The 72,089-nt window shown below is 44.9% G+C and overlaps 2 protein-coding genes and 1 long non-coding RNA gene across 3 annotated transcripts; 2 read left to right on the plus strand and 1 right to left on the minus strand.

Annotated features, from left to right (window-relative positions):
• Positions 1–15,373: 15,373 nt before the first annotated feature.
• LOC147850867 (uncharacterized) lies at positions 15,374–16,618 on the plus strand. Its single transcript, XR_015531625.1, has 3 exons — positions 15,374–15,545; positions 16,021–16,086; positions 16,511–16,618. It is a non-coding gene; the product is annotated as an uncharacterized LOC147850867 (long non-coding RNA).
• On the plus strand, positions 16,533–18,287 carry LOC147850868 (uncharacterized). The gene has a single exon (XM_087335905.1). The coding sequence runs from the start codon at positions 16,868–16,870 to the stop codon at positions 18,020–18,022; it is 1,155 nt and encodes a 384-aa protein (XP_087192031.1). The 5' UTR covers positions 16,533–16,867; the 3' UTR covers positions 18,023–18,287.
• An 8,430-nt stretch (positions 18,288–26,717) lies between these two features.
• Positions 26,718–40,220, minus strand: LOC147850869 (uncharacterized). The gene is made up of 14 exons (XM_087336058.1): positions 40,115–40,220; positions 36,732–36,825; positions 36,572–36,662; positions 36,433–36,495; positions 35,865–35,918; positions 35,528–35,647; positions 34,942–35,087; positions 28,852–28,999; positions 28,396–28,479; positions 28,164–28,279; positions 27,984–28,042; positions 27,676–27,766; positions 27,111–27,265; positions 26,718–27,017 (listed from the first exon to the last, which is right to left on the minus strand). The coding sequence occupies exons 2-14, from the start codon at positions 36,750–36,752 to the stop codon at positions 26,957–26,959; spliced, it is 1,209 nt and encodes a 402-aa protein (XP_087192184.1). The 5' UTR covers positions 36,753–36,825; positions 40,115–40,220; the 3' UTR covers positions 26,718–26,956.
• Positions 40,221–72,089: the final 31,869 nt, after the last annotated feature.

Consider the following 72,089-nt stretch of genomic DNA (forward strand, 5'->3'; position numbering starts at 1 on the left):
GATCTATACTCGGGGTACGACCAGTTCCAGCTAGCCGTGGAGAGCAGAGACATTACGACGATGCGAACTCCCCTCGGCCTAGTGCGAATGTGTACCCTGCCACAAGGAGGGACCAACTCGGTGGCCCACATGGTGAATGCAATGAACAAGGTACTCAGGGACTGCATCCCAGACATCACCATGCCATTTCTGGACGAAATCCCAATAAAGGGGTGCCCGGTGGAAGAGAAGGACGAGACAGTCGGGCCGGACGGATGCCGGCGATTCGTGGCAACACACATCGACGACTGCGAGAAGGTGCTACAAAGGCTAGAGGATGCGAGGCTCACCTTCTCCGGGGAGAAATCGGCCTTCGGGCAATCAGAAATCCTGGTGGTCGGACACCTATGTGGACCATATGGCCGGAAGCCGTCTCCGGCAAAGGTAGAAGCCATCTCCGCGATGAAGACCGACTGTAGCTCGGTTACGGAAGTTCGGAGGTTCCTGGTGGCATGCGCATTCTACCACATATGGATCCCACATTACGCCCACGTTGCGGAGCCGCTATACGGGTTGCTGAAGAAAGGGCAAAAATTCGAATGGCGAGACGTGCACTCGGAGTCGGTCCGGAAGCTGAAGGAAGCTCTTGCGGCAGCACCGGCGCTCCGGAAGGCTATCTACGAGAAGGGTACCCCGGTACACATAACGGTGGATACGAGTCCGACCGGGATCGGATGGGTCTTCAACCAAGAAGACGAGGACGGCATTCGGTTCCCGATCCGATTCGGCGCAAAGGTCCTCAGTGAGTGACAGCGAGGGTACGCCCAGGTTAAACGCGAACTCTGGGGTATCGTTTCGGCGGTAAAGGCCGACAAAGACTACCTGATCGGGATAGAAGTGATTATCGAGACGGATTGCCTGCCAATTCTCGGCATGGTTTCCGGATGCGCGACACCGGACCTGGCGATGCTCAGGTGGATAGCGTACATCAAGTCCCTGGACCCGGAAATACGACACATTTCCGGGAAAGACAACGCCATGGCCGACATGCTTTCGAGGGCGAGGTTTGATAACGAGGGCGGCATGGTTTCGGAGGACGAAGAAGTCGGCGTGGACTTCTTCGAGGCAGCATATGTGATGACCGATGGGACGAGCGCTCCGGCACTTAACGGCTTCAACGAGAGCAAGTACGACGGCGAGTGGCTCCGGATCGGTGGTCTCTTGAGGACAATGACGCCGGATGCGTCGTGGACGAGGGAGGAGGCCAACAGGATCCGGAAGAAAGCATACCGATTCTTCCTCTGGGACGGATACTTATGGAAGCACCCGAAGAAGAGGAATGGCGTCCCGCTCCGGGTGGTGGCGATGAAGGAAGAACAGGAGGAGCTGCTGACGGCCTACCACGACAGCCCTTGGGCTGGACACCGTGGAACGTGGGCCACGTTCGAGAAGATAAAGGGGAAGTACTGGTGGCCGGGACTGTACCGGGACGTGCATCGGTTCGTGACAACTTGCGAGAGCTGTTAGATGCACTCCGTAGTCCGACATCGGGACGAGCTTCACCCTACGTACCCTCCGACCATCCACTTCAAATGGATGGTAGACCTGGTGACGATGCCGATGGGCGTAGGATAGATGCGGTATCTGGTCCTGGCTCGGGAAGATCTAACGAATCAGGTGGAAGGCCGAGCCCTTCAGAACAAAACGACCGCGGCCATATGTCGGTTCCTGATCGAGGACGTGATATGCCGGTACGGATGCGTCGGGAAGATCATGGCTGATCGCGGGGAGTTGGACGCCGAAGAGGCCGAGGAGCTGTTCGACCGACTAGGAGTCAAGCTCTCGCTCACCACTGCATACAATCCGGAGGCGAATGGAAAGGTGGAGCGCGGACACGGGCAGATCGTCAAGGCGTTAGTTCGGGCATGCGGGGGTCAAGTCGGGAACTGGCCGCGGCTGCTACCTTACGCGTTGTGGGCTGACCAAACTACGCACAGTTCGGTAACCGGATTCATGCCGGCAGAGCTCATGTTTGGATAGAAGACGATCATGCCAATGGAACATACAATCTTCTCATGGGCAACTGTGGACTGGAGAGACGAGATGAGCCGGGAGGAACTATTGGCGGCGCGCATACGTCAACTCGAGCGAAGGCCGGAAGACGTGGAGTAGGCTGCGGGAAAGCTTCGGGAAGCAAGGATGAGGAACAAAGCCCGGTTCGACCGAACGCACCGGCTCCGACCGAAGAAGATCGAGGAAGGCGACTGGGTGCTAGTCTACGACAGCAGCCTCGACAACCAGCACCGAGCAACACGGAAGTTCGCAAGAAGGTGGTTCGGGCCTTACGTGGTACAAAGCGCCAACGACAACAGGACGTACCATCTGGCGGAACTCGACGGCACGAGAATGGCGATACCGGTAGCTGGGAAGCGGATCAAAGCGTTCAAGAAGCGTCACGACGACGAGCCGGATCCGGTTGACCTGGACTGCGACGACGAACGATCTGAAACTGAGGAAGAACCGACAGGCGGGGAATGAAGATTGGACCGGTTTTCTCCATCCCAGCTCAATTGGGCGCATGCCGGTGGATGCGCGGTTAGGTGGGGGCGGATGTCGTGAAGAAAACCGTCCACAAGCGGAATCGGTGCACTGGAGCGTAGGAACCGGCTCTTCATGCACGATCCTAGGTAGGTAGGAAGTTAATAGGAAACGACTCCTTCCTTGCCTATAAAAGGAGGGAGACGAGGAAGAGGAGGGGATCGCGGAGAGTCGAGGATGAAGTGTTGTCGGTTTGTGGGCGGAGGCTTCTCTCTCTCTCTGGCTCGCATACTCTGTAGCTCCTTTCTGTGCAGGTTTTCGGGAGGCTCGCGCTGCTCTGAGGAATGCCCGAGTGCTTCCGGCAGCACCTCCAACCTACTCCTTTCTTTCTGAGCGTTTGCAAACAGGTATCGGCATCTGTTCGCCGGCCTGTTCGGTTGTAACCGACTTCGTGTTTTGTTGTTTATCTTTGTTAATACATACATACATTCGTGTCTCTCTGTGTCGCTGTCCCACTCACGTCTTTGTGTCGAAGGGCCGTGTCCCTGTGAATCTACTCTCGCACGTAGTGGGTCTCTTCTCCTTTCTCTCTTGCTCTTCGGTACAAGACCCCCGAGGTCCCGCCTCATTCCACGCATCCGCAAGGAATACCTCGACAGCGTGTCCTTCGATTGGACTCCTGTCCACTCCTCGCGCTCACCGTCTTCAACTGGGTGTTGTGGATCGTTCGTGTCGATCTCCAATTAGGCCGGGTTTGCCCTTGTCTGGATTGGTCTCCACCGATCGCTTCTCGGCTCGGTTGGCCTTCGTCGGCACTCACATTTCGCCGAGTCAAGCTCAACCTATTGATTCCGTCCGGTCCGGCCCCCTTTTAGATCGGGATCGTCTGATCGATTTCCGCCGAATTAGGTTTCGGCCGAGTCGGCCCCGGTCGATCGGCTCTCATGTGGATCTTCCTTTGTTTGGGCCAGAATCCCGGCGAGATCATCTTCCGGTTCGACTGGTTGTTGACTCTTCCTACCTTCCCGCATGCCGCCTCTCCATCGAACTCAACCGCGGCTTCATCATTGGCTTCCTCATCGGCCACATCCTTCCCTCGAGCCATATTGTGTCCTCTCTACCACCTCCTTTATCTTCGGTCTTATGTCGACACATAGTCTCGACTGCCGAAGTCTCTAGAACCAGTGTGAAGGAATCCCTTCGTTCATTTACCTTGTCTTCCTCATCACCCTTCCGGTCATCTGCTTTTCCGTCGACACATTCCGTCTCTCCGGTCTCACGTTGGCACACGTGCACAACCGCCGAAGTCTCTAGAATAGGTGTGGGGATATCCTTTCTTCCTCGATCTTCTTCCTCTTTGTGTTGCGCCTTTGTCTTCTCGTCACCACCTTCCGTCTCTCCGGTCTCATGTTGGCACACGGGCGCAACCACCGAAGTCTCTGGAACAAGTGTCGAGAAAGTCTTGACATGGCTATCCGTTGTCGACTCGTCCATAGGCACCTCCGACTTGATGTCGTTTCTAACGGCTACCTCCTCAATCACGTCGGGCTCAAACACTTTATCTCCCTCGATCATGCAAGCTTTTCTCATGCTTGGACCTTCATCACCCGATGTTTCGTACACAATGCGTGTTCCGAAACATTTATCCTCCCTCGAAGTGGCGTTCACCGTCCTCGAGTCATCGGCCTCCTCCTTGGCCGTCGTTTCTTCGTAAGACAAGAAGGTGACTTGTTTCGCACCTTCTCTCTCGGTACCGTCATACCGAACCTGAGCCTTTTATCGGCCACTTCATTAACCCACATTTGTTGGGAGGTCTCTTCTGACGGGAACTCAACGCTCCTTATGCACAACGCTCAGCCACAACCGAGCTTAGAATGATACACAGAAAACGGGAAATAAAACACGACACAAAGAAGAGGAAGATACACAGGAGGTTTACGTGGAAAACCCCAAACTAGGGGGAAAAAACCACGGCAGCCCACAGGCTGCAAACTGTCACTATGTAAGAATGTACAACAGTGAGTTCTCCGAGGCAACGACCTCGTGCTCACAGATCTTCGCCACAGGCGGCGGTTACAACAGAGGCGACGACCTCTTTCTCTCTCTCTCTCTATGTACACTGTTACGCACTCACTCTATTCTTGCACCAACAAGAAATGGCGACAACTACAACTCTAACTAAAAGTTTGCCCTAAGTCATATTTATACTAATATGACTTTTCGGCTATTTACAAATGTAGCCTCGATGGACTCTCAGAAACATATTTACGAATATGTCTCTTCATCCGGTTCATACCGGGTCTGCACCATCCAGCTCTCCGTAGCCCGGTACTCCTCATCCGGTTCATACCGGGTCTGCACCATCCGGCTCTCCGTAGCCGGGTCCACCTCATACGGTTTCGGCCTCGGCCGAGTTTGTTCATCGGCACTGTTCTTCTCCCTTCCCATCCGGAGGGACCTGTCTCCCAACATCTTCTTCCTCGATCACCATTCGCCTCGATTTTGTCTCCTTTTAAGCTTTATTTCTTTTGTTGGTGGCGCGTTGCTGCATCTCACCCCTCTTCGATCGTCCCTCATGGGCCGTCTTGTTGTCGTCGATATTCTCGCTCGCCCCTTATCGTGTAGTCGGCATACACTTTCCACTTTGCTCCAATCCTCGATGAGGCCATTTGCACCATCATCTTCTTCGAGTTTGAGGCCGATGGACATCCTTTCCAGTCGATTGATTGACTTCACAAACATAAGGACCTTATCGACCCCCACTAATCTTTGTTCCCGCTCCGAGAGTTGAGAAAAATGATGCTCGAAGTCTACGAATGCTTGTGTTGCGCCTTGGTGGGTCTTCGTTGATGTCACCCATTGGTCGAAGTTGCGTCGATCTCGTCCCTTCAGTCTCTCATAGCCATATTCCTCCAATAGAGCCTTCTCGAAAGTCGCCCACGAATCATGAGCTTCTAGAAGCTCTTTTACATCTTTGAAGATCGGTTGAGACACCACCCGACAAAAGTACTCCAGCCTCATAGTTTCGTCCACACCTCTTGAATCCATCTTCGCATTGTAGACTTTTAGAAAACTTTGGACTTCGATAGCTTGTTGGGCTTCATTTCGTCTTTTCCCTTCTCTCAAAAACTCCATCATCCTTTTTGACATTGCCTCCATGAGATATTCGCCATCCATCTTCGTCCTCCCCTGCTACTCTTCACGTCAGGTTCACCAAATGATGTCGCGAAGATTCGCGCATGCGTGTGCTACTCGAGCGACCACCGAGGTCTTGGACTGGGGAGGACGTTCGCGGAATTATCGAAGAGATGACGATCAATGTAAGATTTGATGAAATTTGTTCACTTGAGAAGAAGAAGGATTGTACACTTGAGAAGTAGAAAAATATGAAGAAGATAAAGAATTATATAATTATATTGATGATAGTGATGTTGGTGATATCACATATTGAGCCCCCCTTACACAAGCCCAACTAGAGGCTTTTATAGGTCTTTCCATGCTTGTGACATGCACAAAACTATGGGCTAAAACCATGGTTTTGTGCACACGGTTTTGTTTATGTCATGCACAAACCATGGGTTTAGAACCATGGTTTTGTGCACATGGTTTTCTATGGTTGTTTCATCTATAATTCGTATATAAAAAGGAAATACATAGAATCTACACTATATGATAGTTTTCCTAATGGTAAGGCAATCATCTTGTATCTTAGAGGTGCAAGGTTCAAACTTGCTTGCACCCCTCTATATGAACTCAAGTGCATGAACTCAAGTGCCATTAAGCCTTAAGCTTATTTGCTAAGTGTATGTGCAATGTTGCACATCCTTGGTTTATTCGTCTCACTCGGTTTCACACCGTAGCCGAAAATCGTCACGACATCGGTTTAGGGATCGGTTTGGGTCAGGTTTGAGAACCCCAAAACGGTTTAGGCTTAACCGGTTTGGCTTGGATAAGGCCAAACCGGTTAAACCTAAATTGAACCATTGTTGATTCCTAGTCGAAACGGCAAAGTTGAAAGAGCTGAACAACCGAAACGTTGAAGAGGTAGTTGAGTACAAGGAAGCAGAAAGGAGGGAGGACGATCGAAGGGCAAAAGGAGCCGGAAACCAATCGGCACACCGGTAGAGAGCACAAAGACTAGCATATGTGTTGAACTGATAGCCTGGATGCTGAAAGCCAAATCGGTTACTAGCCGATTCAAGCACCAACCGACTCTACCTTTGCCGATTCGACAACTAGCCGATCGGCTTGTAACATACAAACGATAGTTTAAATTTAGGATGTAATTTAAGCTCACGAGGGAGATAACCCCATGTCATTGTATGTAATCAGAGTAGTCCTTTTATGGGGAAGTTTGTTGGGATAAAAGGCTTACTCCACCCACATAGTATCCTCAGTGTGAACACTAAATTAACCTAACTATAAAAGTAGGTAATTTTCACCTCTCTATTACTCCATACGTATCCTCTTAATTTACTAGATGCCACTTTGGAATGTAGGGGTTGAACCCATGACCACTTGGTCTCCATTGGGCAACCTTACCAACTGAGCTCTCTCTCTCTCTCTCTCTCTCTCTCTCTCTCTCTCTCTCTCTCTCTCTCTCTTTCTTGGTGAAAACACACAATTATATTAATAAATGTGTGAAAAAAACACTACTTACAATGGGTGTGACAATGGAGTATGGTCACCCACTAACTACACTACAATACATGGGTAGTGGAACATGTTGAATTGCCAATAGGCAAGACGAACACTCCACTGAGGAAAGAATTTCCACTTGCTCCAATAAAGAAAATTGCCACATTAGTACTCCCTTCAACTTTCGTAGATATGCTTTCACTCCATGTCTACCATCGAATACAAAAGTGTTGCGCATATTCCAATTATGACGCAATCCCCAATATCTCAGAAATAGAAAAATGATCTACATCTCTGATTTTGGGTCAACCTGTGTCAATTGTGCAAACACCCATTGTCTAGGTGTCAAATAACACCGTGATAAGACTTGCCAAATTTGAGAAATGTAATTCCAAATCTAACAAGCAATCATACATTGTATAAATCGATGAGTACTATCTTCCATTTAAACAATGCAAAAGAAGCAATTACCCATTGCTAGTCCACGACACTTTAGAGCTAATCCCAAAGGAAATCCTCCAATCAAAACTCTCCAAATGAAGACCTTTGCTACAAGTGGCAATTTAGAATGCCAACTACATTGTAAGATCTACCACCATCCATGATCGGATTAATGTATTCCCCATTCTTCTTCGGCCTTAAATGATAACCATCCAAGAGACTTGATAGAGCAATGATACAAAAGATTAGTAGTCACTTGTAACAACGACTTTTGACCCTTTAAACACCAATCAATCCACGGTTGTTCTCCTGTTTGTAGAGGTAAGGGACCTTGCATCAATGGAATATTTTGTAGTTGTTGCCAAATAAACCCATAATTAGGTGGAATGTGTAATAATTGTTGCGCTTCAACAAAGTCCAAAATTCTTTGAGATGGAGCCTCAACTATATCTCCTAGCTCTTTGACCCCCAAATGAAACAAATGATTAAATTGAGAGCGCAATCTCTCCTTTCTTGGCCAACATAATAACCGAGAAGACACAATCAACTCTTTTTGCAAAGAATTACAATGCTCTCTACTAGGTGATGGTTTCCATACACATAACAATAGTGCTTCTTGCCATGAGGTAACCAAGTGTTGAACACATATAGAGCCCAGAATCCTACATGAGATACATCCATTCAGTAATTTCCACCATGAAGCCTTAATCATTGTTCTCCCATGTGTTAAACCCTTGTTCTCAATAAAATATTGAACAATAGATATCCATGGTTGTGAGTTTGAACACGGGGCTTGTAATAATGAAAATCTACGAGCCATCATATGCTTAGATAAGTTCAATATTCCAGCTCCCCCCAAGCGCTTAGGGGTTGCTAGATGATTCCATGCAACCCAAGTGATTCCCATCCTATCACTCTTCTTCCACAACAAATATTGAAGAGGTTGCAAAATAGAATGCAAAACCTTCTTTGTCCATGGCAACAATGGCAAGTAATATAGTATCATGGGTTCCATAATAGATTGTACAACCTTCAAGCGTACATGAAATGGCCAAGATTGTGACTTCCAATACATGAACTTATCCCTCAACTTACTAGACATCCATTCGATCAATTGACCATTTGTAACATTCATTCCTAATGGATAGCCCATGTGTCGAAAAATAGAGCCTTTCTTCACCACGGATCCTTGCCATCCTAAACATTCAAAATCCCTTTCAGTACATGATATGAGACTAGACTTCCTCCAATTAATATGTAATCCAGAAGCCAATACAAATTGGTTCCATACAAGCATCCCCTTCTCAAGATTCTCTCGTGAGGCTTGTAAAAACATGAAAGAATCATCAACCAAAGCTTGTGCTACTAGTTGCCCTCCAGATGGAAGGTGTAGACCCACAATGTCACCATTTGTTGGAAGCCCTTGATAACATCACTAACAAATAGCAAACAACAATGGGCTAAGAGGGCATCCTTGACGAACGGATCTTGTGAGGGCAATATCTTATGTAACTCCCCCATTAAGCATTACTCGAGACACCGCATCTTGTCCTAATAAAAATATGAGACAAGACATACGAGGTCCAAAACCCATTGTTGCATTAACCCAGAAACAAAGGACCAATTAACATGATCATAAGCTTTTTCCAAATCTAATTGCACCATAATCAATTCTTGATGAGTGTTTCGAGCATAATCCATGGCCATTTGAACATTCAACACATTATGCAATATATTCCTACTTGCAATAAAACCATATTGGGCGAGATGTATCAACTTTGGCAAATACTTTTGTAATCTATTTGCCAAGACCTTTGTAAATATCTTATACAACCCCCCCATCAAAGAAATGAGGTCTCCATTGATGAAATGACTCGGAAGATGCCACCTTTGGAACTAATTTAATTACACCAACCTTCCAAGCTTGAGGCATACGACTAGAATCCCAAGAATGTTGAAACATCAAAGTTACCTTTAAAATGATCAAATATCGCTTAAAAACTTCATTTGTCAAGTCATCCCAACCAGGGCTCTTACCCCTAGGAAGATGCCTTAAAACTGTGTCCACCTCATCCTCAGTGAAATCCGCATCCAATTCATGACTAATGAGATCATGCACAATACATCCAACCACATCATAAAATTCATGACGTGCTCTACCCACCTCATTTGTCATTAACAATTGTGGGCCAATCAACTCCTTAAAGTAATGAACACATATGTCAATTATTGTAGTAGGATCCACTATTTATTCATCCCCTTGTTTCACATGTACCAGATTTGATCGAGCATAAGTAGGATGTAATGCTTGGAAAAACAAATGAGATTGACATTGATTATCTATGAGCCCATCCCTCAGTTGTCGCATCTTCGCATAACGATAACTTTGGCATTGCAATTGAGAAATAATAACATGCAATTGACTTTGGATATCCAAAAGCTCCTCATCTAATGGTGCATGTATCAATAATGCATTACACCTAGAGAGAACTTGTGAGAATTGTCGAAGAAGACCTCATTTTTGTTGAGCATTAGTTACTCCATACATACGATGAATGATCTTAATGTTTCGTAATGTGATATCCCATGCTTTGACTCCTTTAAGGTTCACTTCTTGTGAAAAATTTACCAAAATTTGCTCCATGAGAGAATCAAAGTGAGGTTGAAGCAAAAGAGAAGAGTTAAAGCATAATGGAGGCTTTCCGAGTAAGGATTTATACATGTCAATTGCATGATTACAAACCTCCAAACAAATAGGAAAGTGATCTAAAGTTCCTACATCTTGTAGAACTTTCATACGAAGTGATGTCGGTAAAAAAGAATCATTGTGCATCACATACATTCTATCTAACTGACTCCATGTTTGTCTATGTTGAGCAGATTGGAAAGTAAAACCTAGATCATTCCCATGCAACCATGTCCAAACATCCAACTTCCGAACCTCCATAGCCAATGCATCCCAAGCAAGTTGCTCAAGATCATCCATGATTGAATGTTCAGACATAGATTGAGATGCATCAACACACATGTTAAAATCACCCATAAGTAATCCGGGACGACCCACACATAGGGTTTGAAGGAGTGAGCCCCATAATGCTATACATTGAGTGGCTTGGTTAGGGGCATAAATCCCAACCACCCACACAACCTCGCCAAAAAAAGTGATTTCTAGAACCAAAAACTAACCATAAGGATCATTATGCACCACTTGAGGATAATATTTATCCCGCACGATTAATACCACACTTGAATAATGATTATTAAGATGTCATGCATATAATGATGAATATTCACGTAAATGAACTCTGGATCCTGCTAACTCATGACACTTATGCTCAACTGCACATAATACATCCCATTCTTTACTTAACAAAGTTTCCCATAATATATACTTCTTATGAGGAGAACATGCCCCTCTCACATTCCATGTTACCACTTTCATTCAATCAACAATGTTATGGGTGCACTTGCTCCTTTAGAGCAACCGATGTCATGAAACTAGTCAAAGCATGATCCAATGTTGCATGTGGATTTTCATGCACCACATCCTTAGGGGTGTCTATCGAAATCTTTTGTTTAGGTTCTCCCACTTGACAAAAACCTCAAGAATTTGATGAATTTACAACCCGTCCCAATGAATCAAATTGAAGGTGAAGGGGTAATCCCTTATCCCTAAATTGTCTTTGCCAAGGAACTTTTCGAGGGCCCTCCCTAGTTCCTGAATTTCCTTTCCAAGCAGTCTCACGAGTAGTGGGCAAACTATTACGTTGCAGATTCATTGATTTCCCCTTTGACTTGCACTTAACATGATGCCAATCCTTTTCAACAACAACATCACTAGTTCTATCCAACGGTTTTTTCCACTTATCTATAACCACCAAACTTTGTTTTTCCATATCCATAGATTGAGTTCCCTTATTCTTAGGGCCCAAACCTTGAAGTGAAACCTCTTTATAACCTGCTCTAGATGATGTTCCTTCATCCATAACAACCACAATATCTAACACACCAACATCTCTCCCAACTCCTTCCTTACCATTCCCTTCATTAGGAACCTCTATAGTTGAAGGACAATGACAATGGCATTCCTCCATAACGTGACCCCATTCACCACATCCAAAACAATGACCTGCAAATGTCTTCCACTTCAATTTAAAACAAAGTCTTTTCATACCAGGTCTGTTCATACGCACCCATCCTGGCCTCTTACGACTTGTATCCCATAACACACAAAATCTACATTTATTTGTAGCATTTGCATGTGGAGATACCAACACTTCACCCATTTGACTCATAAACTCTAGTAAAAGCGGCCATAAAAAAGCATGCTTACAATCCACTGATACCCAAACAAGGCATTCTTGTTTTAACAAAGCATGATAGTCCACAACGGGGAACCATTGCATTACATGCACCAATCATTTATCAAAAAACACAGGAACTTTAGCCAACAATGCACTTCGATGTTCCGGTGAACGAAACACTACATCATAAAACCCTCGTGGTCCTGCATATATATTTTCAACACAATTTGGTGATACGATTGTGTTCAACTATTGTTTAATCCAATTAATGTATGGGAGTTTCCCGGTAAAAAATAATATAACTACACGATCATAGAATACATCAAAAGATTGCAACATTGCCTTAGCATCAACTTCCACATCATGCCAAACTCAAAATGAAGGTATGGACGAGATTCACTATGTCCTTGGTGTACACACCTCAAAAAATAATTTTGTCCAAATTCCACCACATCTTGAACATGTCATGTCGTTCAATTTTAGGATGAAGAATTGTAAGACAATCTCAACCCCTCTCAATTACACCTTGAGGATGCAAACGATTATGACTCCATTCTTCATTATGTGACGTGGTCTCCACAAATAATCAAACCATGTAAGCTACTACTAGTTAATGATTGCCCATCTTGACCTTATTTACACATTCATTAAGGGTATCTATTTAATTTTGACTATATAGTTCTCTAAATATTCACACCTCTCTAAATCACAATGTGCACTCATAATTGCAAAGTTCATGAGTAAAATTCTTGAAGGTCGAGAGTCACTATTCAATTCTACACAAATATTTCACTTTCGGTATAATAGGTCATATTTTGACCTTCAAGGATCATAATAAAATCTGTTTGTCTATATAGACAGAAGCCAATACAAGAGTGCATCCAAGCACTAACAACATGTTATTCCTTTCTAGAAGAGTCCAATATAAAGAATGAAGAATACTTTGCCTCGTCGAACGTAACAACTTTAGCCAATGGCTCTATGCTTGTGAGGTCATAATGCAAAATGAAGGTATGGACGAGATTCACTATGTCCTTGGTGTACACACCTCAAAAAATAATTTTGTCCAAATTCCACCACATCTTGAACATGTCATGTCGTTCAATTTTAGGATGAAGAATTGTAAGACAATCTCAACCCCTCTCAATTACACCTTGAGGATGCAAACGATTATGACTCCATTCTTCATTATGTGACGTGGTCTCCACAAATAATCAAACCATGTAAGCTACTACTAGTTAATGATTGCCCATCTTGACCTTATTTACACATTCATTAAGGGTATCTATTTAATTTTGACTATATAGTTCTCTAAATATTCACACCTCTCTAAATCACAATGTGCACTCATAATTGCAAAGTTCATGAGTAAAATTCTTGAAGGTCGAGAGTCACTATTCAATTCTACACAAATATTTCACTTTCGGTATCATAGGTCATATTTTGACCTTCAAGGATCATAATAAAATCTGTTTGTCTATATAGACAGAAGCCAATACAAGAGTGCATCCAAGCACTAACAACATGTTATTCCTTTCTAGAAGAGTCCAATATAAAGAATGAAGAATACTTTGCCTCGTCGAACGTAACAACTTTAGCCAATGGCTCTATGCTTGTGAGGTCATAATGCAAAATGAAGGTATGGACGAGATTCACTATGTCCTTGGTGTACACACCTCAAAAAATAATTTTGTCCAAATTCCACCACATCTTGAACATGTCATGTCGTTCAATTTTAGGATGAAGAATTGTAAGACAATCTCAACCCCTCTCAATTACACCTTGAGGATGCAAACGATTATGACTCCATTCTTCATTATGTGACGTGGTCTCCACAAATAATCAAACCATGTAAGCTACTACTAGTTAATGATTGCCCATCTTGACCTTATTTACACATTCATTAAGGGTATCTATTTAATTTTGACTATATAGTTCTCTAAATATTCACACCTCTCTAAATCACAATGTGCACTCATCATTGCAAAGTTCATGAGTAAAATTCTTGAAGGTCGAGAGTCACTATTCAATTCTACACAAATATTTCACTTTCGGTATAATAGGTCATATTTTGACCTTCAAGGATCATAATAAAATATGTTTGTCTATATAGACAGAAGCCAATACAAGAGTGCATCCAAGCACTAACAACATGTTATTCCTTTCTAGAAGAGTCCAATATAAAGAATGAAGAATACTTTGCCTCGTCGAACGTAACAACTTTAGCCAATGGCTCTATGCTTGTGAGGTCATAATGCAAAATGTAGCACCTTTAGAGTGGAAAGCGTTGAAGCATGAGTGTCCAATCATGGGTTATCAAGAGCAAGTCTCCACATTTGTACTCTCTGTCACTACAACTGGCTCTATTAATGAGCTCTATAAGCCCTTCCTAAATGGCCTTCTCTAAGGGTATGCTCGCATGTTGAGGACCTAATATTTAACTCCTAAACATCTCTCACTTTTGGTATTGTGCTAGACACTACACAAACCTATTTGGATATATAAAGGGTAGGGAGTCATTTTTCTGAAGGGAACAAGGAATTTGTAGAATATGACCATTTCTAATTTGTCAACACCTAAAACGTGTGTAACGGTAACAACAGCATATGGCAATTGAGACGTCTTCGTGGGTATGCACAACAATATAGTTAGATTCAGTGTCACAAGTCAATGTACTAGAATAGTAATAGGTTTGGGGGGTCAAAGCGTGGCATGTGCGATGCAAACCAACTAAAGCTTGGCTACAGGACAAGCATGCACAAGAGCCTCCATAAAAATATATGATAGGGTACGGTACACTCATTCTCATGTTTGACTCTATAGTTTTTACATATGGCAGGTGGAGCACGTAGGTAGCAAAGGTCCCCTACCCCAGTCTTGATGTGGGTATTGAGCAACGACAAAATTCCACTGCCCAAACGATGGCATCATCGGAAGTAAGGGAGCTCGGTGTTTTCAATTGGGTGTATATAAATAAAATGGGGGCAATCGAAATTGTTCCCATTGATTTATTTTGTTTGCGGTTCGCTCAGGTCACATTACGTGGTTGTACTGCTTCTTTCTTTGGTGGAGGGGTTTCGTGTTTGAAACAAAGAACAAGGAGTGAGAGTGAATGAATGAGTTGAACACCCCCCCCCCCCCCCACCCCCCCCTCCTCTCTCTAAAAACGGAAGCCACAACCAAAACGAGGGGCATGTGGAGGATAAAAAAAGAAGATGCAACCAACACCAACACCAACACCATCCCATCATCTAATACATACATACATACATACATACATACATATGTATACATATACATATACATATATGTACATAAATGTATATCCATATCCATATACATCCCTCCTTCTCCTCCTCCTAATAATAGAACCCCTCCCACCCCCAAAAACAGAGAGAGAGAGAGAGAGAGAGAGAGAAGAAAACACCCAAAAAATAAGAATAAGGAAAACAAAATCTCCTCTGTCTCTGTCTCTGTCTCTGTGTGTGTCTGCGAATTCGGGGGTGTGGGTTAGGCTAGGCCCTCAGAGTTCTGCGAAGGCAGGCAGAAAGCATTTTGCGTTAATATTATGTACATACATACGTATATACAGACAGACAGACAGACAGACAGACAGACAGACGGTTGCATTGCGTTGCGTAAGAGGTTGGTTCCTTTGTTTTTGTTTCTTTTCTTTTCTTTCTGCTTCCTTTGCTTTCCTTTGCTTTCCTTTGCTTTCCTTTGCTTTCCTTTGCGTTGCTCTCTCTCTTCTGTCCGTCGACCTCTTCGTCGCTCCTCTCTTTTCTTTTCTTTTCTTTTTTATTGTATCGTCTTTTAAGCGTCGGTTTATTCATTCATTCACCTTTTCCCGTTTTTCTTTCTTCTTTTTTCTCCCCTCCCCCTTTTTATTTTATTTAATTTTCTTTTCTTTTTCTTGATCCCTTTTATTTATTTTTTGGTTGGATTTTTGCCTTTGCCTTTGCCCTCCCAAGCTCCACATCCAAAGTGGTCATTCATTCATTCATTCATTCATTCATGATTGATTGATTATTGATGAGTTAAAGGAGGATCTCAGTTGTGCTCCTCCTCGTCTTTGTTCAATCTGATTCTGGGCTATAGCTTGGTTTCTATTGATTTTCAGGAATAAGAAAAAAAAATTCATAAAGGAAAGGCCAGGAAGCGAGCAAGAAAGAAAGCTTCTGATCAGGTAAGCTATGCTATGCTATGCTATGCTGTTTTTCAGAAATGGATTTTGTTCTTTTTTCTGCTTCGCGACCTTTAAGCGTTCTGTTTCGTAACAAACATCATACATCTGTTAACGTTCAGCGTTTTTGTTAAAAAATAAATAAATTTAAAGCATCTTTCTATAGAAGAAAAGCAAGAAAGAAAGCAAAAAAAATCAAGAAAGCTTCTGATGAGGTAAGATATGGCGTCCTTACGAACGTGGTTATGCTATGTATTCCTTTTCACGAGATAATCTATATATCGTTTCGAATGGTTTTACTGTCTTTTTTAGTTACATGAGATATTATAAACTTTGGTGTTTTCAGAAAGTTTTCTTCTCTGTTTGAAATTCAATTCTGTCATTTTAAGTTCTTATTTGCCTTTTTATTCTGTCTGTTCTGGCGTAGATTCATAGTGATTACCTTCGCTTTCTTCTTCCAAGAAAGACAGAACTTGAGCCAGTTACCTCTGCTCCAAAACCACTCAAGAAAACCAGGGAAAAGATAATCCATCTTTGCCTTCTCTTATTTGTTTGCTGATTTGGCAATTCCAATATTTAAAGAAAAGCAAGCAAAGAAAATACAAGAAAAGGGAAAACCAAAGTAGAAGCGAAGGAAGCGCAAAGGAAATCAAATTTTCTCAGAGTAAAGAAGGCCCAGGAAGTAAACGCAAAGCAAAGCTATTGAAACCAAAAAATAGATGAGGAAAAAAGACAGAAAATAAGGATAGCCTCTATTTGTTTGAGTTTGTGGTTCTTTTTTTCCATGAAGAAGTCTCCATTTTATGGAGGCGAGGAGCGAGAGGGGAGCCCTCGCGCGAAGAAAAGCAATTTGAGCCCAGCTACTAGGATTTGTTTTGAAAGAGAAACAATCGTGCACACTCATTCTTCAAATTTCCGTGAAGTTGTGCACCAGCTGACAGGGGCAGAGTCATCATCGAACGATGAAAGACCGCCCCCACTTTTTATTAATGGATCATCTCGGCACGAGAATGTGCCACCTAACAATGGTTTCAGTCGAGATGTTGTTTCCTCAGGTAACACCAATAGCAGCACGAGTAATATCCATAATAGCATCAAAGCACATTCATTTGGATCGTCGCGTCTTGAGAATATGGTCAATAATGATGGTTTAGGTCGAGATGTATCCACCACCAGTAGGTATTCGTTTGGGCCATCTCGGCATGAGAATGTAGCCAATAACGGTGGTTTGGGTAGAGATGTTAGCACGGTCAATAGCATCAAGGGTCATTCGTTGGGATCGTCTCGTCTTGAGAATGCAGTCAATAACATGGCCAATAATGATGATGGCTTAATCAAAGATCATTCACTTGGATCTTGTCTGCAGGAGAATGCTGCTAATAATGATGGTTTTGGTCAAGACTTTGTCGGCTCAAGTAGTCATGAAATGCATGCGAAAAGTGATACTCCTGCACCTGGCAAAACTCTTCAACTAGAAGCAAAGGGCCCCTTGGCTTTAAGACTTTTCGAGAGGAGGAGATCATCAAACAACAATAAAAGCTTCGGAAGGTTGTCTACTAACAGTAAAGATCTTCCAGCTTTGGTTTCAGGTCCTTTGACTCCATTAGCATGCGAATTCGAGAAGATTTGTTTCTCTCAGACACCCATTGGTAGCCCTGACAACCACCACCACCCTAAGCCAATATCATCAGAGGAAGAAGAACGAGGAAATAATGATATGCAAATATCGTCTTCCACCCATCCAACAGGGATGGATATTAGTCTTAGTGTTACAAGAGTTGCGAATATGGAGCCAGATATGGATAATAACCATAAAAACCAACTGAGTGCTGAAGATGTAGCTATTGCCGAGAAAGGTTTTTTCTTACACTCTGAAAGGCCTAGAAGTAGTGAATTGACATTGCTTCCCTTATTTCCAGAGTCCCCAAGGAACCTATAATCAAATCTTTTCCTTTCAGGGATTTCCCTTTGAATTGAAATTTTATATTGGAGGACTAGGATAGAGATATGTGGAGCCTTAAATTTTTCCCATTCTAATGAAGTTTATGTTCCATGGTCTAGTAAGGAAATGTCTACCTCTGTCTTTGGAGTCTGGAAATTGTTATGGGAATATAGATATATGGTTGTAATAAATCAATGTTTCATGATCCTATGAGGAATGTCTGTCCAAGGGTTCAGTAATTTTATTTTTATTTTATGATTTTCACATCTTTCAAAGGGATTGGTTGATTTTTCTATCCAAGGGTTCAGTAATTGTATTTTTATTTTATGATTTTCACATCTTTCAAAGGGATTGGTTGATTTTTAAGGGGAACAGTTTGTAAAACTATTGACTTTAATAGGTTCCAAATTCCATGGGTTTCTTTTGAGCACTTCATAACTCACTACAAGAAACTATGTTGGTTTCTTCAAAGGTATTGGATGGCTTTTCAGGGGAATAGTATCTAAAGTTGTTGACTCTAAATAGGTTCCAACTGTCCATTGGGCTTCTTTGGAGCACTTCATAACTCATTGAGTTGCACGAAATTGTGTTTGCTCGTATGCACAAAATTGAGTTGCACGAATATAGGTTTAACAGATCTTATGCATTGCCTTATATCTTTTGCTACTGAAAACAAGCATTTGAAATGCTCCTGTGCTCCTGCTGGCTGGCCTAAGAAGCTATATTTATGGGATTTCCTTTAAGGTTGATTAAATTATTCCCAATGTCGACTGAACATAATCCACCTTGTTTTATCTTTGCTTGTTTGTTTTGCCTTTAATTGATAATGATCTTTGAAAGTGTGTTTGAATGAAGAGTTGTCTTTGATATTATAAGAGTTTCAATTTAAAGCCTCATGTTTATGACAGCTACGACTTACCAGTTTTCCTTTCGATCCTAAGAGTTTCAAAACAGTTTGCCATCGATTGGCTAGTGTGCACATACAATGATAGCATATATTATTAATGGAAAGTTTTTTCATGAGTTTCTCTTGCAAGGAAAATTTTCCATAAGTAGGTAGTAGGGCAGTTTGTTGGAGGGTGGCAGCTCTAAACCTGCACTCTCTTTCATCTTTGTTATCTTTGTTCTACATTCTCTCTCTTCTAGATTCTTCTCTGTCTAGGATTTGTAACTCTTTAAATGCTTTCTCTCTCTAGAATTTGCAATGCTTTAAATGCCTTTTTTCTCGCTCACTTTTTCCAAGATATTCTTTTCTAGTTTATTGTACCCGCTTGATAGTAGAAGAGTCACTTAACTACCAAATAACCATTTCACCCACTTTCCTCAATTTTGTAGAAATAGGCTATACCAGCCTCTTTTGTAAAGTCTTCTACTTTTGCTGCTACTTACAAATAAGCTCTACTCTTTGGTTGTGTATCTATTCTTTGCAACCATTTTTTCTACTACTGTCTAACAACCTTCTCACAACTTGGGAGTGTCTATTTTGTTTTAACAATTGTTCCGCTATTGCTATTAACAACTTTTATCACATGGTATTAGACTCAACCTAATTTTTTTTTGCCAAAGAGCACACAGACCTATCTTCTTTTATCCCTCCCTTCCAACCCTATATAGGAGGTTCTCTAAGCAACCACCCTCCCAACCTATAGAGGAGGTTCTTCTTCTTCTTTTTCTTTTCCCCTCATCTGAGCCTCATCTAGCATCTAGGGACGGGTAGAAAGACCCTGAGCATCTACTTACAACTATTGCAAATTGTCCAATTGTAGCTCAAGAGGAGGATATCCATGGCCTCACATGCCACCATTGTTTCATCAACCATTCCCCAACTCCCCAAAGAGTCCATCTTGGATCGGAACAATTACTTGGATTGAGAACTGCAAATAAAGACCTTGTTATAGCGCCATTGTCTATGGAATGTAGTCAATGGCAGTGACAAGAAACCACTGGTAACTTCATCCTCTTCAACCAAATTAGTTGTTGGCTCATTTAATGCTGAGATTGAAGCTTGGCTAGATAAGGATTCTCGTGCTCATGATTTCCTCATGTTTAATATTAAACCGAGCATCGCTTGTCAATTTCATGATACAGATGAAGAAACAACCACTGAACTATGGGCAACCATAAAAAAGAGGTATCTTCGAGCTAATCATACTCAAATGATAACTATTGATAGCCAACTAGCAAATCTCAAGATTCATGACACTCCCAACATCATGGATGAAATAACGCAATTTGTTACTCTTCAAAAGGAACTAGTTTCTTTGGGAAGCAAGTCAATTGAAATTGAGTTTGTGCATCGTCTAATTATAAAGTTACCTGAGTCATTCTCAGCCTTTTGTGACACAATTTCTCTTCTTCCCAACACACATGATATGAATACATTTCTTGGCATGCTACAAGACAAGGCAACTAGGAAGGAAAGTGCTCAAACTTCCAATGAGACGATTCTACATGCGAAAAGTAAAGGCAAGTGGAAGCAAAATGGCAACTCCTACAACAAACCCAATCCAAGACCATCAAACAACCTAGCCTACAATGAGCTCACCAGTCATTATTGTGGCTACAAAGGTCACATTCAACCCGATTGTCAAAAAAAGAAAAGGGACAATGCCAAGAAATCTTCTTCTACCGAAAGTCGACCTTCACCAAAATCAAACTCGGTCCACTCAACCAAAGAAACAGTTTTCCTTGGCATTGAGGAACATTCTTCACATTTGGTTGGAACAACTACCTCAACCATTGATGAGTGGTTACTAGATAGTGGTGCCACTACACACATGACTTTGACAAATCCATTTTGCATGATGTGAAGCCTAGCTCCTTCCAAATCTCCATAGGAGATGCCTCAAGCATTGAGGCTTCGTGTGTGGTAATGTGTTTCTTAACAAATCTTCAAATGACGAACATCTTGTTCTTCAAGATGTGTTACATGTGCCTTGCATCTCTACCAACCTACTTTCGGTTTACCAAATTACTAAGCAAGGTTATGGAGTCTACTTTGATAGCTAAGTTTTGGAAGTCATTGACACCAACAACCTACAATTTGCAGCTAATGGCACACAAGAAGGGGGTTTATATCGCCTAAAAAGTTCCCATAGCCCCTTCGAAAAAACCAAATCTCATCTTCTTCAATGCTCTCATGCCTTGGTGGAACAAGAAGATCCCATGTTGTGGCATGCTAGGTTCGGTCACCTCAACTACGATTCTCTACAAAAGCTCTCCTCTTCACAACTAGTTGAGGGTTTGCCTATTTTCAAACCTCCCAATACCCCATGTGTTGCTTGTCTTCATGGCAAGCAACATCAAGAGCCTTTCCCTCGTGAAGCCACTCACCGTGCAACATCTATCTTGGAGTTAGTGCACATGGATCTTTGTGGTCCCAGGAAAATCACTACTCTTGGTGGTGCACGCTACGTCATGCTTATACGTTGTGGCATGCTAGGTTCAGTCACATCAACTACGATTCTCTACAAAAGCTCTCCTCTTCACAACTAGTTGAGGGTCGGCCTATTTTCAAAACTCCCAATACCCCATGTGTTGCTTGTCTTCATGGCAAGCAACATCGAGAGCCTTTCCCTTGTGAAGCCAATCACCGTGCAACATCTATCTTGGAGTTAGTGCACGTGGATCTTTGTGGTCCCAAGAAAACCACTACTCTTGGTGGTGCACGCTACGCCATGCTTATAATTGATGATTTCTCCCGCAAGGTTTGGGTTTATTTTCTTGTAGAGAAATCTCAAGCCTTCACCAAATTTCAAGAATGGGTAGCTCTTGTTGAGAACAAGACATCAAAGAAAGTTCGAAAGATCAAGTTCGACAATGGTGGAGAGTTTAGCTCCCAAGCTTTCCACCATTTTTGCTCTCAACGAGGCATTGCTCACCAATTTTCCACACACAATACTCCTCAACAAAATGGTGTTGTAGAGAGGAAGAACTAGACAGTCCAAGAGATGGCTCGTACAATGCTATCTCAATATGATCTTCCTCTTGTTTTGGGGTGAAGCTGTCAACACAATAGTCTACATCATCAATTGCTGCCCAACGAAAGCAGTTGTTGCGATGACCCTTGCAGAAGCATTTACAGGTGTAAAGCCCTTAGTTTCTCATTTAAAAGTCTTTGGTTGTGATGCCTATGTTCACATTTCAGATCATAAAAGGACTAAATTTGAGTCCAAAACCAAGAAATGCAAATTTCTTGGTTACAACACAAAATCTAAAGCCTATAGGTTATGGGATTTAGAATCAAAGTCCCTTAGAGTCATCTCGAGGGATGTTCATTTTGTGGAGTCTCAGTTGGACGACTCTAGGATTTCACCTGAGTTCACGGTTGAAATCCCAGCTCCCCCAAAATCTCCTATTTTAGACGAAGATGTCTCAACTTCAAGCCCCCCATCTCCTCATACTCAATCTCTAACTTCGCCAACAATTCAAACCTCTCCCTCAACTCCACTAATTTCCCCTCCCCTCTACACACCAACTTCCACCACTTCCCAAGTGGCTTCAAGCCACGTTTCGTGATTCTCATCTCTTTGATGTTGAACTTCATGAGTATAGAACTAGACCAACATGAAAAGAACATGTATGCAACTTTGCCTTACTATGCACTGGTGTGCAATCACAAGAACCCACAATACCAAAAGAGGCCATGTTCTTCCAAAGTGGAAAGCAACAATGGAAGTTGAACTTGATTCCATTGAGCGGAATCATACATGGGAGCTAGTTCCACAGACTCAACATCGACAAGTCATTGGACTGAATTGGATTTTCAAGACCAAGTACCATGTTGATGGTACTTTGGATAAACACAAGGCATGTTTAGTTGCAAAAGGCTACTCACAAGTTGAAGCAGTGGATTATGAGGAAACTTTTGCTCCAATAGCAAGGTACACCTCTATTCGATGTGCGCTTGCACTTGTTGCTCACAACAAATGGCCCATCTTTCAAATGGATGTCAAGTCAACCTTCCTTAATTGTGACTTGAGAGAGGAGGTTTATGTTGAACAACCTCCAGGTTTTGAGATTTCAAAGCAGAAAAACATGGTCTACAGGTTACACAAAGCCTTGTATGGCTTAAAGCAAGCTTGGCATGACAAAATTGATATTCTCTCTCTTTTGGGTTTCAGAATTGTTATGTTGACAACAATCTCTATGTTTTTTCCCAAGATAATTTGTTATGCTTGATCATATTATATGTTGATGACCTTCTAATTATAGGGTCCCTTGCTTCTAAAATCAAGGAGCTCCATGTTGACCTCAAAACAACATTCGAAAATAACTTATCTAGGACTTCTCCATTATTTCATAGGTATGGAGGTCTATCAATCACATGGTGGTATTTTCATTAGCCAACATAGGTATCTCAAGCAGCTCCTTGAGACCTATAGCATGTCAAATTGCAAGCCACTCTCTTGTCCAATGGATCCAAACTCAAAGTTATCTCGTGAAGTCAATTCTCCCATATTTGAAGATATCACGACATATAGAAGGTTAATTGGGTCCCTTCTTCACTTAAATTACACCAGGCCTGATTTGTCCTATAGCGTGAGTATTCTCAACCAATTCTCAAGTGTTCCAAGACAAAGTCATTAGTAAGCAGTTATTCAAGTTCTTCGGTATTTGCCCAACACATTCAACTATGGTCAATCTTTTAGAGCCGACATTGAGCTTGTTGGCTACTCAGATCCTGATTGGGCAGGTGATATTGATTCTAGAAGGTCCACATCTGGCTATTGTTTTATGTTAGGTTCAGGCTTGATTTCTTAGAAATCGAAGAAACAAAACTCAGTTTCTACTTCATCGACGGAAGCTGAATATCGTGCCTACTTGGATACTTGCTATGAGTTGCTATGGTTAATGCAATTGTTTTCTTACATTGGTATCTTGTAAGACTCCTTTTGCAGTTTTCACCGACAGCCAAAGTGTTTGTGCCTTGGCACATAGCTCAACATTTCATGGTAGAACAAAACATATCGAAGTGCACTACCATTTTGTTCATGAATTAGTGAAATCACAAGTCATCAACTTGGCATATTGTCCTACTCAAGAAAATGTGGCTGATTTATTTACTAAGCCACTTCCAAGGCAAGCCATTGATCAACTCCTTAGTCAACTTAATGTTCGACCATCATTCTGGAGCTAAGAGGTGTTGGAGGGTGGCAACTCCAAACCTGCACTCTCTTTCATCTTTATTATCTCTGTTCTACATTCTCTCTCTTCCTAGATTCTTCCCTCTCTAGGATTTACAACTCTTTAAATGACTTCTCTCTCTAGAATCTGCAATGCTTTAAAATGCCTTCTCTCTTTCACTTTTTCCAAGATATTCCCTCTTATTCCTAGTTTATTGTACATGTTTGGTAGTACAAGAGTCACTTAACTACCAAACAACCATTTCACCCACTTTCCCCAATTTGTAGAAATAGGCTATACGAGCCTCTTTTGGGAAGACTTACTTTTGCTCCTACTTGCAAACAAGCTCTACTCTTTGGTTGTGTCTCTATTCTTTGCAACCATTTTTTCTACTACTGTCAAACAACCTTCTCACAGCTTGGGAGTGTCTATTTTGTTCTAAGTTCTAACAACTGTTCCATTGCTGCTATTAACAACTTTTATCACACAGTTTTCTATGGTCATGCATTTAGACTGGATGTGTACATGTTTTTACACTATTGATCACCCCAATATTGGTAAATTTTCAATGTAAGATTGTATGTATTTTACTCGTATCAAAATTTTAGACAATCCAATGGAACAATACCATTATTCACTTTCGCATGCAATCTCAACGATGTGTTATTTGACTCCGTTGAGCCAATTTACAATTCTCAAATTATAGTCCTTTGTTGTGGCAAAATAATTTGATAACCTAGACTGATACAATGGAACAATGCCTTTGTTCGTTTTTGCATACAATCTCAAGAAGTGTTACTTGACTCAATTGATCCTATTAGCAATGCTCAAATTATGGGCTTTTTTGTGGCAAATTTTGATAATCTAGACTACAAATATTGATCCTATTTACAATTCTCAAATTATGGGCCTTTGTGATGACAAATTTTGATAACCTAAACTACAAATGTTGATCCTATCTTCAATTCTGAAATTATAAGCTTGTGACAAATTTTGATAATCTAGGCTGCAAATATTGATCCTATTTACAATTGATCCTATTAGCAATGCTCAAATTATGGGCTTTTTTTGTGGCAAATTTTGATAATCTAGACTACAAATATTGATCCTATTTACAATTCTCAAATTATGGGCCTTTGTGATGACAAATTTTGATAACCTAAACTACAAATGTTGATCCTATCTTCAGTTCTGAAATTATAAGCTTGTGACAAATTTTGATAATCTAGGCTGCAAATATTGATCCTATTTACAATTCTCAAATTATGGGTCTGTGTTCACAAAATTTTTATAACCTATTTTTTATTCCATATAGTGGCACCAATATGAAGCAAAGTGGGAAGCCATCATTTTCCTACTTCTAACTTCATTATCAAGAATTATGTTCGTAAAATTAGCTATAGGTATAACACCGTTGAGGATTGGGATACAACGCCTTTTTTGTTGCACCCCATCTTATAATTTCAATTTGTACGAAAAAAATCAAAACTACATAAAATTCAAAAAAGAAAGTTGAAAACTCTCAAAATAACTGTGATATTTTCTACCTAAACAACTAAAACTGAAATTGAAGATTATTCGTACACAAGGTGGGCTTCATTTCTTGTAAAATTCAAGAATGAAAAGGCTTAAAAGTTCTACAAGTAATCATAACACTATTTGGCCAAGCATAATACTAATGCTTTTTGTTATAACATGGTGATTTCTTTCTATCATCAATGTATGGTGCAAGTTGTATATTTCACATGTTGTCAACAGCCATACCTATCAAATGAATGTCAAAAACTTCAGAAAAAGTCTTATTGATTGTAAATTGCTACTATGAAACTCAGTCCGTAACAAAAATTTGTAAGTTGACAATGGTGAGGGAGGTGAGAAAAACCCTTATAGTACAACCACACATTTTTGCATCTCATTGAGAAACATCGCTATTTGATGTTGTAAGTAGATAATGGGGAGTGAAGAAAGAAAATCGCAATAGTACAACCTAGCATATTTTTGCATCTCATTGAGAAACATAGCTATTTGATGTTAGATGTTACAAACTTACATAGAGACAACCTATGCAATCTTCTATTGATAATAGATTTAACTGTTTACATTAACTGTCTCCAGCTCAACCTTTGTGAGGAAAATTAAGGATTTCTCCAAGCACAAATCTTAGTATAGAGCAAGCTAATACAGTTTGTATGGTTACTACATAAATTCTCTTCATACAAACAATACATTGATTCCATAGTACCCCAAAGGTGGAATATTTCCCTAAGAGAATGTGTCCAATTGTACAGTTGTACAACAATATGAGACAATTAAATGTCCTTATAGATAGTAAAAACCAAGCTGAAGGTTATGTTAACAAGAACCACTTCTCTAGACTACTATTATGACTACATTTACCATTGGAAAAGCTGATCATTTATGCATCTGACCCACATGTATAATATGCTTTGATGTGTATCGAACTACATAAAGACATTTACGATGATACTATAGGCTTCCTGCAGACGTTTCACTCGTGGTATGTAAAGTCACATATTTTTCTTTTGTTGATGTTATGGATAGGCAATTTGAAATTAAAAATAAAATTTGCAAATCATCAAAAACAGTTGCTGAACTCGCAAACATAAAGTATATGGTTGTCAGGTTGTGAAGCTAGTTCCTTATGGTGATGCCAAATTTTGATGTTTCTATATCAGGCAATATATATATATATATGTTACACTTGGCATTCAAAAGGCAACCCAATTCCCTCCCAAGAATATAAAATTATCTAAACAAAATAACCTCATGTTGCACTGCCATATCTTAATACTCAAAAGCACGGACCGTATGATCATCTGAGCTTGAAAGTATGTACCTTTGGCCCCTGAAATTCCACATGGGGATGACTATCTTAGTGTTGTGGTCATTCAATGTGCATATTTAAAAACATGGACATTCATGGGGAAAAGCAACATACTTCGATAATGCAAGGTCTAAAATAGCATCTTCATGTCCAGAGAAGACTTTCTGGCATGTTCCTGTGCGACTATCCCACACTCTTATCTTACCATCAATGCATCCAGTCAAGATAGTATCACAACTCTCTGACCAAATCAACTTTACGACTCCCTCCTACAAAACATAAAAAATATGGATCTCTGTTAAGACAATTAAAATTCATTGAAATGTTGCCCCCCACCTTATTCATGTTTTGCAACAAACTGCAAAGAATCTCTCTCTCTCTCTCTCTCTCTCTCTCTCTCTCTCTCTCTCTATATATATATATATATATATATATATATATATTTGTTCTATTTAGAGCTACTCTATACTATTAATTTCTAGAAACCAAGAACTTCATTAATATGAGAAGGATTTAATGCATTTTAATCAGAGTCTTAGTATTTTATATCCCATCCAAAATTGGTGAGACAAGAAGTTAAATAATTTAGTACTTTTATTTGTAATGCTATTAGATGCCAGCAAGATATGGCTCAGAACCCCCAGTAGCTAATGAACTATCAAAGCACAAGAATGATTACCTCATGTTCACATGTAGCCCTTGATGTACAAGTTTGTAAATCCCATATATGAAGCAAACCATCCATTCCTCCCGTGGCTGCCATAGGAAGGCTGAAACATTAACAAAGCCAAAGTTACCTATTGAACGCCCAAGCTAATTCAAAACTCTTTGGAGAATACCTATAACTCATACCCAACAAAGCAAAACTTAGCATTTGGGCCTTAAACGTATCATGCATATCCAATTTGATTTATGCATACAATAATTGGATGATGCATGTACATTTATATGAAAGGTAAATTTTTAACCGTGGTATGTTCCATCAACCTGCTTGAAAGTCCAACACACTCAATTGATTTTGAATGGCCACTTAGAGAACCCATAACCTGAAATTTAATCAATTCATTTCCAGCAATCACTGAGAGACTTCAATACCATGAAATATTGTGATTGACTATCCATATTTTTATAATATAACATTGCTGATACTTGGAAAAATAGAAGCACCTTTCCTGTGCGGATATTGACAATATGAACACTTGAATCAGTTGAGCCAGAAATGGTTATGGTAGAATCATTGCTGAAGTCAAGGCACGTTATACCTTCTGTATGAAATGGATATCCTACAATAGAGATTTTCCAAATAAACTAAAAAAGAACAAAATTTATGTAATCCTTTCATGCATTTTACTTGAGTATTCAGTACATGTGTTCCACAATTGATGATATCTATTAACACCTTGTATAATATGGAGACATTCTCCCGACTTCGGGTTCCAAACCCTCAGAGCAGCATCTGCAGAACCAGTGCATACAGTTTTCCCTGCGGTATTATAGCCCAGAAACATAATCTTCCATTAATAATTTTCTCAAACAAACTTTAAGTTTTTCCTGCAGTATTACGGCAAAATGTGAAACATAAAAAGAGTGTGGAGCAAAGAATAATATTCCTCACAAGAATCTTCTGACTTGCAAGGAGAATGCATACATTACATATCGATAACTCCTTCTCATGCAACATTTAATTACTATCACATAAGACTCACTGACATACATATCTATAAAATCAGAATGGTTTCAGTAACTCTATATTTCAATAACAATATACAGTAATTAGCACTTGTACTAGCACAACATCATTAGCTTTCAGAAATTTCCCTCCTAAAATGGTAGCTTTTATTGAGAATGTATGTACCATCAGGAGTAAAGCCTCCACATGTGACTGAACCATTATGGCCAGCAAAAACAGAGAGACATGCTCCGGTGTCTGCATTCCACATCCAACTTGTAAAGTCCTCTGATCCAGCTAATACCACACGTCCTCGAGGATGCCACCTTAGCCACTGGCAAAATAAAGCACAGAAAATATGATGTTACTCTCACATTAGAGTTAAAAATTTAAGAAATAGATTATATGCATCATCTCTCACACACTTTTAGCAATACATAGATATATTCTTTGATATCCAGTAATGCATATAAAGAATGAGAAAATGTTGAAGTAGAATATGATCACAATGAATATGATTCTTCAAATTCTCTAAAAGGTAATTATGCAATCAAAATAAACCAAAATGAACCCGTTGTGTTTATTCATGAGGATGTTTCTGCCCAAATCCATGGAAGAAGCGATATTTTTCCATAAGCTTATTGTAAAGAATCTAACTCTAGTAGAGTTGAGTATTCAAAAGTGTAGTGTGTGCGTGCGTGCGGGCGTGCGTGGGGGCGTGTGTGCATGTGTGTGTATGCGTGTGTGTGTGTGTGCGTGTGTGTGTGTGTGGGTGCGTGTGTGTGTGTGTGTGTGGGTGTGTGTGTGTGTGTGTGTGCATGTGTGCACGCGTGCGTGCGTGCGTGCGTGCGTGCGTGGGTGTGTGTGTGTGTGTGTGTGTGTGTGTGTGTGTGTGTGTGTGTGAGTGAGTGAGTGAGTGTATAAGCAAGAGAAGGAATCAGAGAGAATAATCAGAAAATAAGAAAACACACAATAGGGGGATGGCAGCTGATGGACTTAAGAGAGCTATATATTAATTAACTAAAGATCACCAACAAAACAGAATGGGCAAAGAGGGTTTTATATAAAGTCCTCAACGGACTTCCATATTAAATGTGTTGGTGGAATCTAACCAAGATATCCACTTGAGTACAATTTTGTCATAAGAATATCTAATATTCTTTGACTACATTAACACTCGACAACTACATGGATTACAATAAAGTGTGCTCGCACACACTCGACAACTAAACGAATTACAATAATGTGTGCTCACACACTTTTTAACACATCGTCCTTTTCTTCATAAGCACATGTTCACACAAATTGAGCTTGATTCTCAACACGCCCCCTCAAGGTCAATTGTGTGTCCTCTTAAGCTTGGTTGTCTTGGTGTAGTTGAAGACCCAACTGCAGTTGGTCGAACTACTAGACCGTGGTTTCCCCATTGTTCCTATGTACTCAATCTTGATCTAGCAATGTCGATCTTGCCGATCCAAAATTTCGAGCTTCAAAAATTCGGGGCTTTGGAAAGTCTTCCTCTTACTTGTCGGGTCAAGTCAGATTACATGTGTCGGCCTTACTTTGCCAATGTCGGTCTCACTCTTCCTCTTCTAGAGTTTAGTATTCAGAAGCGTAGTGTGTGTGAGAGAGAGAGAGTAGGTGTATAAGCATGAGAAGGAATTACAGAGAATAACTAGAAAAATAAAAAAACACACAGTACGGGGATGATAGCTTATGCAATTAAGAGAGCTATATTAATTATCTAAAGATCATCAACAAAAAAGAATGGGCAAAGGGAGTTTTATATACAAGTCCCCAAGGGACTTCCATATTAAATGTGTTGGTGGAATCTAACCAAGATATCCACTTGAGTACGATTTTGTCATAAGAATATCTAATATTCTTTGACTACATTAACACTCGACAACTACACTGATTACAATAAAGTGTGCTCACACACTTTTTCATACATTGTCCTTTTCTTCATAAGCACATGTTCACACAAGTTGAGCTTGATTCTCAACACGCCCCCTCAGGGTCAATTGTGTGTCCTCTTAAGCTTGGTTTTCTTGGTGTAGTTAAAGACCCAACTGCAGTTGGTCGGACTACTAGACCGTGGTTTTCGCATTGTTCCTATGTACTCAATCTTGATCTAGCAATGTCGATCTTGCCGATCCAAAATTTCGAGCTTCAAAAATTCCGGGCTTTGGAAAGTCTTGTAGAGCAAGTTCAACACATATTGTCGTGAGAGTAGGAACCCTTCTGGAGTTTGAATGACCTCGATGTCGAGAAAATAATGCAAGTCATTCAGACCCTTCATCTCGAACTTCTCTAAAAGCAGCTTTTTAATCTTTTGTCTCGGTGAGGCTTTCTCCACAGATGATAAGGTCATCGACATACAAGATTAAGAACATGGGGCTTTTGGGATTGTTCCGAACATACAATGAGTTATTAGATTTTGACATCCGGAAGCCAATGTTGTGAAGATATGACGTGATCTTTGAATGCCATGCTCTTGGGGCTTGCTTCAGTCCATAGAGCGGCTTCTTCAATCGGCAAACTGCATGTGGATGTTTGTTTGATTCGAAGCCAAGTGGTTGCATCATGTAAACTTCCTCCTCGAGCTCACCTTGGAGGAATGCGTTCTTCACATCCATTTGATGCAAGTGCCACCCTTTCGCTGCTGCGAGTGCAATTTCCGTCCTCACGATGGTCATTACTACCACCGGGGCAAATGTTTCCTCATAGTCTATGCCATGGGTTTGAGCATACCCTTTGACGACTAGTCGAGCCTTGAACCGATTGACCGTGCCATCCGTATTATGCTTTATCTTGAACACCCAGCAGCAACCAATTGGTTTTTTCTTGATTTCAGGAGATGGGACTAAATCCCAAGTATCGTTGTCAAACAACGCGCGCATCTCCTCCCTCATTGCCTCGATCCACCAGGGATCTTGGGCAGCTTCTTTGTAAGTCTCGGGTTCTTGGTCTGTTGTGACCTTCATCATGAATGCATAGTGGTGGGCCATGTACTCATTGTACATACCCGAACCTAAGTATCGGGCTCTTTTGTCTGTTTGATTGACAGAGTTTTCCTTTGGTCACTTCTGGGGCTTTCTTCATTTCATACTTGTTGTCGACCGATCGGGGTGAGTGATCTGAGTCTTCACTAAATGCCATGTCCTTGGCCTCTTGCTCAGGCATCTTGCCTTTTGTTTTCTTTCTACGGGTGTAGCACCAAGGTGACAACACACCAGAGGTTTCTTCATGCTGTGCAAAACTCTGATTGTTGGATGACACCTCAAGTCCAGTCAGCTGGAGTGTGGGCAGACTCTCTGCTGGTTCTCCACCCATAATGATCGTTAGCATCTCTTCTTCTTCACTCTGAGAATCTGCTCCAGATCTGCTTGTTTCTAGCATAGTTGGGGTCACTAATGTTGGGCCATACCATGATGTCACCTCATCAAATACCACATCTCGGCTTACTCGTGACTGTCGAGTGATGGGGTTAAAACACTTATAACCCTTTTGCTCAAGTGAGTAACCGACGAGGATCATCTTCTCCGATTTTGGGTCAAGCTTTCTCCGCTTCTCATCGGGGACATGCACAAATGCAATGCTGCCAAAAACCTTCAAGTGCGAAAGGTCTGGCTTTGTCCCAAAATACTGCTCGTGAGGGGTAATGTCATGGACACCCTCGGTCATGCACCTATTGATGAGATACACAGCCGTAACAGATGCCTCTGCCCAATAGATATTGGGCATGTTCTTCTCCTGCAGCATGGCACGGGCCATCTCAAGAATTGTGCAATTCTTCCGCTCAGCAACACCGTTTTGCTGTTGTGTACCGGCAAGAGAATTCCCGGCAAATTCCCTTCTCTTCTAGAAAGGCCTTGAACTCAATTGAGAAGCATTCTTGGCCACCATCAGACCATAAGCATCGAATCTTGCAATTAGACTCATTTTCCACGTGATTCTTTAACATGAGAAAGTGGGAGAAGACCTCACTTTTTTACTTCATCGGGCATATCCAAGTATGCCGCGAATAGTCATCAATGAAGGTAACGAAGTACCTACACCCACCAATTGTCGCGGTTTAAGCTGGGCCCCATACATCTGAGTGGATGACGTCCAGCAAGCCTTTACTCACATTTCTTTCGCTTAGGAATGGATGCCTATGTTGCTTGCCTAGCTGGCACACCTCACATACATTATCAGGATGTTTTGAAGTAAATCGTGGCAATCCATGCACAGCCCCTTTTGTTTGCATTGATCGGAGTTTACCTCTTTTGTGCCACAACTCAATATCAGACTCAGCCTTGAGTCCCTTTGCATACATTGTTGTGTTCACCTCAGTCGCATCAAGAATAAACATGCGACCTTCTCTTCTTGCATGCACAATAAGTTGGCCCTTATCCTCGATGAAGCAACCTTCCTGGTTGAATCGCACTTGCAGTCCTTGTTCGACAATTTGGCCAACCGAGAGCAAATTCTTTGTGATTGTCGGGACATGCAATACATCCTTCATGTAGCCCTTGTTGTCGTGATTGTTAAGGGCCACATCTCCAATGTGCTCAATCATGTGTGTGGAGTCATCACCGGTCTCCACCACGCTGGGTCTCTCGGGTTCCCTCAAATTCATGAACCATTCTTGATGACTTGTCATGTGATTTGAGGCACCTGAGTCCACGAACCAGACATCATCAGGTTGGGAAATATTTGTTATCATGCTATTCGCCCGGTGTCGCATAACAAACATCGGCCCTTTGTTTTCTAGGTCAGCCATCACAGCATAGTTTGTTTGCTGCCAGGGTGAGGCAGCTGAGTCATTCTTCTTCTTCCGACACTCAGCTTCAAAGTGGCCAGGCTTTCCACAATACCAGCACTCAGTTTGCTGGTTCTGCCTGGTTGATGCAAATTGGTGGAAGCTCCCCTTTTTGCCGGAACTCCCTCGCCTGTTTCGACCTTCTTGCTGCCTTGAATTCTGTTGTGGACATCATCCACCTCCTCCTCGGCCATTCCTCCCCCGATTTCCACGACCATGACCGTGACCTTGACCGAGATCATCATTGTGTATATAGCATCTGCCCATCAGATGCCATGCTTTTCGACCGTGTATGGTTCTCCTCAACCATTAGCATGGATTGCAAGTTTAAAAAGCTTGGGGGGTTCTCCCTTGTTGTTATGGCAGTTCGAAATGAGCCATATTTTTGTGCGAGGTCGCCAAGGCAGATATGCACCATCTCGTCATCATCAACTGCGACATTGATGGAGCCAAGTGAATCGCATAAGTCTTTGATCCGGAGGGTATAGTCCGTCACGGACATATCCCATTGCCGAATATTGTTCAACTCCTGCCGGAGTTGAAGTTTTCTTACTATGGTTGAAGCCGCAAAAATCTTCTTCAAGTTTTTCCACGCTTCTGTTGGGGCTTTTGCATCACGAATATAGCTTAACATGTGATCTTGCACACATGTTGCCAAACAATACATCACCCTATTGGCGCCTTGCTGCCATGTGGGGTAGTTGGGATTTATAATATCGGGGGCTGTTTCTTGAGCTCCCTCGATATAACTCCAATACCCTTGCCCAACTAAGTACTGTTGCATCTTATATTCCCAAGATGCGTAGTTGTGCCTGTCCAACTTCTCTGTTGGAAGTGCGCTACCCATTTGTGCGTTCATCTCTCTGATTTAGCGTGATTCGTATGCTCCTGTTAACGTGAGCCTCTTGCCGTGCAACACTACAGCGACGATAGCTGGTTTGAAACAGCGTCTCTAGCAGCTACACAGTTTCAATGGTAGAGCGCAGTGAAGGATCTCTAACCCTCACGCTCTGATACCATGTAAAGAATCTAACTCTAGTAGAGTTTAGTATTCAGAAGCATAGTGTGTGTGTGTGTGAGAGAGAGAGAGAGTGAGTGTATAAGCAAGAGAAGGAATTACAGAGAATAACCACAAATATGACATGGTTCCAATATGTATGGCTTAACTTTCCTACAATATTTCACTCCATTGAATGATTTCCAGTCATATGGGAAGTTAGCGTTTTTAGTCGGGATTTTCTAGACATACAAAGTTAAAAATTAGACATACGAATAATTGAATTCGCGTAACCATCACATCACGAGAGAGTGATACAAATACTAACTTAGAATAATATATAATAAATAATGAGATGACAATTTATTGCTGTGGAATGACAGTCATGTTCCATATTCAAATTCCATACTGTTAATTCTTCTCTTCTTAGCATATGGTGATTCACAGCTGAAAATGTAATGATAAAAACTACCTCAACCGCTTCACTTGGACCTTCTAGCTTGTTCTTTAGCACACCTGATGAAATATCCCAGATGTTGACTATGCCATCCAAGCCCCCAGAAGCAAGCAATAACCCATCATAACTAAATCCCAAGGATCCAACAGAATCTGAATGATCTGCAAACAGGAAGGAAAAACATTGCCAAAATGATAATTAATCAATTTTGCTGAGTATTCATTTAAAAAAGGACATTGAGAACATTAATTAAAAAAGGAATTGAGAACATTATTTAAAGATTAAAATATCGACAAAATTATCTAAGAATAGCAAAAACTCTGAGAGACTGCTATTATTTCCAATATTTCCTTGAATGCCCTGAGTTTTTGTTAATGTCCAACATAACCTTAGTCAACCCCAAAAGAGAGAAAAATGAGATGAGTTGACAATATATTCACTCATGTAGCACATATGATTGAGAAAAAGGGATTAATTGAGCAAATGATTGCTCAAATAGCACATATAGTTACTGTTTCAGAGTTGAACATGGGCATCTGAGTGAATAAAGAAAAACTCTGGGTTATTTCAGAATTTTTTAACGTAACTCTACAGATCCTACTTGTCAGTTCAAGAGGAGGCACGTTGTCCCTTATCCTCCATATGTAGGCTTTATCATCACCACCACCAGTCGCAACTAGATCAGAATCTACTGGGCTGCATGCCACTGCATAGACAGAATCTGTATACATAGAAACAAACACCCAATCATTTGGTTATTAGAACGGTGTAGAAGCTAGGCCATGTTCAGATCCATATATTCATCAAAATCTTGTGCAACCAATGAATATTTAAGTTCAAAAACTTGAATATTCCATTATATTTTACTTTGGCATGTACATACTGCAACGTAGAGACTAGTAAGAGTGCACATCTCCTTTCTACCTCTTCAGGATTACCTGAATGGCCAGTAAAGATGTGAATTGAATCATCTGCCTCTGCATCACCATTTCCTAAGAAGTAAAATATCTACCATCAACTATCATTTTTTAATCATGAGTAAATATCTACCATCAACTATCATTTTTTAATCATGAGTAAATATCTACCATCAACTATCATTTTTTAATTTATTAGATATAACAGGTGATAGACTTTTCGAAAAGGAGATTGAATTACTTTCTATGAGTCTAAACCTTATTGACATCCAATTCTGATCATGTTTTTATTTTATTTCCCAACAAAAATACAAATAAAACTATACATATACTACATAGTATGGAACGAGATTATATAATAGAAATACAGATTATAGTTGCATGTATAATTACTTTACGTAGTCTAAACAAATCTAAAACCTTTAAATAAAACAAAAAGTAAAATATATAAATCAACATAAATGAAACCTGAAGGAAACTATTAAAACAACAATAGTTTCTCCCAAACATACAAAGAGGTAGCAAAATTTTGGCAAACAAAACGTAGGGCAAAATGAAGAGTATGCTGCAAACTTTGCTTAAGCTTCACCTGTATCTTCTTCATTGTCATCCTCATCATCGTCATTGCTGTCTTCATCTATTTCTGGAAGATCTGCAGTGTGCAAGGTAAAGTAAGAAGATATTTTCGATGTAATTTGAATAATAAAATCAGAAAGACGAGATGAAACCTTCGTCGTCCATCATGATCTCTTGCTCTACATCTTCTTCATTGAGATAGACAGCATCATCATCCTCGTCCTCATGCTCAATATTAGCGGGCTGAAAAAGAGATCACATAATCATACAAATTTTCAACATAGAGAGATATATAGAAAAAGAGAGCTTCACCTGAGGGCGATCAGCACCCATGTTGGAAACTTTAAAGAAACCACTGTTCTTGTTATATGAAACTAGCAGTTGTCCCACAATTAGCTGCAATATACTAAAACTCCCCATGGGAATGCCAAAGGAACACTCTTATTAGTAACTATGCAGATTCTCTCTCTCTCTCTCTCTCTCTCTCTCTCTCTCTCTCTCTCTCTCTCTCTCTTATTAGTAACTATGCAGATTCTAGCCTTGGAAAGCGCGCATGGATTTGTGATATATAATGGCTTGTCACAATGGCCTGGATCAGATGCTTTGACATGTTGGAACCCAAAAGGGGGTGCAAGCACAGTCGATTATCTAATGGGATCTCCATCTCTTATACCTGAAATAAAAGTGTTCACTATATCAGGAAGACCTATTGACTTGGCAGCTGATCATGCATATCTACGCTTTAAGGTAAAGGATGGATGCACAAAGAATGTATATGCTAAGGAGAGTGGGCTGGCTAAGTATCTATTCACTCGCGAGACAATTGATGTGTATAGTTGCGGTGTATACAATGGCATGCTAGATTTGGATCCTTTTGCACCCCTTGAAGAACTTACCCAAGGTTCATCCAAATCATTGCATAAAGCAGCCACAAATGCCTTCCCTCACACAGCAGCCAATCCCCCCAAACTCGGTAGAGTAATACAAAATAGTTGGTATGATGAGGAATGCCGTGATACAAGGAGATGCTTGTGTGATGTAACTCGGAGCATTTATACACAAAACCAAGCGAGGGCAACCTTCCAACGCCTCATGAGGAAGAAGAAGAGATTGTATTTGGCTAAATTTGAAGATCATTTGTATCGCTTGTTTCTAGGACGAGAGTAAAAGAGCATGGAAAATGTTTAATGAGAGGCAACCCACCACACAACTGACCTCACCTCAGGTGTGGCATGAATATGCAAAGGTTCTATATGATATCCCGGGGCAACCTCCTCTTCCCCACCCGAATGCCTCACGCCCACATGAATCAACCTTCTTTACACCACAAAATGTAAGAAATGCCATTGATCAGCTACAATTTGGGAAGGCCCAAGATCATGATGGATTGGTGGGTGAGCACTTTATCTATGCCCGTGACACCTCACTCCCATTGCTAGCACACATCTTTAATAGAGCCATGTGTGAAGGTTTCCCTACTAGATGGACTCAACATACCATTGTGCCAATCCTCAAGAGTGGAAACCCCATGATGCCAAGCAACTATAGGACAATCATGATTGGCCATTACTTGGCTAAACTATATGGCTCGATTCTAGAATCAGAATTGAGTATATGGGCAGAGCAAAATGGTTGCCATTCAATTGGACAAGCAGGCTTTTGAAAGGGGTTCACAACTTTGGATCACATATTCACCCTCCGGGCCCTTATTGAGGAGGGCAAAGCCCACAATAAGAGGATTTATTGCTGCTTTGTGGATTTCCGAAAAGCCTTTGACACTGTGCCACGTGCTCGGCTAGAAGCCCTTGGTATTCCTACATATATGCAATGGGTAATCTAGGCACTCTATGAATCCGTGTCAGTAAAAGTCCAATCTTCCAAGGGCTTGTCAGAGGCGGTGGCTAGCACAATTGGAGTGAAGCAAGGATGCCCACTATCCCCCACTCTCTTCGGTCTCTATATAGATGAGGTATCACATTACATAGAGAGATTCGGGGGTTCCGGAGCACGCCTAGCAGGTATAGCTATACAAATATTACTATATGTTGATGACATTGTGCTGATTTTTTACTCTCCGGAGGGACTACAAAGACATCTAAATGCCTTAAAACTATTTTGTACGGACTGTCCCCATCTAAATATGACCAAAGCGGAAAACAACAAAGTGATCCGAACTGATATTATTAACTTGGAAAACAAGATAACATGGATCAGCCCCAAATTACCACTTGGTACAAAGATGGCCCACTATAAGACACACTTCTTATATACATCGGAGGATGGATTCGTTATCAGGCCACCTTATATGGATATACATCTATCCTATGTGTTGCGTAGTGTGATAGGCCAGCTGCGAACTTCATCACATCAGCTACAAATTGAGGTAGGCAGATATACACGACTACCTCTAGAAGAGAGAATTTGCCAATTGTGTCATCAAGGAGTGGAATCTGAGGAACACTATGTTTGTCATTGTAGTGTCTTTTATGAAATCAAAGAGAGATACCATTGCCTCTTTAAACAAGGCTTTGGCCCACTACGCAAGGTAATGGAATATGAGGACCAATGATGCCTAGGACTTTTCTTGCTAGAGCTGAAGAGACATCGGGAAAAGTTGTTGAAGAATAAAGCCACACAAGCTCATCCACAAAGAACAATCACAACTTTCTTTAGCCCCATCAATCCTACTAATGCTACAAGTCTATCACGGGATACACAAATGGGCCCCAGACCAGGACATAACAAAGGGGTTACAATTGATCGGGCAATAGCAATTTGCCGTGCACGTAGGCCCCAACCCCATGGACCACAACCTCGAAACCCTTGTCATCGACTGATAAAAGCCATTATCTCCTGCCATCGTAGGTGCTTCCCTCGCTTCGGAGACATATCCACAAAGAACAATCACAACTTTCTTTAGCCCCATCACTCCTACTAATGCTACAAGTCTATCACGGGATACACAAATGGGCCCCAGACCAAGACATAACAAAGGGGTTACACAATTGATCGGGCAATAGCAATTTGCCGTGCACGTAGGCCCCAGCCCCATGGACCACGACCTCGAAACCCTCGTCATCGACAGATAAAAGCCATTATCTCCTGCCATCGTAGGTGCTTCCCTCGCTTCGGAGACATTTCCATTCTTCAATATATTTGCTTGTATATATGTACATACACACATGGATATATATTTAAACTTCCTAAGCTGCCCTATCACAATAAGGAGTGTATGAGATAGATGTATATCCACATCAAGAACTTGAAGAAAGACAACAATACAACCACATCAACTCATCAACAAAGTACCACAACTTTCTTTAATTCTATCACACCTACAGCAATTCAATTGAGGGCTACACAATGAGGTCTTTATTAGGACACTAGAATGGAGTTACTATAGATTTGGCAATTGCACCGTTGTGCAACGAGGTCTTAATTATGACACTGGAATGGAGTTACTATAGATTTGGCAATTGCGATATCATTGTTGCTATAGATAGATAAAAACCATGACCATCTTGGATACCTTTTGAATGCAGAAATTTCAATCTATCTAAGTTTAAAACCATTAGCACTTGTTCATATATAAAAACATGTATGCTCCAATCTACCTTTCCTATCCCCTCCCTCGCTCTTCTATTCTCTCTTTGACGCTCTACATATATGTGTGATGGGAGGGGGGAGGATCTTACTTGCAGGTAGTCGAATGGAGCGCAGGAGCAGCAGGTGGCGAGAACAGGGAAACTGAAAGTGGAGAGGTGAGGGGAGGATGGCTGAAATGCTCCGCTGTGTATATGTATTTGGTATGTACATATCGATATCGATGTAGTAGGGTTTTACCTACATATATACACACATATATCTTATGTGTACACGAGCCGTGTATGTATGTAAGTATGTATGTATACATATAAATAAATCCATGCTTCTTATTCATTCCTAAGGACTCACCTTACCTTTGCTTGGACTATACATATTGCCCAATTCTTCAAAAGTTCGACCTAAAAATCTAAGATTGTCCCCATTCTTTTCATGATTGGACAAACAATACAAGATTGGACCATTCCCCGATCGTCCAGACTTTGCATGATCTATCAAGGATGAGAGATTGCATGAAACAAATGAGGCTAATATTGACTCAAGTGAGGTAGAAAAAGAGAAAGAGAACAATAGCTGGGAAGGAAGAGAGCAAGAGCAAATGACTTGAACTATGAATTCCTAATTGGTTCACCTTGATTGTAATTGTAAAGAATCAGGAGTGATTATGTGCAGTGGAAGAGATGTGTGTGTGTGTGTGTGTGAGAGAGAGAGAGAGCACAATGTATACAAAAAACAAGAAAACTAAGAAGCAAGCATGAACCAACAATTACAAAGAGAAGGAGAAGGTGCTTATGTAGTCACCTTCTCTCTAAGTTCTCTCACTAAAACCGCCTCTTGGGAAAGAGGTGAGTCTAGAGCAGACACCACCACATCCTCGAAGGAATACTTCTACATTGCTAATGGTCTGCTCAACCATAATGGGAAGGTTTGTGTTCCAGATTTACCTGAGGTTGAAGAGAGAATTCTTTTTGAATGCCATGATGCACCCTCAGCAGGGCACCCTGGAATACATCATAGACTCGTTCTCATCTCCACTCAATTCTATTGGCCTAAGATGTGTCCTGACATACATAGCTATGTGACTAAATGTCACCAATGTCAGGTTAACAAAGTCGAGCAACTTAAAGCCGTAGGCCTTTTACATCCCTTGGATATTCCCAATAATAAGTGGGAAAGTATATCCATGGAATTTATTGTTAGCCTTCCTCGTACCCAAAAAGGCCATGGTGTCATCTAGGTTGTGGTTGATAGACTAACTAAAATGGCCATATTTATTACTACTAAAACCACGATAACAGCTTCTGAATTGGCTTACCAATTCATTGACAAGTTATTTTGTTTTTATGGGTTACCAATGGATATCGTGAGTGATCGAGATCCAAAGTTTACTAGTGACTTTTGGACGCAAGTCTTTCAGAAGTTAGAAACTATGTTGAGCATGAGCTCCACGGATCATCCTCAATCCAGTGGACAGACAGAACGAGTAAATCAAATTATTGAGGACATACTTTGAGCATATGTTGGTGCAAAACCAACAAAATGGGAACGTTATCTCCCAAATTTGGAGTTTGCTTATAACAACTCCAAGCATACATCGACGGGATATAGTCCTTTTATGTTGATGTATGGTTTTCAGCCATGAGCCCCGATTGATGTTAATATATATCATGATGAGTTGCGAAGTACGCAAAACTTTCTTCGAGATATGCAGGATATGTTGCATATTGCACGAGATAATATAAAAACACCTCAAGATAGAACGTGTTTTTACGCCGATCATAACAGGCAACCTCATGTATTCAACCCTGGACAGAAGGTACTTTTACATGTACCTCACAATTCTAAGACATTGTCTATGGGTAAGTGCGCTAAGTTAGCCCCATGGTTTTGTGGACCTTTTCAAGTCCTCAAACGCATTGGTTCATCAGCCTATTGTCTCGCTCTTCCTGATGGCGTTGAAATTCATCCAGTTTTTCATGTAAGTCGTCTAAAAGAACTTCTCGGTTCTAGCGACAATATAATTACAACTGAAACTTTGGTTACTTCTAAAGAATTATCTTCTAAACCACATGTACCAGAAAGAATTCTCGATGTTAAAACAAAAAATCTGCGTTCCGAGAATTTAAAATTAAATTGATGGATAAATCTATCAAAGATGCCACATAGGAACGCGAAAATACTCTTAGACCTAACTTCCCTAACTTTCCATTGCAAGAGTGCCATGTTTTAAAGAGGGGGGGTATGTTACGGGGATGACCATATAATATCTCGTGGTGTGAATTTACCATAGTATTCTATACACGTGGATAAGTGTGAGGGTTAAACGAGAGTGTAAAGAAGGGGAGGATTACTTTTGATCCTCAGAATTGAGACAACCCATTAGGCCAAGTGTGAACTTGCCTGGGGGCCTTGGGTCTCGCTATAAATATGAGGCCTAGCTACCCTCATTTCATCATCTCTTGAGGCTCTGTTTTGTGGTGGATCAACTCTTCTAGTGAGCGTGCCAACACCAGTTACGACTCGACGCCACGGTGGTGGTATGGGACCCCTATCGAGGCTCGAGTCCGTCTCCATCCCTTCGCTCGAGGGTGGTCAAGTGGATCGGCACCCATCTTTCTCTCTCTCCTTTCTTATTTCATATATCTTATATCCTTATCATATGCTTACATTAGATCATCACTCTAACAGAAGCTAGGGTAGCTGTTTCTTAAGGTTTTATTTTCTTCTTCTTCATGAAATTTAAGAATGTTAGTTGATGGTTTATTTCTGAAAAATTACCACTGTTGTAATCATTTACCCCAAAAACTTGTAATCCCTATTTTGTAAAGGGAATTTCTTTCTTAATCCAGTATTTTCAAGCTTAATATTGTGAAATATTTTCCTAATTACATGTTCTCTAAGGTAATTGCATATTCCATTCATAATATTACTTGTTAATCATTGCTCGGTTTGCTATCTTACCTTTGCCTCTAATTTACTTTCGACTCTACATAGCCTTCGAAGTTGCCTTCCCTTCGACTTTGCAAAGCCTTCAACTCTGACTTATCTTTGACCTTGAGGAATGTTCAACTCTCAAGAGTCGTCCACTCTGAGGAACATTCAACTATGAGGATCCTTCGACTTTGAGGAGCCTTCGACTCACGAGAGCCCTTCACTCCTAGGAGATGTCAACTCTGACAATCTTTGGACTCTAAGGAGCCTTTGAGTCCTAGGAGCTTTCGACTATGACAATCTTTCGACTCTGACAAACTTTTGACTCCTAGGAGCTTTCGACTCTAACAATCTTTCGACACTGACGACCCTTTGAGTCACTCATCCTCTCTGGTTCAAGTCCTCATTAGTTCCACTCAAGTAGCACACGTACGCGCCTAACTTCACAACATAAATTTAGTGAACCCGATGTGAAAGAGCGGTAGGGGAGGATGGCTACACTAAATAAAGATTTCGTGATGATGATGTCAAGAATGATGATAAGAGTAATGGAAGAAAGAGAAAAACGAGAAGCTGCTTAGCATGTCGTCAAGAGTGTGGTGGAAAACGTTCGTCGTTTTAACGAGGACAACATCCCATATTTTTTAAGAGCCTACAATACCGAAATGAATCGGAGATATGTGAATGAGGCAATGAGGCTCTAATGTTTTTGTTAGGTGGTGGTCGTGGCGAGATATGAAGAGGTTAAGAAGCTTACGACTCATGGGAATCCTACAAGTGTTACTATAGATACATATGATTACAAAGAGGCATGGGAAAGAAGTAGATACAAATTCGACATATGGGTAGTATGAAGAAGACCCACCAAAGTGCCACACATGCATTTCAAGTGTTCAAGCGTCATTTTGCTCAACCTTTGGATCCCGATCAAAGATTGGTGGGAGTGGACAAAATGCTAATGTTTTTAAAGTCCATCTATTGGGATGAAAGGATGAAGCTTGGTATACTATTAATGGCGCTAATGGATTAATCGAGAACTAGGATGATATTAGACGAACTTGTCAACAATATGACAAGTAAAGAAGAGTATGTCAAAGGAATGAGGGTCAAATTCGGATTTGGAAAAATATATCAAGAATGCCTATGAGAGCCTAAAAGAGAAGATCGCTGAGTTGGACAAGCTAGAAGAAAGGGAGAAAGAAACAGAAAAGGGTGTATATGAGACATCTAATTATGCTAAGGAAGCATCATTGTAAGAGGCACTTACAAGTACTAAAGTGGAATGTGGGGTTGGTCCAAACGATGGATTGAGCGCTCTCTCCGAAGCTTCGATCACAAGCCTCGCTGAATTTAAAGATGAGATAACATGAATTACAAAGGACAGTCCAGAGGATGCAATGAAGAGCATCTTTGAAGCTTCGTACCCTAAAATCGAATTAACAAAAATGGAGAAGGATGAGAAACTTAGATGTAGTCCAGACGATGAGACAAATACCATCTCTGAAGCTTCGCATTTAAATGCAAATTTACTTACCTACCCATGTGAAGAAGTCGAAGGCAAGGAAGTTCAAAACAATGGCATTATGCCTAGGAAGATACAAAAACAAGAATTCATAAAAGACTTGGGCGTTGGAAAGTTGCGACAGTTTGGTTCATGGCATGAATGAAGATCATCATAGTTTCGGGCCCATGCCATGGGAAGACCCAAGAGAAGAATGAAAACAATGTGGGAATAGACAAGGGTAGCGAAATAAGAGGGTGTGCAAGTCCAATATCGACCAGAGGCGATGTGGTTGTCAATCATTGGGACGTTGTCGTGAAGATTTTCGGCAACGATGAGAAAATCACGTGGAAAGGAGAAAACCAAGAAGGGTTCACTTTCACGCTTCTCTCACTGTTTCTTCTCAGTGAGTTATCCCACATATATATGTGATAGAGAGATGATAGAAAGAAGAGAGAAGGAAGATATATAGATCCAAAACCACAAAGATCTATTGATAATGAATAATCGTGATGGAAGGAAGACAGAAAGAAGATACATAAACTCAAGCCTACAAGGATAAATTGATCACTAGAAAAACGCACTACATGAATAGGCAAGAAAAACACCACAAGAAAGAGACTCCCCACCACCACCTTACTCTTCTTGCTTTATATGAAGTTCTCCTCTACTAGATAAGTTTCCCTTACTTTCTTTTCCACACTTTTTTTAGACCTTTTCCATCCCTATTCTTAGCTATGACACAACGATCGTCTAATCGTCATATCTCCCTCATCCAAGCTCCACATTTAGAGCTTTCAAAAGCTACAGATAGCTGTCTTCATAAGCTTTCTAACCCATATTTGAACATGATATTTGGCATCCAAATGAATGAGTTATGATCGTTCGTTGTATACTGTGTTTTGGTGGCCCGCTTTTTTCTTCTTTTACTTTTCTCCACATGTTTTGCTTTTTGTTTGACTTATCCTCAAGACCTTGGTTTGTGTTCTTGGCCTCCGGATGTGAATGCTCCATACCTTATATTTTTGTAGTGTCCAATACCTTGAATTCTAAAATCACTTTCACAATATGCAGCTAATACGACTCTCTCTATATAAATACTAACTTATCTCACATATAAATATGACTATGTATATATATGTGTGTGTGTATGTGTATTCGTTCGAACTTCTTTTCGGTTGACACCCACACTCATCATTATACTTTTGCACATGTAAATTCTCATACATGAGAGCTTGAATGAGTGACATGGTTATCATGCATCTCATGTAATGTATGAGCGCCAACTGGCAAACATGTATCGCATGCATTTCATGCATTACATGCATGTCTTGCACCCTCACATGCATCATATGCATGGGGTCATCTATAAAAGTGTGGAGGAAAAAGAATCAAAGGGGGAACCTATGTATTGAACAAAAAAACTTCAAATAAAAAATCTAGTTATCTTATTGGTATGGTATCTTGTCTCTAAAAATTTGAAGTCAAGGGTTCAATCTCTATCCATAATTGGAATCTTCGTCTCTCAATCTCTCTTTATCTATCTTAAATACTTTCTCGCTAAAGCTAGTACAACCTTCGATTCCTTCTAGTCCAGGACCCCGGTGGTCCCCCTTCATTTCGCGAACACACGAGGATTTCCTCGACAACGTTGCATCGAAACTCCAGGATTTCCCCCTGAAGCTTCACTCAAGAACTTTCCTTTGCCGATTATTCTTTTCTTCTTGTTCTTCTTCTTCTCCTCGACACACTGGTTGTCTTAGGGTTTTATTTCCTTCTTCTTCATGAAATTTAGGGTTGTCAAAGTTAATATGCGGACGGTTTGACAAACCGGTTTAAATCCGGATAGCAACAGAAAACAGAGACCAAGTTTAATGGAAGATTTAATCACAGAGACAGAAAGAGCAGAACAACATAAATTCAATTCAAAATAATAATGCTTTGTCCATAGATTGTGCTCAAAGAGCACTTTTATACAAGTCCTTACACGGACTGACAGAAGTACTGACAAGTACTTCAATGCTCATACAAGCGACTGATACTGACTCCTAAAAATATGCTTGCGTACTAGGCTAGATTCGTAGGCCTCTAACGGCCTACCGGTTCCAATCCGATCCGGCTCTCCAAAATCGGCTCTTGGTTCCGAATACCATCCTGAAACTGATCTAGTTCTTCATTCCGCACTCCAATCCGGCTCTGGCTTGTTCAACCAATCTGGATCCGGATGAGCTTGTCCACTCAACACTCCCCCTCAAGCTCAACTTGAGGTCGGATCGGAGTGTCTGTCTCTATGGTAGCCGGGTTCCACCTGGCGTCCTCCCGCCTGACTCATGCTCCTCGTGCGGTTCGGTTCTGCTTTCCTCGACCAGTCTAGTTCCACACTCCTCGACTTTCTTGGTTGGCTTGTCTACTCATAAGGACCTTCTCAACTTCTTCGCTTTTACGACTCCGACACGTCTCGACCCGTCGGTTCCTTTGTGTCGATGTCGATTTCCGCAGCCTCCTCACCCATTTGGTCTTTTGTTGATTCATCTCCTCCGAATCAAAGTTCTCTTCAGAATTAGTTGCCACTGATTCGTTCTAGCTCTTGTCTGAATTGGTTGTCTCCAATTCGTCATCAGTCTTCAGGACCTTCACCAGATCGGACCATGTCCGGGTCTTGGCCTTCTTGTTCCGGTCGGCTCTGTCCTTCTTGACTCTGCGCCATTGCCGCTTGTTCCAACCTCATCAAATGTGCAGACTTCTTCAGTTGACTCGGTTGCCTTTCTCTTCTTGTCTCCCCCTGTTTTCTCGGTTTCCGTTTCGATTCTCCCCATATAAGTCCCGCTTCTCCCCCTCAAGAGCGGCATGTCAAGATGCTGAAGACCAAGCATCTCCGAAAAATGTTGCAACTTGTCGGTCCCAAGGGCCTTCGTGAAGATGTCGACAACCTGCCGATCCATTCGGACATATTAGAGTTCTACTTAACCGCTGAGGACCCACTCGTGCACAAAGTGATAATGCACTTCTATGTGCTTCATCCGATCATGGAACACATGGTTCTTGGCTAGCTGTATGCTGCTCATGTTGTCGCAGTAGATCGGGATAGGAGTCGGTACTTCGATCCGGAGGTCTTGCAACAGCCGTTGAAGCCAAATGGCTTCACAGGTGGCCACAATAGCACCCTAATATTCAGCCTCAGTGCTCGACAGAGCCACAATTGGCTTCTTTTTGCTGTTCCACGCAATAGTCGCGCTACCCAGAAAGAAAGAAAGAAAGAAAGATATATTAACGTCTTCTAAGGCCAAATTTGGCCCATGAGACAATTGGTTTACAACAAAAGAGTTTTTATCCAGTCATCATAACTAAAATAAAATAAAATAAAGTAAAAAATAGAACTTAAACTAAAAGAGTTCTAGTAGTGTACAATATGTAGTATACTTGAAAGTGACTATACACTAAGCCTAATTTTATTTCCACCCAAGCCTCTCGAAAAGAAGTGGGGGGTCAAAGGGTCTTGATGTGGGTTCCAGTGTAGAGAGTGCCCTAGCCATGGCTTCTAGGCGGTGTAGCTCACGTTCCCTTATTTTCAATATTGCTTCCACATCACGTCGAGTTGCTTTGAAACCCGGCACCCGAGGACGTCTGGTTCTTCTCTGGTTTTCTGCCTCATCAATGGAAAGGCCGAGTGGTGCAAGTGTGTCGGCATTCGTTGTCTCCTCAGGTTACTGAAAAACTTCATTTGTTACATGTTCGTGATCATTAGCAACATTATTGTCAACATTTTGTAACTTATTCTCTCTGTGTTGTTTTAGCTCTAGAATGTATTTACCTAATTTCTTTATATCTAGAGTATCTAATAGTTTGGGGAGGGTGGGAGACGGACCAAGTATGTCTTGGTATTTTGCCCTTATCTCGGCATAGGTTGGACACTTGCATGTAAAGTGGTACTCATCCTCTATCTCTATGTGACATAACCTACATATCCTTTCCTCCCTAGGGACTCCACTAGTACGGCCATTCTCAATCTCAAGTTGGTGAGATGATATTCTAAGTTGTCCAATGGCAACCCTTAGTGCATGTGGTAAGAATACATCTAGATATTTTGGTCGCGTGATAAAACCTAACTCAGAGAAGTGCATGAAGTGTTTCTTATAGTACAACATTTTAGATGGGAGTGGCTCTAGTGGGGTGATCCATTTACACCGAGTGTAAATTTGCCATATTTCTTGGCGTATTACTTTATTGCGGTCCTCATGAGAGATTAAGGTGTTATCACTCGTGTGGTTGTACCTAAGGGGAGGTAGGTTATTAATGTCTAGACCATTCGCAAGAAGCCAACTCACCATCATGCCATACCATGAGCTAGTATAGCCGGACTCATACAATGATCGAGAGGCCTTAAAGGCTTGATGAGATATTCTATCATGTGGTTGGCTATGTATCCTATCAATGAAGACTACAAGTTGAAAAAGTGCCTCTACTAACACTGGGGGTAACGTGAACTCGGCCCTAATAATGTCATGTGGTACAGTCGATTTGCTTCGGAGTTGGCGTGATAACATCATCACTAATGGTCTCTCTAATTGCGTCCACATGAAAGATGGTAATCCTGGAGCCCAAACTGCTGATGCATACATGAGGGAGGGGGTCACTAATGAGTCAAAGAGCCACCCTTTAGTCCGTGGCTCTTGAAAGTGTGCTTGGTGGCATTGTCTCTCTAGGAGTGAGAGGGATGCATGTCCTCTCGTGAGTCTATCCTTCGCTGCCTGTGTCATCGAAAATTTACCTGAGCGGGCACTAAAAGTGACTCCGAGATAGACATATGATCCAACCACCTTGATTGGGCTATGGGAGATAGTTAGGTGACACTTAGCTCTAACTTGGGCCGATGTGTGGAAGATAAGGACTTTCGTTTTCCCTAGATTCACTACCAATCCTCGTTGTACACAAAAGTCATCTAAGGCATTAAGGTGCCTCTGTAGGTCGTGTTCGGATTCAGAGAGCAAAACTATGTCATCCGCATAGAGCAAGATACGAACCTGCGTATCCCCAAGGACCACTCCGGTGCCTCCCTCACGAGCAATAAAATCTGTGATCTCATCAATGTAGATCCCAAAAAGCGTCGGTGATAGGGGGCAACCTTGTTTTACACCAATAGTGCTAGTGAAACGATTAGATAGGCCACTTGGGCATCGGACACACCCGGACACTTGTTCATATAGTGCGTAGATGGCCCATACCATATCATCTGGTATCCTTAAGCTTTTTAGTCTATCAAACAACCGCTCTCTAGGGACTGTGTCAAAGGCTTTGCGGAAGTCCACAAAACAACAATATAATTTCTTCTTGCGAGCCTTAGTTTGGTCAATTAGGCATCTAAGTGTGAAGATATGATCAATAGTGGAGAAGGCTTGTCTAAAGCCAGCTTGTTCAGGTGCACGAAGGTTTAGGGTCTCCATATAGTCGCTAAGCTCTGCTTCCATTACTGCACCATATAACTTAGCAAGGGTATGGCCTATCATAATGGTCCTATATGTATTTGGGTCCATGGGGTCCCCCCCTTTATGTATGGGGGCCACTGTATTCATAGTCCACTGTGGTGGAAAACCCTCCGCAAGGGCACGATTGAAGATTAGAGTTAGCAAGGGAGCTAGGCACTCTCTCGCATATATAATGTGTTCTGCTCGCAATCCTGTGTGGTCCATGGACTTCCTATGTTGTAATTTCTTTATGACCTTCATGACCCTAGAGGTCGTGAAAAGTGTCCCCGTGGTAGGCCGGGGTGTGGAAGGCATTGGAATGGGTGGTTGGTTTGGGATTTGGTAAAGTCTCTCTGTATATGTGTGCCAAGTTTCGGATCTTCAATGGGTGTTTGTGGTCTTGGCTCCCGTAGTCTCTTCCATGCCGTGGCGCAATCGCTACTCATGAGCATATGGTAGAGTTCCCAGTATTGGGATGCCTCCCACGCTCGTCTCTTACGACGTGTCATCTTACGCATTTCTTTGCGAGCTTGTATGGAGGTAATACTACCATTGAGTTGCGATACTGTAAGTTGTCTATGTAAGTCCCTACAATCCTCGTCATACCATTTATTTTGTGGCATTGATCCTGATCTACCTTGATTTGAGTGTTTTGTATATGGGAAACCGCTAGCTGCTGCGGAGTGAAGGATGTGTGTGAGTTTTGTACTAAGGCTTTCTAACGGTAGGGAGGGATCAAGGGAGGGGAGATGAGCCTGAACATGTTGAGAGTATATGTCAGAGAGCTCATGTGTGAAATGTATTGTGGTGTGATGGCATGGTTGACTAGACTTGGTGACCTTAGAGATATCACATTTTAGCTCGAAGTATAAGAAACTATGGTCTGCGCCAATAGGGCATGGGGCCACTCGGAAGGAGTTAATCATGTGGGTAGCTTCAGGGCGCCCTATTAGATAGTCAACTGTGCTTTCCCCTCCTCCATGTGGGAAACATGTGAGCTCTTCCGAGCCCGGCCACTTAGCTAAACCATTATATATGACCATCCGGTGCCGACTGCCAAGTTCGAGCAGATGATGGCCAAAGCTCGTGGCGTCCGCACCTTGATCCTTTGATCTACGTGTGGTGCCTATGTCTAAAGGATCAACATTTACCATTTCTAGGTTTCTATTCATCTGAAATACTGTGCATTGTCGGGATTGGGTTCTCGCATTGAAGTCTCCTACAAGAAATACTTCTCCTTGGGAAGAATATCGGATTATGTCATCCGATAGGGGTTCGTATGGAGAAAGCCCATGTGGCATTCCTTCATCGACTAATCTCGTCAAGCCACCAATATTATAACGGGATCCTTTTGGGGGAAAGTAACAAATGGCGAAAAATAGTGCATGGTCTTTGCTTGTGGAGACTTTCACCCACATAAAACGAGCTTCTGGGTCTATCTTCATTATTTCTATCCTATTATGTACCTCTCTACGAAACAGTATCGCGACACCTCCAGATCCCCTAGTAGTGTGTCGACGAGAGGTTTGTCTAAAAGCGGACTCCCAACAGAATCCTTCGACCCGTGGGAGTCCTCTATTTGGGCTCTGATGTGTTTCTACCAAGAAAAGTATATCAGATACCTTTAGTATCTCCTCTAGGCGGCCGGGGTGTGCCCAGAGTGCTCCATTACAATTCCATAGGGTCATCCTAAGTGCATTTTCTGTCACATGGGCCACACGTCGTCAATTAGTAGTGCGATCATTTATGATCACTCGCCCGTCTCGGTAAAAGGCGCGATGGTCTTCTTTACGAGCTTGCATAACTCGTGGCATACAACTCTTGCGATGCTCAATTTGCATCTTAGTGAGGTCTTCATCGAGATAGATGGGGTCCCCATCCATTCCTCGAAGGATTGGCCTCTTCTTAAAGAAAGTGATTCTAGAGTCTAAGTCTTTAAATTGAAGGACTAAGGCTCTCTTCCTAGTTGTGTCACGCCCGGCCCTCCATGCTTTGGTGATAGGTAGGGCCTCTGTGTACCCTAACATTTTCCCAAGTGTTTGTGCGTCCTCATTTGGGGATGCACCTTCCTTGATGATGGGAACTCAAAGCTCCTTATGTCCAACGCTCGGCCACAACCGAGATTCTTTTCATACACAGAAAACGGGAAATAAAACAGGACAAGAAGAGGGAAAGAATACACACACACTACACAGGAGGTTTATGTGGAAAACCCCAAACTAGGGGAAAAACCACGGCAGTCCACAGGCTGCAAACTGTCACTATGTAAGAATGTACAAAATAGTGAGTCCACGGAGGCAACGACCTCGTGCTCACGATCTTCGCCACAGGCGGCGGTTACAACAAAGGCAACGGCCTCGATCTCTCTCTCTCTCTGTGTGTACAGTTACGCACTCTGATTTCGTGCAAAACAGAAAAAAGTGACCACAACTAAAAGTTTGCCCTAAGTCATATTTATACTAATATGAATTTTCGGCTATTTACAAATATAGCCTCGATGGGCTCTCAGAAACATATTTACGAATATGTCTCTTCATCCGGTTCTCACCGGGCTTGTATCATCCGGCTCTCCGTAGCCGGGTACTCCTCATCCAGTTCATACCGGGTCTGCACCATCCGGCTCTCCGTAACCGGGTACTCTTCATCAGGTTCTCACCGGGCCTGTACCGTCCGGTTCTCCGTAACAGGGTACTCCTCATCGGGTTCATACCGGGCCTGCACCATCCGGCTCTCTCCATAGCCGGGTACTCTTCATCCGGTCTCGGCCTCGGCCTATCGGCCTCGGCCGAGTTTGTTCATCGACACTGTTCTTCTCGCTTCCCATCCGGAGGGACCTGTCTCCCAACACTTGAGCCCAGTGACACGTACATTTAAGCGTCGGGCCTGACACATTTTCTCTTCTTCAAGGGTGGTATTAACAATATTTTCATCTTTTATTTCTTTTTTAATGTTTCTTTTAACTACATCTACCCAACCCGTTTTAGCTAACTCTATGTTATTATTAACTTCCTCTTTAACTTTTTTAATTTCGTCCTTTATATCCTCTATAGAGGATATTTCACTGTCTTCTCGAGATACCTCGATGTACTTAAGTTGTTTTTTAAGGTCGATGTTTTCCAGAGAAAACATGAATCTAGAAGTGGACCGTCGATCCGACACATCTCCGGTCGAGTCGGCATCCGTATAACCGACCAAATTTCCGATTATACCGTGTTAGTATAATAGTTCTCTATCCTTAGTGCCGCTAACATACCTCAGTATCTGGTGTGCGCACTGAAGGTGCTCGCGATCGACTTCTGCATAAACTGACTGATCGCTCCGACCGGATAGCTAATTTCGGGTCAGGTGATTGTCAAATAAATCAGGCTTCCGACAATTTGTCGACACTATTTCTCATTGTAGGTTGGTCCGGAGTCGAGATGAAAATTTAGGTTCCGATTCAGGGGTGTGGAGACTGGTCGACAAAACATCATGCCGAACTTCAGCATATTCAGCACATAATGTCGTTGAGATAACAATATGTTGTCGGGGGTATGGATCACTTTGATCCCAAGTAATGAAGCTCCCCCAGGTCCTTCACTTTGAAAGAATCCGACAACTGGGACTTCACTCGGCCGATTTTAGCAAGGTCGGGTCCGATGATGACTAGATCATCCACGTATAACAAGATACATACCGGACCTTCTGGACCTTTCTGGATGAACAACGAAAGTCCGACTTTAAGGCCGCAAACCCCATCTTACACAACCGGTGCGTGATCTTTGAATTCCAAGCATGAGGGGCTTGCTTCAGGCCGTAAAGGAACTTCTTGACCCGGCACACTACCGACTTGTTCATCTCCAACTGAAAACCGGGGGGTTGGATCATGTAGACCTATTCCTCAAGGTGGCCTTAAAGAAACGCATTCCTCACATCCATTTGGTGAAGATGTCATCCCCTTGTTGCAACAACTACTAACACCACACAAACTGTCGTCATCTTTGCTACCGAATTGAAGGTCTCGTCATAGTCGATTCCGTGGGTCTACATGTATCCTTTCGCCACTAACCGGGTCTTGTACCGGTTGACTGAACTATCAGCGTTGTACTTTACCCTATATCCCCAAATGCAACCAATCAGTTTGAAATGTCGGGGAGGGTCAACTAGCTCCCATGTGTCATTGGCATCAAGTGCCCACATCTCTTCCTCCATAGCGGCACGCCAATGTGCGTCCTCTACCGCTTCTGCGCAGCTCTCCGGCTCACGCACTTCCGCCACTTTCATCATGTACGCATAGTAATGTGCCATGTACTCTTTATATCCGTACCTTTTTACGGGGTTCTTCTGGCAGGTTGATCGACGCAACTTCACTTTCCCCGATTGCAAGGCCCTCTTGGCCGGCTTGGACTTCGTTCGGGAAGGTTCGTCTTCATTCTTTCCGGAGTCAGATTTTCTCCGATCCGACTCGCCTTTGCTGGTGGCATATTCCGACATCTTCTTCTTCCCCTTCTCTTTGCACATGAACCATCTCCTCGGTTCCTTGCGCGGGGAGAGCACAACCAAGTCTCCACTACTTGCCGGCTCGTCATCTGACTGGTCATTCCAACTCAGTCGCTCATTCGTCCCACTTAGCTAGAATGAGATCAAACTCTCATCTAGAGTACCGAATCCTTCTTCGTCTTCTGCCTGAGTCGTTTCGGGCTCACTGGCCTCATCCTCTGGAATCAGGTCGGAGTCGGACATCAAAGTCAGTAGAGAGTACCATGATGCCGACTCATCAAATTCGACATCTTGACTCACTCAAACTTGTTTTGTTTGGGGGTTATAGCACTTATAACCCTTTTGCTCATGTGAGTAGCCAACAAGGATGCACTTCTCTGACTTCGGGTCCAACTTTCTCTGCTTCTCATCCGGCACATGCACATATGCAATGCTATCGAATATCTTAAGGTGTCTTAAATTCGGCTTTCGCCCGAAATACAGCTCGTGTGCTGACAACTTATCCCCGATCAAGTTTTATATGTAGATGGTAATCTGAACCGCTTCGGCCCAGCTCAACATGCCTGCGGTCGGATGGTGGAAAAGAATTTGGGCATGCTCTGCTCTTCCAACATTGCCCATGAAGCCTCCAAATTGACCGGTTCTTTCTTTCGGCCACACCGTTTTGTTCTGGTGTGTATCGGCAACTAAATTCTCTCTGAATTCCCATTTGTTGCAGATAACTTTTGAATTGGACGGAAACATATTCTTTTCCACCATCCGATTGCAGGCATGTTGAGCGGACAAGCTCAATTAGATCCAGATCGGCTGCACAAGCTAGATTAGAGTCCAGAACGAAGAACTGGATCGGTGCCTGGGTGTTATTCAGAACCAGGAACCGGATTGTAACTAGTAGGTCCTTAGAGGCCTACCAATCTAGCCTATTATGTAGACATATTTTTGGGAGTCAGTGACAGTCGCATGTATGAGCATTGAAGTACATACTTGTCAATACTTCTGTCAGTCCTTTTATGGACTTGTATAAAAGTGCTCACTGAGCACATTGTATGGACATTGTGTGTATTCTTAAGCTACCATTAAACCTTCATCTCTATTTTACTGTTGTTATCCAGCTAAGCCAGTTTATCTAACCTTCCGCATATTAACTTTAACATGGTATCAGAGAGTGAGGGTTGAGAACCTCTGTTGCCGACAAGCGTTCTTTTTCTCTGAAGACAAACCCTAGCCACTGGTAAAAGAACGGACTGAAAAGAGAAGGTATGGACAGAAGCATGGCAACCTCGCTTCCAACATAAAAGCTTGACCGGACCAATTAGCGTCCTGGTCGTATAAGATGCACCAGAACCTGGTGGGGCATAGATACTGGAGCTACATGGAAGGAGCAAATGAAGTAGTGCTAGATTCAGCACACAAGGATTTCCCGGTATGGGAGTAGGGAGCGAGCAGGGTGTTGTACTGCCTCACATCTTGTGTGCACGACCAAATGCTTAGTTACATCAGAGATGCAAAATCACCGAAGGAGGCCTAGGAAAATCTCTGGAAGATTTTCGCCACAAGTACCATGGCTCAAAAGTTGAAGCTTCGGCAAGAGCTTGTTGAGAGACAAGCTCAACATCGGCCGGATCGGCTGAAGAAGCCGAGGACCGGATCGGTTGGGACCGATCGGTTAGGCCGAATGCGTAGTTAGGGCTGGATCGGTGCATAAACCGGGAGGCCGTTAGGAAAGATATTCCGTAAGGAATATATTTGGGAGTTAGTGTAGGAGCTCTTAATGAGCATTGAAGTACTGTCAGTAATTCGGTCAGTCCTTCTAGGACTTGTATGAAAGTGTTCATTGAACACACATATGTACAGAGTGGTGAATAGAGATTGAGTATTTTTTTTGTTGAATATTGTTCTTGTGTCTTCTCTCTCACTCTCTCTGTCTCCATTAAACCTGAGTGTTCAAGCTCAAGCTCAAGCTCTCCATTAAACCTGAGTGTTCTTCCTTCTGTTCTGTCTTCATACTTGCTTCCGCACGCTACTTTCTACATGGTATCAGAGCGTGAGGGTTGAGAACCTCTTTGCAGCCGACACAGCTTGACGAAGAAGAACGAGAAGAACGATGGATAGAGGCATGGCGAGCTCGCTTCCGACAGAGAAGCTCGACAGAACCAACTACGCGTCTTGGTCCTACAAGATGCACCAGTACCTGCTCGGGCATGACTACTGGAGTTATGTCGAAGGAGCTAATGACGCGGCACCCGAATCGACACACAGAGACTTCCCGTCGTGGGAGCAATCGGCGAGCAGGGTATTATACTGCTTCGCGTCGTGTGTGGGCGAACAGCTATTGAGCTATGTTCGGGATGCAAAGACGCCGAAGGGTGCGTGGGAAAATCTGAAGAAGATCTTCGCCGCGAGCACCACTGCCAAGAAGCTTCAACTCCGACAGGAGTTGAGCAACCTACGACAACGCGACTTGTCGGTGGCGGACTATACCTCGAAGATCAAGGATATCTGCGACTCCCTCGCCTCCATAAAGGTGAACATCGAGGAGAGCGAGATGGTCCAGATCTGTCTCGGAGGTTTGGCGTTGAAGTTCGGAGCGTTCCGAACGGCTGTGTGTACCCGGGAGAATACGCCGTCCTTTTTCGACTTACAGTCAATGCTCCTGGTAGAGGAGAACCACGCGGGTGCGTCTACAAGCACACACGCCGACAACAGAATGTTGTACACGAAGGGTAAAATAGGCCCCGTGGACGTGGAGGACGAGGCGAGTCGGCACGCAATGGAGGCGGCCGACGAGATCAAGGAAAAAGGCATCGAAGTGATGCCGACAGCAACTCCGGACCCTCCGGAAACAGGGGGAGTCGAAGCGATGAGAACCGGCAAGGGAAGGCCATCGCGCAGTGCTGGTACTGTGGCAAGAAAGGCCATAGGGAAAGTGAGTGCTGGAAGAAGCGCGCCGATTAGGAGAGAACCGGTTCCGGAAACGGCTCCGGACATACTGACAAGGGAAATCGGCAGCGATCGCACTATGCCGAAGACTCCGGGAAAGCCGGAGAAGGGTCTGCCTTCGTGACGAGACACGAAGCAAACTCAATGAAACAGACCACCCCGAGATCAGACGAGGTGTGGTACGTAGACTCCGGCGCGTCAAACCACATGACTAGCCATAAGGAGTGGTTCTCGTACCTTGAAAAACCGATACAACCTGGAGTAGTCGCAACTGGAGACGACACTCTGCATCCGATCGTGAATGTCGGAGAAGTTCCCCTTAGCCATGTTGGGCAAAAAGGGAAACTCATGAACGTGCTGCACGTTACGACAATCACGAAGAACTTGGTCTCGGTCGGACAGATCGTCGACCAAGGGATGGAGGTTCGGTTTACACACCTCGGGTGCTTCATTGAGGAAGAAGGCCGTGTGATTGCGCAAGGGCGCAGAGACGGGAGGATGTTCATCCTCGACTCCACTGACGGCGGCACCGCAATGTTCACGAAGGGACAAAAATCCAAGTCGGACATCGACTTGTGGCACAAGCGGATAGGCCACGTCAACTACCAGCAGCTTCAAGATCTGCAATCAAAACAGGTAGTGTTCGGATTGCCCAAATTTAGTGGCCGAAAGGCACAAATTTGTGAAGCCTGCCAGCTCAGGAAGCAACACCGACTTCCTTTCCCCAACGAGCGAAACCGGAGCCGGAACAAGCTCGACCTTATACACTCCGATGTATGGGGGCCGACACAAAACGTTAGTCTTGGCGGGAACCGATATTTCGTCTCCTTCATCGACGACCACATGCGGCACACGTGGATCTACCTCATTGAGAGGAAGAGCGAAGTCTTCGACTGTTTCCGGGACCTCAAAGGGTTCGTGGAAACAGAAACGGGACGGAAGATCAAGTGCCTGCGGTCGGATGGCGGGAAAGAGTACTTCTCCAGTCAATTCAACGGTTATCTACAACAAATGGGAATTCGGCGCGAATTCAGTTGTAGATACACGCCGGAGCAGAACGGCGTGGCCGAGAGGAAGAATCGGTCAGTTGTGGAAGCGGCACGGGCAATGCTGGAGGAGAAGAGCTTGCCCAAGTTCTACTGGGCCGAGGCGGTAAGGACCGCGGTATACATCCAGAACCGGATCAGAGACAAAGTGTCGGCGCACGAGCTATATTTCGGAACGAAGCCGAACTTGCGACACTTGAGGGTGTTCGGTAGCATTGCGTATGTGCATATACCGAAGGAGAAAAGGAGGAAGCTGGACGCAAAGGCCGAGAAATGCATCTTGGTCGGTTACTCAGATGAGCAGAAGGGTTATAAGTGCTATAACCCTCGCACCAAACAAGCGCGTGTCAGCCGCGACGTTGTGTTTGACGAGTCCGCGTCCTGGTACCTGCCCCCGACTCCGAACCCTGCCCCCAATCCGAGCTCTGACGATGAGGTCAGCGAGGCCGAGATGCCTCCGGATGAGCCCGAAATCGAGACCCGCAAAGAGAGTCCGATTTCACTCCGGTTAAGTGGACCGATTGGACGACTGAGTTGGTACGACCAGTCCGATGAAGAGCCGGCGAGTAGTGGAGACTCGGCCGTGCATTCCCTGCGCAGGAAGCCGAGGAGACGGCTTACGCGCAAAGAGAAAGGGAAGAAGAAGGCGTCAGATTCTGGCACGGATAGGAACGAGTCAGACCGACGCGAGTCCGACTCCGAGGGAACCGGTGACGGGTCTTTAAAAGTGAAGTCCGCGTCGACCGAGAAGGCCTCGACATCGGCTAATGCGAGATTACGCCGATCTACCCGCCAGAAGAATCTTGTTTTGCGGTTCGGATACAACGAGTACATGGCGCATCATTATGCGTACATGACCCGTGTAGCAGAAGTGCGTGAGCTGGAGAGCTACGCAGAAGCGGCTAAAGACGCGACTTGGCGTGCCGCGATGGAGGAAGAGATGCACGCATTGGCGGAGAACGAGACCTGGGACCTGGTTGACGCACCAAGACGGGTAAAACCGATCGGGTGTAGGTGGGTGTACAAAGTCAAGTACAACACTGATGGCTCTGTCAACCGGTACAAGGCTCGGCTAGTGGCAAAGGGCTACGCGCAGAAACACGGCATCGACTACGATGAGACATTTGCGCCGGTCGCGAAAATGACGATCGTCCGTGTTTTGCTCGCAGTAGCCGCGGCCAAGGGGTGGCACCTACATCAAATGGATGTAAAGAATGCGTTCCTGCAAGGTAACCTTGAGGAACAAGTGTACATGGTACAGCCCCCCGGATTTCACTCCGGAACGAACTCCTCGGCAGTATGCCGACTGAAGAAGTCCCTTTACGGACTGAAGCAAGCCCCGCGTGCCTGGAACGCAAAGATCATGCAACAACTGCGTCGGATGGGCTTCTTCACGTCAAAATTGGACTCTTCCCTGTTCATCCGGAAAGGTCGATTCAGACCGGTTAGTATTCTACTATATGTCGATGACTTGGTCATCACCGGCGTTGACCTAGGTGAAATCGACCGTGTGAAGCTCCAACTTGCGGCATCGTTTGACATGAAGGATCTGGGGGACCTTCATTACTTCCTCGGGATCGAAGTGATCCGTACCCCCGAAGGCATATTGATCAGCCAACGTCATTACGTGCTGGGTATGCTCTTCAAACTCGGGATGGCTGACTGTAAGTCCGTCTCGACTCCTCTGGACAGAACCATCAAGCTTCGTCCCGATACGGGAAAGGTATGTGACCCGACGAGGTTCCGACAAATTGTCGGAAGCCTCATATACTTGACCATCACCCGGCCCGACCTCAGTTATCCGATCGGGGTGATCGGTCAGTTCATGGCGCGACCTACCGAGGAGCACCTTCAGTGTGCGCAACGCGTACTGCGGTACGTAAGCGGCACTAAGGACCGCGGACTGCTATATCGGACTGGTGCAGCCGCGCAGTTAGTCGGCTACACCGATCCTGATTGGGCTGGCAACGCCGCCGATCGTCGATCCACGTCCGGATACGCATTCTCCCTCGGGAGTGCCGCGATCGCGTGGAGCAGTAATAAGCAGCCGACAGTTGCACTATCGAGCACCGAAGCTGAGTACTGAGGAGCGGCTGTCGCGACATGCGAAGCCATATGGTTGAAGCAGCTACTTAAGGACCTGCAAGCTGAGGTGTCAGATCCAACGACGATCTACTGCGACAACCTCAGCAGCATCCAGCTCACGAAGAACCCCGTTTTCCACGCACGGACCAAGCACATTGAGGTGCACTACCATTTCGTCCGCGAGCGTGTCCTTTCCAGTGAAGTCGAACTTCAGTACGTGCCGACGGATCGGCAAATTGCCGACATCTTCACCAAGCCTCTTGGTCTGGACAAATTGCGGCAATTCTCAGGTGCGCTCGGATTGCGTCACCTCGACGTGCCAAACTTGAGGGGGAGAACAATCCCGAACGACCAAGCAAGGCAGCAGGAAAGGAGCGGAGACCGCGACACCGAGTTGGTTGTCGAGTTCGACTTTGGATCGGCTGAAGAAGTCGAGGGCGGACCCGCAAAAAAGTCCAGAAGCGAACAGAAGGGGAGCCGAAGGAGAGAGCCGAAGCCAACCACGCATGGGGCAGATGACGCCATCGAGGGCGAGAAGACCAAAGACGAGTTGGAGACAGCCAACTCGGACGAGAGCGAAAACCGATCGGAGGTAGCCGAGTCGGTTCGGATGTTTGATTCAGACACGTTGAATCAACCAAGGCCCAAGCGGAAGAAAAGGCAGCAGAAGAAGTGTCGACACCGCAATAGCAGAAGAGCTGATAAGGGCCACATGAGCAGACAAGCTGACCAGAAGGGTCGAAGCGCGCAGAGTCGAACAGGTCGAGGAGTGCGAGCGAGGCGTGAAGCTAGGAGGAACCGGAGTTGTGAAGATCCCAAAGAGCCTCAAGTTGAGCTTGAGGGGGAGTGTTGAGAGACAAGCTCAACATCGGCCAGATCGGCTGAAGAAGCCGAGGACCGGATCGGTTGGGACCGATCGGTTAGGCCGAATGCGTAGTTAGGGCCGGATCGGTGCGTAAACCGGGAGGCTGTTAGGAAAGATATTCCGTAACGAATATATTTGGAAGTTAGTGTAGGAGCTCTTAATGAGCATTGAAGTACTATCAGTACTTCGGTCAGTCCTTCTGGGACTTATATAAAAGTGTTCATTGAACACACATATGTACAGAGTGGTGAATAGAGATTGAGTATTTTTTTTGTTGAATATTGTTCTTGTGTCTTCTCTCTCACTCTCTCTGTCTCTCCTGCGTATACTCCGTAAGCTCAAGCTCTCCATTAGAACCTGAGTGTTCTTCCTTCTGTTCTGTCTTCATACTTGCTTCCGCACGCTACTTTCTACAGAGCTCAACAATATACGGCAATGGGACATGTCGGTCACCAACTACACCACCAAGATCAAGGAGATCTGCGACGCGCTTGGGTCCATCATTGTGACTGTTCACAAGGACAAGATGGTCCAAATCTACCTCGGTGGTCTAGCACATCAGTACGGGCCAATTCGGACGGCAATTTGCACACAGGAGAAGCCACCATCCTTCTTTGACTTGCAATCGATGCTAATGGTCCAAGAAAAGCACGCGAGTGGGTCAAGGACCACTCAATCGGAGACCCGAATGGGCCCCGTGGGAGTGGAGAATGAGGTGGGTCAGCACTCAATGCAGGTAGCCAACAAGAGCAGAACCGAAGGCATAGAGATAGTGCCGACAACAGTTTCGGACCCTCCACAAGCAGGGGGAGTCAAAGCAGTAGCAGAAACCGGTAAGGAAAGGCCGACATAGAATGCTAGTACAGTGGCAAGAAAGGCCACCGCGAGAGCGAGTGCTAGAAATGACGGGAACTCTTGTTCCTTATACGCAACGCTCGGCCACAACCGAGCTTAGAATCATACACAGAAAAACGGGAAATAAAAGCACGACACGAAGAAGAGAAGAGTACACAGGATGTTTACGTGGAAAACCCAAAGAGGGAAAAAAAACCACGGCAGCCCACAGGCTGCAAACTATCACTATGTTAGAATGTACAACAATGAGTTCACGGAGGCAACGACCTCGTGCTGACGATCTTCGCCACAGGCGGCGGTTACAACAGAGGCAACGACCTCTTTCTCTCTCTCTCTCTCTCTCTCTGTACACAGTTACGCGCTCTCTCTATTCTTGCACCAACAAGAAAATGACAACACACCTAAAAGTTTGCCCTAAGTCATATTTATACTAATATGACTTTTCGGCTATTTACAAATATAGTCATGATGGACTCTTAGAAACATATTTACGAATATATCTCTTCATCCGGTTCTCACCGGGTCTGCACCATCCGGCTCTTTGTAGCCAGGTACTCGTCATCCGGTCTTCACCGGGTCTGCACCATCCGGCTCTCCGTAGCCAGGTACTCCTCATCCAGTCTTCACCGGGTCTGTACCATCCGGCTCTCCGTAGCCGGGTACTCCTCATCCGGTCTTCACCGGGTCTGTACCATCCGGCTCTCCATAGCCGGGTACTCGTCATCCGGTCTTCACCAAGTCTACACCATCCGGCTCTCCGTAGCCGGGTACTCGTCATACGGTTTGTTCATCAGCACTGTTCTTCTCCCTTCCCATCCGGAGGGACCTGTCTCCCAACAAACTCCCCCTTCACTCCGGCATGGGATGTCTTACTAGTCCGATCCTCTTCCGGCATGCATCCACCTTGTCGGTTATCAACACTTTGGGTCATCATATCTGACCCATTCTCGGCTGTGTGGATCTTCGTCAGTGCGAACTCCTGGTCATCTACTCTTTCCCGGATCCAGTGATACCTTCGCTGGATATGCTTCGTCTGGGAATGGTAGGCCGCATTCTTAGCAAGGTGGATGGCACTTTGACTGTCGCAATAGAGTCGGTATTCATCTTGCCAGATACCGAGCTCTCCGATGAAGTCCTTCATCCATAATATTTCCTTGCCGGCTTCCACAGCCGCCATGGACTCTGCCTCCGTGGTTGACAATGCAACCGTCTTCTGCAGCCTTGACTGCCACGAGACAGCTCCCCCTTCATATGTCATTACATACCCGGATGTAGACCGGCTGGTATCCACATCAGCCGACATGTCTGAATCGGTGAAACCGTCAAGTCGAAGTTTTCCGGAGCCGAATCGGAGACACATATTTGAAGTACCCTTCAAATAATGGAGTATCCATTTGACCGCATTCTAGTGCTCCTTGCGGGGATTTCTCATAAACCGGCTCACCACTCCGACTGCGTATCCTATATCCGGTCGAGTACACACCATTGCGTACATCAAGCTCCCGACGACAGAGGCATATGGAATCTTCATCATGTCCGCCTTCTCTGCTTTTGTCTTCGGGCTTTGCTTACTGGATAACCTGCAGTTTGCCGGAAGTGTCGATACGACCGGTTTCGCATCTGACATGTTGAATCGGTGAAGCACCTTTGTCACGTACTTCTCCTGTCACAGCCATAATTGCTTCGCTGACCGGTTCCAGATAATATGCATCCCCAGCATCTATCTTGCCGGACCCAAGTCTTTCATTGAGAAGGTCCGGTTGAGGGCCTTCTTCAGCATCCGTATTTTGACTTGGTCCCGTCCGACGATCAACATGTCATCCACGTACAGAAGGAGTATCAGGAAGTCGCCTCCTTCGAACTTCTTCACAAACACATAGTGATCGGCTGCGTCTTGTGGTACCCTTGATCGGTCATGAAGGAGTTGAACTTCTGGTACCATTGCCGGGGGGCCTGCTTCAACCCGTAGAGGCTCTTCTTCAACCGGCAAACCAGGTGCTCCTTCCCTTTCTCCACGAATCCTTCCGGTTGCTGCATATAGATCTCCTCTTCGAGGTCATCATGAAGGAATGTCGTCTTCACGTCTAGTTGCTCTACCTCGAGGTCCATGCTTGCCGCTATACTCAGCACCATCCGGATGGAGGTCATCTTTACTACCGGGGCAAATATCTCGTCAAAGTCTACGCCCTTTTTCTGTTGGAACCCCTTCACCACGATCCTGGCTTTGTATCTCGGGGGGTTGCCGGCATCTCCCGGTTTAAACTTGTACACCCACTTGTTTCGGAGTGCCCGCTTTCCTTTCGGCAACTCCACCAATTCGTATGTATGGTTCTCATGCAAGGAATCCATCTCGTCCTGCATGGCACTTAACCATTTGCGGTTGTGGGTGTGATCCTTCGCTTCTTCGAAGCTTTCTGGCTCCCCCTCATCGGTTAGCAGCACATGCTCTGCATCCGGAAATCTCCGGGGGGGCCCTTCTCTCTCTGAGAGGATATCTCCGTCTTCGGGCTTCGGTAATCGGCTCCTCCATTTGCTCTTCATCCGAATCCGATTCGGGGTCTTGGCCGGTTCCAGTTTCAGCTTCCTCTACTTCTTCTTCAGCCTGTTCGGTATCCTCACCATAACCGACTGGTCCCTCGAGTGCTAACCGGTCTCTCGCCGGTTGGGTCTGCTCATCGTAGAGTCGATCCTCACCGGTCGACTCGGAGTTCATTATCTTCTTCTTTGACTCCCAGTCGGCGAGCGTCTTGTCCTCCATGAAGATAATATCTCGACTCCGGAATACCTTCTTGTCGACCAGGTCCCTGTTGACCGGTCAAAAGAGCAAGGACAAGGGGGAAGGCGGAGTCAGATCGGATAATAGGAAGTAAATAATAGTATAATTATTATTAGGAGGGACGTATCCGGTACAGTTGTACCGATCCAGATCCGGACCGATTCGGATGCCGGTTGCCTAGGCGCACCGATTGTAACCTTGCCGAATGCCTATAAAAGAATCCGATGATTTGTAAAGGCGGGACGAAAGTAATACAAATAGAATTATTGCGTGTTTATTTGTATCTTTGTATTGTTTTACCGTCTGTGCTTAGTGTAATCATCTTACGCGTTGTCGTGAAGAAAACCGCCCACAAGAGGAATCGGAGGAACAAGGCGTGGGAAACGGCTCTACGCACACACGCGCGCCAAGAAGTACCTAAGGACGAAGTAGGTACATACGAGGATCCTAGGTGGGTAGATTCGGTTGGTATGCAGTTAATGCCAAACGGCCTCTTGACGGGCTATAAAAGGGAAGAGGAAGAATAGAAGTGGGTATCTCGCGCGGAGAGGACGAAGTGCTGCCGAACCGATTTCGGAGCTTCTCTCTCACTCCTGCTTTCTCTGTCTTCTGCTCCATCGCGTACCTGTGCAGGTTTCGAGGAGGCTTGCGCTGTTCCGTGGAACGCCCCGAGTGCGTCCTGCAGCACCTCCGACCTGTTTTCCCTTCCTGTGCGTCGCGACATACAGGGGTCGGCATCTGTTCGCCGCCCTGTTCGTTTTCGTTAGTATCTATTTCGTGCCCCACCGTGGGTTGTAATACTTTAGTCTGTTATTTTCTTGCATTCATAAGTACATATCTTTCGTTGTTGCGTCCATCTGCGTCGGCGTTTATTTGTGATCTCTGTTTGTTGGGCCGTGTCCCTGTGCAATCGTCGGTTCTGCGCAATCGGATCTTCGGTTCTGTGTAATCGGGTCTCTCTCTCTCTTACTCCTCTCTCTCTTGCTCTTCGGTTCAAGACCCCCGTGGTCCCTCCTCCTTTCTACACGCAAGGGCGTAGCAACCCCGACATCTTGGTGAACCCGACGTGAAAGAGGCGGCAGAAGAGCAGAAGATGAGGGGGTCGGATCTCGCAGAGGCCATGGCTTCGGCCGTGGATCGGATTGTAAACGCGCGCGAGGGCACCGGTGCCCTCGACAGAGCTATTGAGGCGGTCGTCGGCACGATCGGCCGGTTCGATGGGAAGGATGCCACGAAGTATCTGGCGTCCTACGGTGCGGAAATGTTAATGCGGGACATTCCGGAAGACAGGCGTCTTGCCGGTTTTCCCCGAGTGGCGATGCCGAGCATCCATGCGGAGGTGCTCGAGGTGCGGGCGGAGAGCCGTACCTGGGAGGAGTTCGAAGGTCGGCTCCTGGAAAAATACGGACTGGACGACGCGCTCCGGCTTTCGAAGCGAAGCTTCATGGAGTGGGTGGAGTCTCCCGGGAAAGGAAGAAACGCGTCGGCACTCCTCCGGGAGTTCGAGGAGAACTTCGCGCGCCTTTCGGCGCTTGACAGGATGGTCCTGGATACAAGCCGGGTCCTGCTGTTCGTCAAATCGGTTGACGAGAGGGATCGGAGTCACGTGGGCGCCCTGCTAGAAACCGAAGACGGGCTGACAGCCGACTGGGCGGCGGTCAAGAGAGCCTGCGGCCGTTTCGACAAACGGCGAGAATGGGAGGATGACAGAGCAACCGGGTCGGGCTCAGTCGCGGCGAGGAAACTCGAGCCGGCGCAGCCGGTGCGAAGGGAAGAGACTCGGGAGTGGCTGGAATCCGGTTCAGCTGCGACCGACGTGATCAGAGGCTCGACTGGAGGAGCTGCGTTGGAGGAACTGACGAGGGCGATAAAAGACCTCCAAATCGCACAAGCCCGCAGAGAAGGCGGAGGACCTGCTCGTGACCGACGGCCGGCGGCAGGGAACAGGTGCATGTGGTGCGACGGGGTCGGCCACATCCGAAAAGACTGCGGCGATTTCGCAGAGGCGCTGAGGAACCGGGTGGTGTACCTATGGGAAGGCCGGGTTCACGCCAACGACACGAGAAGGGCCCTAAACCGAAACGACGGGCGAGGCGGAATGAAGAGGTTGATGGAAGAGGCGGCGGCGCGACATGCGGAAACCGTCCACTACTCGGCGTCGGCCGGTATTCGAGTCGGGGGCAACGAGGCCCGAAGAGGAAGCAAAGCCGGATTCTGGCCGACGGTGCTGGAAGGCCTTGCCGATACGAGGATGAAGAGGGAGGAATCGGACCGTGCGGAGAAACGGGTACGGGAGATGACCGGGTGGAGCGACCCGGTCGAGGAGAAGACGGGCTTCGTGGAAGCCGCTTGCCGGAACTACGAGGCTCTGGTAGAAGAGAAGCGGGTGGGGAAACCCGGGACGACCGGGCCCTCACAACGATACGAGACCCGGTCCGGGCCACGACGGGACGAAGCCGGCGGGGCCGGTACGCAAGATAAACCCCAGAAGGGCGGGTACCGTCTGGGGACGGAGATAGAAAGAACCACGGACTTACGAAAGGTCCTGGAGGAACGGATCCTCGACAGCAAGGTGGAGCTGTCGCTACGGGAGGTGCTCGGAATCGCGAAGAAAGAGTTCCACGACTCCATCGTGGACTTGGTCAAGCGGAAGAGGCTGTCGACGGAGGAGGAACCGGAAAGACCGGTAGAGGTGCGGACGGCGCACCTGGACGACATGGCGCTGGAAGACGAGTGGGCGGAGAGCCACTATTCGCGGCCACACTGGGCCCGAGCGACCACGGAAACCCCGGTAAAGATCGGCGATGTCCAGGAACCGGTAGTAGCTTTGGTGGACCACGGATCGGAAATCAACCTGATGTCCATGGACTTCTATAAGAAGGGCAAATGGCCGATCAACACCAAGCACGGGTGGAAGATAAGGGCGGCGACGCGCGCCACCGAGGAACTTCACGGGGCCTGCCCGAATGTACGGGTCAAGATCGGCGATGTCGAGATAGACCAGCACTTCTTCGTGCAGGAGTCGTCATCGCACCCCGTCATACTGGGAGAGCCGTACATCACGGCGGCTCGAATGGAGACCAAGGTGCTGGACAACGGTTCGGCCTATGCGCGGGTCAAGAGCCAGGACGGGCGCCATTCGGTCCAGTTTTTGACGGTTAGGCCGAACCACGAGCGTAACCGCGACTCCCTCGGTTCCGATAACCGAGAGGATTTTTAGAGAGGGCTGCCAAGGCGTGGGGCCGCGACAGTCCGGACACCCCGGGAAAACCCCACACCTGTACGATAAAACCGAAGGAACCTTGTACCATAGGTAGGGGATTTTTGTTCTCCGACAGCGGAGCGTGTACGATAGTCGGCATCGGCGGCCGAGAGAAGACAAAGGCGGAGGGGAGACTTCGAGCGTGCGGAGTTCTCGGCCCTGACGAGGAAATCAACGGAGCCGTGGAGGCGGTCTCATTCGACGACACCTTGGGAATGCTGGGAAAGGTAGTCGAAGAAGGCCTTAACGAAGACCGGACGATACCGGTGTGTTCCGAGGAGATGTACGAAGTCATCGCGGACTTCGGTCGAGGGCTCGAGTCAGTTCGGACGGCCCACGTAAGCACCAAGTACAAGACTGTGGACCGGAAGGTAAGGCCAGTCGCGGCACCCTTACCGGAGGACAGCGCGTCGAGAATCAAAGGGGTTGCATCGGACCCTAGTCTACGAGATCCGGCCTGCATAGGGCACACCTTCACCGACGAGACGCTCCGAGAGCTCAAAATCGGTGGGGGCGGGTTCCTACTGCCGGCGGAGGAAGACCGGTTTCGGAGAATGCTCGGAAGGCACGGGAAAGCCTTTGCATTCTCGCCGGAGGAAATCGGGTGCGTTGACCCGACGATCGTGGAGCCGATGGTGATATTCACGGTACCGCATGTACCATGGAACCTCAAGCCAATCCCGGTTCCGAGAGCTCACATCCCGAAGTTGATGGAGCTGCTGAGGCAGAAAGTTGATATGGGAATTCTCGAGCCGTCGAGCGCCCCATATTCGAATCGATGGTTTACCGTACCGAAGAAAAACGGTTCGTTGCGCTTCATCCAGGACCTGCAGCCGGTCAATCGAGTGACCATTCGGAACGCAGGGATCGGACCGACCATAGACGAGTTCGCGGAGGCCTTCGCCGGAAGGTCAATTTACTCGGTCGGGGATCTATACTCAGGGTACGACCAGTTCCAGCTAGCCGTGGAGAGCAGAGACATTACGACGATGCGAACTCCCCTCGGCCTAGTTCGGATGTGTACACTGCCGCAAGGAGGGACCAACTCGGTGGCCCACATGGTGAATGCGATGAACAAGGTTCTGAGGGACTGTATCCCGGACATCACCATGCCGTTTCTGGACGACATCCCGATCAAGGGATGCCCGGTAGAAGAGAAGGACGAGACGATCGGGCCGGACGGATGCCGGCGATTCGTGGCGACGCACATCGACGACTGCGAGAAGGTGCTGCGAAGGCTAGAGGATGCGAGACTCACCTTCTCCGGGGAGAAGTCGGCCTTCGGGCAGTCAGAAATCATGGTGGTCGGACACCTGTGCGGACCGTATGGCCGGAAACCGTCTCCGGCAAAGGTAGAAGCCATCTCCGCGATGAAGCCCGACTGCAGCTCGGTCACGGAAGTACGGAGATTCCTGGGGGCATGCGCGTTCTACCACATATGGATCCCGCATTACGCACACGTCGCGGAGCCACTGTACGGGTTGCTGAAAAGGGGGCGAAGGTTCGAATGGCTAGACGAGCACGCGGAATCGGTCCGGAAGCTGAAAGAGGCCCTTGCAGCGGCACCGGCACTCCGGAAGGCGGTATACGGGAAGGGTACCCCGGTATTCATAACGGTGGATACCAGTCCGACCGGGATCGGATGGGTCGTGAACCAGGAAGACGAGGACGGCAATCGGTTTCCGATCCGATTCGGCGCGAAAGTCCTCAGTGAACGGCAGCGAGGATACGCCCAGGTTAAACGCGAACTCTGGGGTATTGTTTCGGCGGTTAAGGCCGACAAAGACTACCTGATAGGGACAGAAGTGATCATCGAGACGGATTGCCTGCCGATTCTCGGTATGGTTTCCGGATGCGCGACTCCGGACCTGGCGATGCTCAGGTGGATAGCGTACATCAAGTCCCTGGACCCGGAAATACGACACATTTCCGGGAAAGACAACGCCATGGCCGACATGCTTTCGAGGGCGAGGTTCGACGACGAGGGCGGCATGGTTTCGGAAGACGAAGAAGTCGGCGTGGATTTCTTCGAGGCGGCATACATAACGACCGACGGAATGAGCACTCCGGCGCTTAACGAGTTCGACGCGAGCAAGTACGACGGGGAGTGGCTGCAGATCGGCGGGTTTTTGAAGACAATGACGCCCGATGCGTCATGGACGAAGGACGAGGCCAACCGGATCCGGAAGAAAGCATATCGATTCTTTCTCCGAGATGGGCATTTGTGGAAGCACCCGAAGAAGAGGAACGGCGTCCCGCTCCGGGTGGTGGCGATGAAGGAAGAACAGGAGGAGCTACTGGCGGCCTACCACGACAGCCCTTGGGCTGGACACCGTGGAACGTGGGCGACGTTTGAGAAGCTGAAGGGGAAGTACTGGTGGCCGGGATTGTACCGGGACGTGCATCGGTTCGTGTCAACTTGCGAGAGTTGTCAGATGCACTCGATAGTCCGACACCGGGACGGGCTTCACCCTACGTACCCTCCGACTATCCACTTCAAATGGATGGTAGATCTGGTGACGATGCCGATGGGGGTAGGACAGATGCGGTGTCTGGTCCTAGCACGGGAAGACCTGACGAACCAGGTGGAAGGCCGAGCCCTTCAGAACAAGACGACCGCGGCCGTGTGTCGGTTCCTGATCGAGGACGTGATATGCCGGTACGGGTGCGTCGGGAAGATCGTGGCTGACCGAGGGGAGTTGGACGCCGAGGAAGCCGCGGAGCTGTTCGATCGGCTGGGAGTCAAACTCTCGCTCACCACTGCGTACAACCCGGAGGCGAATGGAAAGGTGGAGCGCGGACACGGGCCGATCGTTAAGGCGCTGGTTCGGGCATGCGGAGGCCAAGTCGGTAACTGGCCGCGACTTCTACCTTATGCTTTGTGGGCCGACCGGACTACGCACAGTTCGGTAACCGGGTACATGCCGACAGAGCTCATGTTCGGCCAGAAGCCGATCATGCCGATGGAACGAACAATCTCCTCATGGGCAACGGTCGACTGGAGGGACGAGATGAGCCGGGAGGAGTTGTTGGCAGCGCGTATACGACAACTCGAACGGAGACCGGAGGACGTGGAGACGGCTGCAGAAAGGATCCGAGTGGCGAGGATAAAGAACAAAGCCAGGTTCGACCGAACGCACCGACTCCGACCGAAGAAGATCGAAGAAGGTGACTGGGTGCTCGTCTACGACAGCAGCCTCGACAACCAGCACCGAGCAACGCGGAAGTTCGCACGGAGATGGTTCGGGCCGTACACGGTAAAGAGCGCCAACGACAACGGGACGTATCATCTGGCGGAGCTCGACGGTACGAGAATAGCGATACCCGTGGCCGGGAAGAGGATCAAAGCTTTCAAGAAGCGGCACGACGACGAACCCGACCCGATTCTCCTGGACAGCAGCGACGACCGATCCGAGGCCGAGGAAGGGCCGGCAGGCGAAGAGTAAAGGCGGGCCGGTTTTCTCCGTGCCAACTTATTTTGGCGCATGCCGGTGGATGCGCGGTTAGGTGGGGGCGGATGTCGTGAAGAAAACCGCCCACAAGAGGAATCGGAGGAACAAGGCGTGGGAAACGGCTCTACGCACACACGCGCGCCAAGAAGTACCTAAGGACGAAGTAGGTACATACGAGGATCCTAGGTGGGTAGATTCGGTTGGTATGCAGTTAATGCCAAACGGCCTCTTGACGGGCTATAAAAGGGAAGAGGAAGAATAGAAGTGGGTATCTCGCGCGGAGAGGACGAAGTGCTGCCGAACCGATTTCGGAGCTTCTCTCTCACTCCTGCTTTCTCTGTCTTCTGCTCCATCGCGTACCTGTGCAGGTTTCGAGGAGGCTTGCGCTGTTCCGTGGAACGCCCCGAGTGCGT

Source organism: Azolla caroliniana, unplaced genomic scaffold (genome assembly GCF_043228905.1).
Source record: "Azolla caroliniana isolate FFs.n. ecotype wild unplaced genomic scaffold, voAzoCaro1.0.p SCAF_20, whole genome shotgun sequence".
NCBI classification, from domain to species: Eukaryota; Viridiplantae; Streptophyta; class Polypodiopsida; order Salviniales; family Salviniaceae; genus Azolla; species Azolla caroliniana.

Bases quoted from the DNA above. Each gene is read 5' to 3' on its own strand.
- LOC147850868 (XM_087335905.1), top strand. From the start codon at position 16,868: ATGAAGAAGTCTCCATTTTATGGAGGCGAGGAGCGAGAGGGGAGCCCT.
- LOC147850869 (XM_087336058.1), bottom strand. From the start codon at position 36,752: ATGGGTGCTGATCGCCCTCAG. The intron at 35,648-35,864 runs GTAATCCTGAAG...CTATGTATACAG, and splicing joins CATCTTTACTGGCCATTCAG to ATTCTGTCTATGCAGTGGCA. The intron at 27,018-27,110 runs GTATGTTGCTTT...GTGGAATTTCAG, and splicing joins TTAGACCTTGCATTATCGAA to GGGCCAAAGGTACATACTTT.